The sequence below is a fragment of the Canis aureus genome, chromosome 34, assembly GCF_053574225.1.
Source record: "Canis aureus isolate CA01 chromosome 34, VMU_Caureus_v.1.0, whole genome shotgun sequence".
NCBI lineage: Eukaryota > Metazoa > Chordata > Mammalia > Carnivora > Canidae > Canis > Canis aureus.
Window position 1 is genome coordinate 32,599,023 of NC_135644.1, and position 71,723 is coordinate 32,670,745.

At 46.0% G+C, this 71,723-nt stretch overlaps 1 long non-coding RNA gene across 1 annotated transcript; it reads left to right on the forward strand.

The window, feature by feature from the left end:
- The first annotated feature begins 5,247 nt into the window (after positions 1-5,247).
- LOC144304660 (uncharacterized) lies at positions 5,248-25,791 on the forward strand. Its single transcript, XR_013371587.1, has 2 exons — positions 5,248-5,491; positions 24,916-25,791. It is a non-coding gene; the product is annotated as an uncharacterized LOC144304660 (long non-coding RNA).
- Positions 25,792-71,723: the final 45,932 nt, after the last annotated feature.

Sequence of the window (71,723 nt, forward strand, 5' to 3'; positions counted from 1 at the left end):
TAGTTTTTGCTAAATCACCATCCCTCATACCACACTCCATTTGTCCTCATGTTTTCTTAGGCTCCTCTGGATTGTGACAGTCTCTCAGCCTTTCCTTGTTTTTGTTGTACTGGAACACGTTGAGAAGTAGAGTATTTTGTAAAATTTCCCTCAGTTGGGACATATCTGTTGTTTATCTCATGATTGAATGTTTTTGTGGATTATATACAGAGATATAATGCCATTTTTATTATATCATATAAAGGATACATACTATCAACATGATTTATCAGTCCTGGTATTGATCTGATCATCTTGCTGAGGTAGTGTTTGTCAGGTTTCTCCGTAGTAAAGTGATTCTTTATTATTATTATTATTATTATTATTATCATTATCATTATTATTTTAAGTTTTTCATAATATATTTTGTAGAAGAAGTTGCTACGTGTATTGCACACCTAAGAGTGGGAAGCTATGCTCAGGAACTTGAGGGTGGAATGTCTGCACAAATTGTTTGAAAATCTACATGGGAGATTTCTTTTCCCTCTGGGTTTGTTTGTTTCTTTTTCAAAGATGCTATTTATTTATTTCAGAGAGAGAGAGGAGTGAAAAACATGTGCTAGAGGGGCAGAGGGCGAGGGAGAAGCAGGTTCCCTGCTGAAGAGGGAGCCTTCCTTGGGACCTGGATCATGATCTGACCCTAAGGCAGAAGCTTAACTAACTGAGCCACAGAGGTGCCACTCTTTCTTTCTTCTTTCTTTTTTCTTTCTTTCTTTCTTTCTTTCTTTCTTTCTTTCTTTCTTTCTTTTCTTTCTTTCTTTCTTTCATTTCTTTCTTTATTCTTCTTTCTTTCTTCTTTCCTTAAAAATAAATTTACTTTTTATTGGTGTTCAATTTGCCAACATACAGAATAACACCCAGTAGTGCTCATCGTGACAAGTGCCCCCCTTAGTGCCCATCACGACAAGTGCCCCCCTCAGTGCCCATCACACATTCACCCCCACCCCCGCCCTCCTCCCCTTACATCACCCTTAGTTCATTTCCCAGAGTTAGGAGTCTTTATATTCTGTCTCCCTTTCTGATATTTCCCACACATTTCTTCTCCCTTCCCCTATATTCCCTTTCACTATTATCTATATTCCCCAAGTGAATGAGAACATACAATATTTGTCTTTCTCTGATTCACTTACTTCACTCAGCATAATACCTTCCAGTTCCATCCATGTTGAAGGAAAAGGTGGTTATTTGTCGTTTCTAATGGCTGAGCAAGCCCACCTTTCCTCTGTCTTCATCTTGGGAGTCTCCCATGATATGAATGTTATTGTTTTAATAAGTGGCTGAGTTCCGAAATCTGTCTCTATGGACCATAACCTTCCTTGTTTTTAAGGCTTCCACTTGGTACTGCATCTCAGTTATAGCATTTTTAACGTTGCCTGACTAGATTTTAATTCATTTATTTCTACAGTAAGGGATTCTCTAGTTTTCTTCTGTGCTCTTTTTCCAGCCCAGATGCTATCTTTATAATCATTGTTTTAAACTGAAGTTAGACATCATATATTTGTATTGATGGACTTCCTGGTTGTGAGTATTACCTCATATTATTTTATGGAGGTGAATTTCTACATCTCATTATTTTTTCCAGAAAAGAAAGACGGAAGAAAAAGAAAAACCAAGAAAAACAATAACAACTGCCCTCCCCAAAAAACTACCAGATTATTTTTGCCTGGTTGTTAAAAGATTCTAAATACCAAAATAAGAAACACAATTAAAGTACCATGAAACTAAAAATGAGAAATATATAAGGTACATACATAAAAATTAAAATAAGGCAATTTATAAAATAGAATCAAAGAAAATAAATGAAAATAAAGCACAAAGTACAAAGGAAGTTAGACCCTACTTCCCAAGCAGAGCTGAAGCTCTGCAACCTCTGTGGTCCGACACCTTGGTGGCAGCGAGTGGTCTGTGCAGGGTCTGGGGATTGGCCATGGCGCTGATTGTCAGGTGCACATCTGCCTGGGAAATGCATCAGTGGGGTCAGAGGCGGGGTGGGCCTCAGCGCGTCTGGCCTCCAGTGGGCGGCGCTGTGCTGCTCCCTCAGACCGGGCCCAGATGGGCGGGATGCGTGTGGAGTCTCTGGGTCCTCTGGCTCTGGGGCTGAGCATACTGCCCCCAAGTTTGCAGGGGCCTCCACAGAAGATCCCTCAAGTCCCCGGGTCTCCGCCGCTTCTCTCAGAATCCTGTGTTCACTCTACAGGCGTCCGAGCTTCTTTTGGTTTTCTTTTTTTTTTTTTTTTTTTTTTTTAATTTTTATTTATTTATTTATGATAGTCACAGAGAGAGAGAGAGAGAGAGGCAGAGACACAGGCAGAGGGAGAAGCAGGCTCCATGCACTGGGAGCCCGACGTGGGATTCGATCCCGGGTCTCCAGGATCACGCCCTGGGCCAAAGGCAGGCGCTAAACCGCTGCACCACCCAGGGATCCCTGGTTTTCTTTTTTTATCTCAGACTGTTGTGCCCAAGATTGCGAATCTGAGAAACCTCCGAGAAGCCAACAGTGATGCAAACACACGAGGGTTTATTTACCACCTCGAGCTTGTGTCCAAGTGTACCCAACAAGCGGAGCATGGACTTGGACCCTGAGGTGGGTTTTAGCTTAGTTTTAAGGGCTGGTCTCGGGAACCTCCAGAAGGGCTGGAGCAATTCCTCAAGTTCTGTTTACATTTTGATATGGGGCCTTCAAGGGCATTGATCTCTGTTCTCATTCTAATAGGGGCTTCCTGCCCTTGGCCTGGGCTCAGTTTTGATTCAATTGTGGGGCTTTCTAGGACATTAAGCTGTAAACAGCAAAGGTTCCACACCTGGAAGGGGGACGTCACACTGTCCCTATATGCTGAAGATGCAGAACTAGAAACAGGCAATCCCAGAGCCTCCACCTGTTAGAACTAAGGAGTGAGTTCAGTAAAGTCAGAGCCTCCACCTGTTAGAACTAAGGAGTGAGTTCAGTAAAGTCACGGACACAAACTGACCCTACAGAGCAGAGTAGCCTTGCTATGTCCTGACAATGAGCACTCAGGAAGGAAAGGAAGGATGTGAAGGCCTTCTCAGGAGCATGAAGGAGAATAAATAATGAGACTGAACCAAAGGAGCACAAGACTTGTGCACTGAGCCATACCATGCTCTGGGAGGCCGTCCTGGGCTCGTGGGGTGGGAGCCTCATCTTGTGAAAATGTCCGCAGTTCCTGAAGCCACCCTCGGTTTCAATGTCTTTCCTATCAAAATCATGGTGGCAGACCTTAGAAATAGGAAAAAAAACCCATAACATCCATCCTCCTCAACAAATAACCCCGGACAGCAAACCAGTATTGGAGAAGCAGGACAGAGTGAGACGCAGCACTTTCCTATTTCCCCTGTTATGCCCCCACACCTCCAGCGACCCTCAGTTCGTTTCATATCATTAAGAGTCTGTATTTCCTGCATCTGTTTTGATCTTATTTGTTTCTCCTTCCCTTCACTGATGTTCATCTGCTTTGCTTCTTTAATTCTACTATGAATGACACCACACGGTCATTCTCTTTCCCGAGTGACTTACTTCACTTAACATTTTCCCTTTAGTTCTATCCACATCATTGCAAATGGCAAAATTTCCTTCTCTTTAATAGCTGAGTACCATTCCTCTCTCTATGACCATCATCTCTCTCCCATCCTCTTTATCCATCATCTGCCACAGGGCACCGAGTCTCCTCCCACAGTGTGGCTACTGTGGACCAAGCTGCAGTGGACATTGGGGTGCAGGTGTCCCAAGTCTCACTGCATCTGTATCTTCGGAGTGAGCTCCAGGCCGTTCACCTGCTCATCACAGGGCGGCTTTATTTGTAACTTCCTGAGGGGCCTCCACACTGTTTCCAGGGCGGCTGCATGAACCCATGGTCCCACCCACAGTGGAAGAGGGTTGAGTGAGTTTTGCAGGACGTGGTAAAAGTCTGGTCCACATTTCATTTCACAACCTGTGGGCTCCAATTCCTTGTCCTTAAGTATTTCTGGGGAAGCTGGGTGTTGGGCTCCTTTTCAGTGAGATGTTTCTGAAACTAACAAGCCCCAGCTGGAGCCTGAAAGGAGGCAGGTGGGGCCCATGTAGCACACGCTGCCTCCTGCACAGCCTCCTGCACAGCCTCCTGCAGCGCCTGAGTGTCCCACAAGGTGCGCCCAAGCCAGGCCCCTCCTATGGGACAGGCCTGTGCAGTAGGCCTCCTCTGCCTGCACTAACAGGAGCCAGCCTGTGCTGGGGAGACCTGAGGGGGACATGGGGACGCATCTACACTGATGAGCTGCAGCCTCCACAGGACCCACAGGAAGTCTTCAGGGGGAAATTGGGTCGTGTTCATGCTGACAGGAGCCCCACTCTCCTCAGGACCCGCGGTGAGGCTTTAGGAAGATGTGGGCCCGCATCCACCCTGACAGGAGCCCCTGGGCTGCCTCAGGACCAGCGTGGAGTCTTCAAGAAGATGTGGGCCCACGTCCACCCTGACAGGAGGCCTGAGCCACCTCAGGACCCGCGGGGAGGTTTCAGAAAATTGTGGGCCCGCATCCACAGTGACAGGAGCCCCTCAGCAGCCTCAAGACCCACGGGGAGGCTTCAGGAAGATATGGGCCCGCATCTACGCTGACAGGAGCCCCTGAGCCACCTCAGGACCTGCGGGGAGGCTTCAGGAAGATGTGGTGCGACATCCACTCTGGCAGGAGCTCCCAGGCCCCTCAGTACATAAGTTGAGGCTTCTGGAAGCTGGGGGCTGCATTCATGGTTACAGGAGCCCCGGCCTCCTCAGAACCCTTGGTGACACTTCAGGAGGACTTGGGGCCACATGGACACAACAGGACGGTGACTTCCTCAGGACCCCAGGTGTAGACATGGGGAAATATGGGGATGCGTCCATGGGGACAGAAGACCCCAGCTTTGTCAGGGCCTGTGGTGAGGCCTAAGAAAAATGTGGGTGCCGCATCCACACTGACAGGATTCTCCAGCCTTCTCAGAACCCACTGTGAAGGTTTGGGAAGATTATGTGCCACATCCCTGCTGACAGGAGCCCCGAGCCTCCTCAGGTCTTATGGTGAGGCTTGAGGAAAATGTGGGGCCACGTCAACCCTGACAGGAACCCCGTCCTCCTCAGGACAAGCACTTTGGCTTCAGGACATATGGGGCTGCGTCTATGCTGACAGGAGCCCACAGCCCCCTCAGGACCTGCGGTGAGTTTTCTAGGGGACGTGGGGCCATGTCCAGACTGACAGGAGCCCCCGGCTTCCTGAGGACCTGCTGTGAGGCTTCCAGAGGATGTGAGACATAGTCCACAATGCCAGGAGACCCGGCGTCCTCAGGACCTGCTGACTATGACTCAGGAACACGTTGGGCCATGTCCACACTCACAGGAGCCCGGCTCGCTTGGACCCCCTGAGGACTCTGGAGGAGCCATTGGGGGCCACGTCTACATCAGAAGGGACTCCTCAGAACCACAGGGTAAGTGAAAGGATAGAATGAATGGTAGGGTTAGGGGAGGGGAGGCAGTTGGTGGTTAGCCTTAGGTTATATGTTAGGTGTTAGTGATTATGCTTACGGTTACAGATTAGAAGTTAGGTGAGGCATAAGGGTAATGGTCAGTAGTTAACAGTTAGGATGGGGGTTAGGGTAAGGGACAGGATTTACTGTTAGGGTTTAGGCTCTAGGGTTTAGGGCAGGAGGTTAGGATTTGGGGTTAGGATGATGGTTAGAGTTAGGGTTGGGCTTAGGTTGGCAGGGTTAGGGGTTAGGGTGTGAGTTAGGGTTAGGATTATAGTTAGGGCTAGGTTTAGAATTAGGGCGAGGGTTAGGGTTGGGATAGGGGTTAGGACAAGGGTTAGGGTTATTGCTTGGTTAGGGTTAGGGACAGGTCAGGGTCAGGGTCAGGGTACGGTTTTGGAACAGGGTAAGAGATACGTTTTGGGAGTGGGCTAGGGGTTAGTTTTAGGGTATGGGTTAGGGTACAGTTTGGGGTCTGAGATAGGATTTGTATTAGAGGGTTAGGGTTAGGGTACAGGTTAAGGTCAGGAATAGGATTTGAGTACATTAAGTTAAGTTTAGGTTTAGAGGTTAGGGTTAGGGTTAGATTTAAGGTAGGGGTCAGGGTTAAGGGTTTAGAATAGGGTTAGGAGTTAGGTTGAGGTTTGGCAGGAAGGTTCAGTGAATGTGTTTTGGTCTTGGGGTTTGTGTTTGGTTTTCGATTAGTGATGGGTCTTATTTAAGGGTTAGGCCAACATTAGGATTAAGTGTAGGGTTAGGGTTATGTCTGTGAATGGTTAGAGTTTGGGTCTTGGCATGTGCCTGCACTGGGACTCCTAGCATCTTGGGCCATTTAGTTTATGCACTCTATTTAGGTTTTGGGTTCAAAGATAGCCTGACTCCACCAAGTCACTGGCCTCCCCAGAGAATCTGTAATTCTCCTTTTAGGTGGGGTCTTTGTCTGGTTTTGGAATTAAGGTGATGCTGGCCTCATAGAACGAATTTGGAAGTACTCCATCTCTATCTTTCCAAACAGCTTGAGGAGAATAGGTATGGTTTCTTCTTTAAACGTTTGATAGAATTCCCCTGGGAAGCGATCTGGCCCTGGACTTTTGTGTCTTGGGAGGTTTTTGATGACTGCTTTAATTTCCTCCCTTGTTATTGTCCTAAGGTTTTCTATTTCTTCCTGTTCCAGTTTTGGTAGTTTGTGGCTTTCCAGGAATGCATCCATTTCTTCTAGATTGCCTAATTTATTGGCATATAGCTGTTCATAATATGTTTTTAAAATCGTTTGTATTTCCTTGGTGTTGGTAGTAATCTCTCCTTTCTCATTCATGATTTTATTAATTTGAGTCTTCTCTCTCTTCTTTTTAATAAGGCTGGCTAATGGTTTATCTATCTTATTAATTCTTTCAAAGAACCAACTCCTGGTTCTGTTGATCTGTTCCACAGTTCTTCTGGTCTCGATTTCGTTGAGTTCTGCTCGAATCTTTATTAACTCCCTTCTTCTCCTCGGTGTAGCATCTATTTGCTGTTTTTTCTCTAGCTCCTTTATGTGTAAGGTTAGCTTTTGTATTTGAGTTCTTTCCAGTTTTTGAATGGATGCTTGTATTGCGATGTATTTCCCCCTTAGGACTGCTTTTGCTGCATCCCAAACATTTTGAATGGTTGTATCTTCATTCTCATTAATTTCCAGGAATCTTTTTAATTCTTCCTTAATTTCCTGGTTGACCCTTTCATCTTTTAGCAGGATGGTCCTTAACCTCCACGTGTTTGAGGTCCTTCCAAACTTTTTATTCTGATTTAGTTCTAATTTCAAGGCATTATGGTCTGCGAATACGCTGGGGTGAGAATAGACATGGCACGCTTCTCCTGAGCTGAGCTAAGGAGGGGTATTGTGGCTCTAAAGACTTTATTTGGATTTTTCAGTTGCCTTTCTGATTTTATCTCTAGTGCATACATGTTTCATCAATACTACCTATTATTATTTTAGTTTTACTTGAATTCCTGTTTGTATACACAGAATGATATAGTTTCAGGTTTACCACATAGTGATTCAACCCTTGGATACAACGCCTGGTACTGGCCACAGTGCCCTCCACTATCCCCATCCCCCAATTCCCCATCCCCATCACCTTCCTCTGGTATTTATTAGTTTATTCTCTGTGGTTAAGAGTGTGTTTTTTTGTTTGCTTCTCTCATCCCCCCTCTGCCCTTTTGCCAGTTTGTCTGGTTTCTTAAAATTTACATGTAAATGCAATTGTATGGTATTTGGTATCTTTCTCTGCCTGACTGAGTTCATTAAGCATAAGTCCTTTCCACTTCTCCCAAGTCATTGTAAATGGCTTCATTTCATCACTTCTGATGACCCAGTGATGTCGCAGTGGGTATATTTACCACATCGTCTCTGCCCATTCATCAGTCGATGGACATCTGGGCTGTATCCACAGTTTGGCTGTTGTTGATAATGCTGCTACAAACAATGGGCTGTGTGTCCCACTTGGAATCTACTAAATGACTTTTGTATCCTCGGGGTAAATACATAGCTCTGCAATTTTGGAATCGTAGGGTAGCTCTATTTTTAACTTTTTAAAAAATTTTTTATGATAGTCACACACAGAGAGGCACAGACACAGGCAGAGGGAGAAGCAGGCTCCATGCACTGTGAGTCCGATATGGAATTCGATCCCGGGTCTCCAGGATCGCGACATGGGCCAAAGGCAGGTGCCAAACCCCTGTACCACCCAGGGATCCCCTATTTTTAACTTCTCGAGGACCCCCACAGTGTTTTCCACAGTGGCTGCACCTGTTCGCATGCCCACCAGGAGTGTAAGGGGGCTTCCTCTTCTCTATAGCCTCAACAACACCTGTTGTTTCTTCTGTTGTTAATTTTAGCCATTCTGATGGCTGTCAGGTGACATCTTATTGTGGTTTTCATTTCCATTTCCCTGATGATGGGTGACGCTGAGTGTCTTTCGATGTCTGGTGGCCATCTGGATGTCTTGTCAGAGACAAAGTCCATTTCTTCTGCCCATCTGCAGTTGGATAATTTGTGTTTAGGATGCTGAGATATATGTTTGCTTTACGTATTTTGCATACTAACTGTTTATTGGATGTGTTGTTTACAAATATCTCCTTTCATTTTGTATGTTGCCTTTTAGCGTTGGTTGTTTCTTTCACTTTGCAGAAGCTTTTGAATTTGACGAAGTCCCAATAGTATTTTTGCTTTTGTTTCCCTCACATCAGAGGCATATCTAGAAAGAAGATCCAATGGCCAATGTCAAAGACATTGTTGCCTATCTTTTCTTCTTTGTATGGTTTCAGGTCTCACAGTTAGGTCTTTCATGCATTTTGAATTTATTTTTTATATATATGGTGTAAGAAAGTGGTCCAGTTTCATTCTTCTGCATGTGGCTGCCTGATTTTCCCAACACCATTTGTTCTTATCCTGGGGTCAGGGTTAGGGTTTGTTGAAGAGACTGTCTTTGTGCCATTGGATGTTCCTTGCTGCCTTGTTGTTGAGTAATGGATCATAGAGTTACAGGTTTGTATCTTGTTTCGGCATTCCATTCTATTCTATTGATCTAAGCATCTCCTGTTGGGAGATTCTTGATTCCTGATTCAGTTTCTTTGCTGGTTATCTGTCTGTTCAAGTTTCTTATTTCTTCTTTTTCATTTTTGCTATGTTATATATTTCCAGGAATTGATCTATTTCTTCTAGGTTCTAGGTTGCTGGCATATAATATTACATCATGTTCTCTTATAAACATTTGTATTTCTCTAGTGTTGGTTGTTAGTTCTCTTATCTCATTTGTGATTTTATTTGGATCATTTCTCATCTTTTATCTTTTTTCTTTTTTAAAGATTTTATTTATGTATTCATGTGAGACACAGAGAGGCAGGGGTATAGGCAGGGGGAAAATGAGGTTCCATGCAGGGAGCCTGATATGGGACATGATTCCCCAGGACCCCAGGATCATGACGTGAGCCAAAGCAGATGCTCAACCACTGAGGCACCCAGGTGCCTTTCTGATTGAATTCCTTTGCTTGTAATGGGTCTACTCACATTTTCTATTTCTTCCTATTTCAGTTTTGCTCGTTTGCACATTTCTAGGGATCTCTCCAATTCTTCCTGGTCTCCCAGTTTGTTTGCGTATAATCTTTCATAGTGTTCCCTTATAATCGTCTTATTTTCTGGTGTTGATTGTGATCACTCTTCTCTCTTTTGTGATTTTATTTATTTAGTTCTTTTCTGTTTTCTTGTTGATAAGGCTGGCTAGGGCTTGATCCACTTTCTTAGTTATTTTGAAGACCAGTTCTTAGTTTCATTATTCCATTCTACTGTTTTGTTGTTTCTGTATTGTTTATTTCTGCTGTCATCTTTATTTTTCCCTTCTTCTGTAGGCTTTAGGCTTTGTTTCCTATTCCTTTTCCAGATCCTTTAAGTGTAGTGTTGGGTTGTGTATTGGAGTCTCTTGTTTCTTGAGGTAGGCCTGTATTGCTATCTACTTCCCTCTAAGGACTGTCTTTGCTACATCCTAGAGGTTTGAAGAAACATGTTTTCATTTTCATTTGTTTTATTTATTTATTTTTTATTTTTATTTTTATTTTTTTTTAAATTTTTTTTAATTTTTATTTATTTATGATAGTCACAGAGAGAGAGAGAGAGAGGCAGAGACATAGGCCGAGGGAGAAGCAGGCTCCATGCACCGGGAGCCTGATGTGGGATTCGATCCCGGGTCTCCAGGATCGCGCCCTGGGCCAAAGGCAGGCGCCAAACCGCTGCGCCACCCAGGGATCCCTCATTTTCATTTGTTTTAAATTTCCTCTTTAATTTCCTGGTTGCTCCATTCATTCTCTAGTAGAATGATCATAATCTCCATGAATTTTTGTATTGTCCAAATTTTTTCTTACTGTCGACTTCGAGTTTCATAGCCTCATGGTCCGAAAATGTAATGGTGTGATACCATCCTTCTTGTACCTGTTGTACCTGTTGAGGGCTGATTTGTGGTCCATGATATAATCTATTCTGGAGATTTTCCCATGTGCACTTGAAAGGAATGTGTATTCTGCTTTCGGAATAAATGTTCAGACAATATCTGTTGAGTCCCTGTGGTCCAGTGTGTCAAGGCTATTGTTCCCCTGTTGATTATCTGCATACTCCATTGCCATAAGTGAGTGTTAAAATCCCCTGTCAGTGTATTATTATCAGTGTGTTCCTATACGTTTGTTGTTAATTGGTTTCTATATTTCGATACTCCCATGTTGGCAGCATAAATGTTTAGTTGTTTGATCTTTTTTAAAAATATGCTGAGTGAAGTAAGTCAGTCGGAGAAGGACAAACATTATATGTTCTCATTCATGTGGAGAATATAAATAATAGTGAAAGGGAATATAAGGGAAGGGAGAAGAAATGTGTGGGGAATATCAGAAAGGGAGACAGAACGTAAAGACTGCTAACTCTGGGAAACGAACTAGGGGTGGTAGAAGGGGAGGAGGGCGGGGGGTGGGAGTGAATGGGTGACGGGCACTGGGTGTTATTCTCTATGTTAGTAAATTGATCACCAATAAAAAATAAATTAAAAAAATAAAAAATAAATAAATTTATTTTTTATTTGTGTTCAATTGACCAACATACAGAATAACACGCAGTGCTCATCCTGTCAAGTGTCCCCCTCAGTGCCCGTCACCCATTCACCCGCACCCCCCTCCCTCCTCCCCTTCCAGCAACCCTAGTTCTTTTCCCAGAGTTAGGTGTCTTTATGATCTCTCTCCTTTTCTGATATTTCCCAAACGTTTCTTCTCCATTCCCTTATATTCCCTTTCAGTATTATTTATATTCTCCAAAGGAATGAGAACATACACTGTCCTTCTCTGATTGACTTACTTCACTCAGCATAATACCCTCCAGTTCCATTCACGTTGAAGCAAATGTTGTGTAGTTGTCATTTCTAATGTCTCAGTAATATTCCATTGTATACATAAGTCACATCTTCTTTATCCATTCCTTTTTTGATGGACACCGAGGCTCCTGCCACAGTTGGCTATTGTGGACATTCTGCTATAAACATCGGCGTGCAGGTGTCCCGGCGTTTCATTGCATCTAAATCTTTGGGGTGAATCCCTAACAGTGCAATTGCTGAGTCGTCAGGCAGGTCTATTTTTAACTCTTTGAGGAACCTCCACACAGTTTTCCAGAGTGACTGCACCAGTTCACATTCCCACCAGCAGTGTAAGAGTCTTCCCTTTTCTCCGCATCCTCTCCAACATTTGTGGTTTCCTGCCTTGTTAATTTTCCCCATTCTCACTGGTGTGAGGTGGTATCTCATTGTGGTTTTGATTTGTATATCCCTAAGGGCAAGTGATGCAGACCATGTTTTCATGTGCATGTTGGCCATGTCAATGTCCTCCTCTGTGAGATTTCTCTTCATGTCTTTTGCCCATTTCATGATTGGATTGTTTGTCTCTTTGGTGTTGATTTTAAGAAGTTCTTTATAGATCTTGGAAACTAGCCCTTTATCTAAAACATCTTTTGCATCTATCTTCTCCCATGCTGTAGGTTGTCTTTTAGTTTTGTTGACTGTATCCTTTGCTGTGCAAAATCTTCTTATCTTGATGTAGTCACAATAGTTCATTTTTGCTTTTGTTTCTTTTGCCTTCATGGATGTACCTTGCAAGAAGTTGCTGTGGCCAAGTTTAAAACGGGTGTTGCCTCTGTTCTCCTCTATGATTTTAATGGACTCTTGTCTCACATTTAGATCTTTCATCCATTTTGAGTTTATCTTTGTTTATGGTGAAAGAGAGTGGTCTAGTTTCATTCTTCTGAAGGTGGATGTCCAAATTTCCCAGCACCATCTATTGAAGAGACTGTCTTTCTTCCAATGGATAGTCTTTCCTCCCTTATTGAATATTTCTTGACCATAAAGTTCAAGGTCCACTTCTGGGATCTCTATTCTGTTCCATTGATCTTTGTGTGTTTTTGTGCCAGTACCACACTGTCTTGATGACCACAGCTTTGTAGTACAACCTGAAATCTGGCATTGTGATGCCCCCAGATATGGTTTTCTTTTTAAAAATTCCCCTGGCTTGGGATCCCTGGGTGGCGCAGTGGTTTCCCGCCTGCCTTTGGCCCAGGGTGCCATCCTGGAGACCCGGGTTCGAGTCCCACAAAGGGCTCCCTGTGCATGGAGCCTGCTTCTCTCTCTGCCTGTGTCTTTGCCTCTCTCTCTCTCTCTGTGACTATCATAAATAAATAAAAATTAAAAATAAAATAAAATAAAATTCCCCTGGCTTCTCGGGGTCTTTTCTGATTCCACACAAATCTTAAAATAATTTGTTCTAAACTCTGAAGAAAGTCCATGGTACTTTGAAAGGGATTGCATTAAACGTGTACATTGCCTAGGTAACATTGACATTTTCACAATATTAATTCTGCCAATCCATGAGCATGGAATATTTTTCCATCTCTTTGTGTCTTCCTCAATTTCTTTCAGAAGTTTTCTATAGTTTTTAGTATAGATCATTTATCTCCTTGGTTAGGTTTATTCCTAGGTATCTTATGCTTTTGGGTGCAATTGTAAATGAGATTGACTCCTTAATTTCTCTTTCTTCAGTCTCATTGTTAGTGTATAGAAATGCCATTGACTTCTGGGCATTGATTTTGTATCCTGCCACGCTACCAAATTGCTGTATGAGTTCTAGCAATCTTCACGGGGAGGGTTTTGGGTTTTCTAGGTAGAGTATCATGTCATTGGCGAAGAGGGAGAGTTTGACTTCTTCTTTGTCAATTTGAATGCCTTTAATGTCTTTTTGTTGTCTGATTGCTGAGGCTAGGACTTCCAATACTACGTTGAATAGCAGTGGTGAGAGTGGACATCCCTGTCTTGTTCCTGATCTTAGGGGAAAGGCTCCCAGTGCTGCCCCATTGAGAATATTTGCTGTGGGCCTTTCCTAGATGGCTTTTAAGATGTCGAGGATTGTTCCCTCTATCCCTACCCTCTGAAGTGTTTTGATCAGGAATGGATGCTCTATTTTGTCAAATGCTTTCTCTGCATCTAATGAGAGGATCATATGGTTCTTGGTTTTTCTCTTGCTGATATGATGAATCACAATGATTGTTTTACGAGTGTTGAACCAGCTTTGTGTCCCGTGGATAAATCCTACTTGGTCATGGTGAATAATATTCTTCATGTATTGTTGGATCCTATTGGCTTTATCTTGTTGAGAATTTTTGCATCCATGTTCATCAGGGATATTGTTCTGTATTCTCCTTTTTGGTGGGGTCTTTGGTTTTGGAATTAAGGTGATGCTGGCTTCATAGAACGAATTTGGAAGTACTCCATCTCTTTCTATCTTTCCAAACACCTTTAGTAGGATAGGTATGTTTTCTTCTTTAAACGTTTGATAGAATTCCCCTGGGAAGCCATCTGGCCCTGGTCTTTTGTGACTTGGGAGTTTTTTGATGACTGCTTCAATTTCCTCCCTGGGTATTGGCCTGTTTAGGTTTTCTATTTCTTCTTGTTCCAGTTTTGGTAGTTTGTGGCTTTCCAGGAATGCGTCCATTTCTTCTAGATTGCCTAATTTATTTCCATATAGCTGTTCATAATATGTTTTTAAAATCGTTTGTATTTCCTTGGTGTTGGTAATGATCTTTCCTTTCTCAATCATGATTTTTTTTTCACTCATGATTTTATTAATTTGAGTTTTCTCTCTCTTCTTTTCAATAAGACAGGCTAATGGTTTATGTATGTTATTAATTCTTCCAAAGAACCAACTCCTGGTTTTGTTTCTCTGTTCCACATTTCTTGTGGTCTCAATTTCCTTGAGGTCTGCTCAAATTTTAATTAAATCTTATTCTCTTGAGCGTAGGATCTAGCTGTTGTTTTTTCTCTAGCTCCTTTATGAGTAAGGTTAGCTTTTGTATTTGAGTTCTTTCCAGTTTTTGAATGGATGCTTGTATTGTGATGTATTTCCCCCTTAGGACTGCTTTTGCTGCATGCAAAAGATTTTGAACGATTGTATCTTCATTCCAATTAGTTTCCATGAATCCTTTTAATTCTTCCTCAGTTTCCTGGTTGACCCTTTCATCTTTTAGCACGATGGTCCTTAACCTCCATGTGTTTGAAGTCCTTCCAAACTTCTTGTTGTGATTTAGTTGTACTTTCAAGGCATTATGGTCTGAGAATATGCAGGGGACGATCTGAATCTTTTGGTATCGGTTCAGACCCGATTTGTGACCCAGTATGTGGTCTATTCTGGAGAAAGTTCCATGTGCACTTGAGAAGAATGTTTATTCAGTTCAGTTCAGTTTAGATATAAAGTTCTGTAGATATCTGTGAAATGTATCTGCTCCAGTGTATCATTTAAAGCTCTCGTTTCTTTGGAGATGTTGTGCTTAGAAGACCTATCGAGGGTAGAAAGACCTAGATATATGTCACCAGTATTTCTTCACTTTCGGTATTAATTGGTTTAAATATTTGGTAGCTCCGATATTCGGGGAGTATATATTGAGGATTGTTAAGTCCTCTTGTTGGATAGATCCTTTAAGTATGATTTAGTGTCCGTCTTCATCTCTCACTATAGTCTTTGGGGTTAATTTTAGTTTATCTGATATAAGGATGGCTACCCCTGCTTTCTTTTGAGGACCATTTGAATGGTAAATGGTTCTCCAACCCATTATTTTCAGATTGTAGGTGTCCTTCTATCTAATATGAGTCTCTTGTAGCCAGGAAATAGTTGGGTCCTGCTTTTTTATCCAGTCTGAAACCCTGCGCCTTTGAGTGGGTTATTAAGCCCGTTCACGTTCAGAGTTACTATCAACAGATATGAGTTTAGTTTCATCATGATACCTATTCAATCCTTGTTTTTGTGGATTGTTCCACTGAACTTCTTTTTATTTTTTTTTATTTTTTTATTTTTTTTTTTGAACTTCTTTTTAAAGGGGAATTTTGAGAGTCCTCCTTAAAATTTCTTGCAGAGCTGGTTTGGAGTTCACAGATTCTTTCAGTTCCTGCCTGTCTTGGAAGCTCTTTATCTCTCCTTCCATTTTGAATTAGAACCTTGCTGGATAAAGTATTCTTGGTTGCATATTCTTCTCATGGAGGACCCTGAATATATCCGGCCAGTCCTTTCTGGCCTGCCAGGTAGCTGTGGAGACGTCTGCTGTTACCCTAATGCTCTTCCCCATAAAGGTCAGGATTTTCTTGTCTCTTGCTGCTTTAAGGATCTTCTCTTTATCTTTGGAATTTGCAAGCTTCACTATTAAATGTCGAGGTGTTGGACGTTTTTTATTGATTTTAGGGGGGGGGGATCTCTCTATTTCCTGGATCTGAATGCCTGTTTCCCTTCCCAGATTAGGAACGTTTTCAGCTAGGATTTGTTCAAATACATATTCTGGCCCTCTATCCCTTTTGGCGCCGTCGGGAACCGCATTTACACATAGGTTTTTCTTCCTCAGACTGTCGTTTATTTCCTTTAATCAGTCTTCCTGGTCTTTTAATTGTCTGTCCCTTTTGTCCTCAGTTTCCCTCTTTGCCATCAACTTGTCTTCTATGTCACTCACTCGTTCTTCCACCTCGTTAACCCTCATCTTTAGGACTTCTAGTTTGGATTGCATCTCATTCAATTGACTTTTAAATTTCGGCCTGATTGGATCTAAATTCTGCAGTCATGAAGTCTCTTGAGTCCTTTAGGCTTTTTTCTAGAGCCACCAGTAGCTGTATAATAGTGCTTCTGAATTTGTTTTCTGACATTGAATTGTAATCCTGATTTGTAACTCTGTTGGAGAGAGGACTGTTTCTTTCTTTTGGGGTGAGCTTTTCTTTGTAGTTATTTTTCCTCAGTGCAGAGTGGCCAGAAACAAGTGTATTGGGAATAAGAGAAAAAGAGAGGATAGAGAAAAGGAAAGAGAAGAGAAAACGAAAAAAGGAAAAAGGACTATAAAAGCAAAAAAAGAGAATAAAAGGAGAAAGAAAAAGAAAGAAAGGGGGAGAAAAAGGGTGGGGGAAGCTATCAGAAATAAATAAAACATGGGGGAGTATCTTTTGATTCTGTATACTTTAAGTCCCTTGACTTCCCCTGGAACTTGTCCGTCTAGCTGGTCTTCTGGGGGAGGGGCCTGTTGTGCTGATTTTCAGGTGTTAGCCCTTGGGGGAGCTCCTCTCCCCCTGCCAGGGGAAGCGCTCAATGGGGGTAGTTTACCCCATGAAGCCCAAGGACAAACAACCCCAGTGGCAGTGGCCAGGTCTGAAAACCGGTATTCAGCCCCCACAGTAACTCCAGAACAGTCCATCTGCAGGGCCTGGAGACTCCGGGGTGAGGCGGCTGATCTGCTGAGCTCTTGGTCGGAGCGTCATTGCTGTCCTGGGCCCTCCGTTCCTCTGCCTGTCCTGGGGGAGGCCGAATCCTGGGCTGTGTCATGGCGCCCTGTGCTCCGGGGCCTGTGCTGTTGGATTCTCGCTCCCAGCCATGCAGCCACCTCTCCACGGAGCCGCCGCCCTAGCCCCTCTGAGCTGCTGTAGGAGCTGCACAGCCCCCTCCACATGGAGTCTCTTCCTCTGCCCTAGGTTCCGCCACCTAGCTGCTCCCAGGGACACGCAGCCCCCTCCACACAGAGCCGCCACCTGAGCCCCTCAGAGCTGCTCCTGGGTCAATGCATGTGCCCTGCAGCCCTTAGGGAGCTCGGTTAACTCTCTTGGGAGTGCAGGTGTCTGTTATTTTCCCATGGACCCCAAGGGTATCCCCACTCTCCTGGGGTCCTGCTCTGAATCCCTGCGGGCGCCATTCCACCTTGGAAGATTGGTGCAGCTCCTGCATCTCTGGGACAGAGCTCTCCTGACCAGGGGGCACTCGCCCTGGCCTTAGCCCGGCTCCTCGGGGGCCTCTCCCCCTTAGATGCCTTTTGTTTCTTTATTCCTTTTTTGGTCTTCCTACCTTGATAGAAGCGCGAACTTTTCTCTCTGTAGCATTCCAGCTGATATATGTTTAAATCTCAGGTCGAATTCCTAGATTTTCAGGATGATTTGAAGGTTGACTTGGGGACCCTTCTCTTCCACCATCTTGCCCTTCTTCCTGTATGTTGCCTTTTAGGTTTGGTTGTTTCCTTCACTTTGTGGAAGCTTTTCAATTTGATGAAGTCCCAATAGTATTTTTGCTTTTGTTTCCCTCACCTCAGAGGCATATCTAGAAAGAAGATCCAATGGCCTATGTCATAGATCTTGCTGCCTATCTTTTCTTCTTTGTATGGTTTCAGGTCTCACATTTAGATCTTTCATCCATTTTGAATTTATTTTTTATATATATGGTGTAAGAAAGTGGTCCAGTTTCATTCTTCTGCATGTGGCTGCCTGGTTTTCCCAACACCATTTGTTCTTATCCTGGGGTCAGGTTTAGGGTTTCTTGAAGAGACTGTCTTTGTGCCATTGGATATTCCTTCCTGCCTTGTTGTCCATTAATGGATCATAGATACATGTTTGTATCTTGTTTTGGCTTTCCATTCTGTTCTATTGATCTAAGCATCTCCTGTTGGGAGATCCCTGATTGCTGATTCAATTTCTTTGCTGGTTATCGGTCTTTTCAAGTTTCTTATTTATTCATTTTTCATTTTTGCTATCTTATATATTTCTAGGAATTGATCTATTTCTTCCAGGTTCTAGGTTGCTGGCATATAATTTTTCATCATATTCTCTTATTATCGTTTGTATTTCTCTGGTGTTGGTTGTTATTTCTCTTTTCTCATTTGTGATTTTATTTCAGTCCTTTCTCATCTTTTTATCTTTTCTCTTTTTTAAATATTTTATTTATGTATTCATGAGAGACACAGAGAGTCAGAGGTATAGGCAGAGGGAAAATGAGGCTCCATGCGGGGAGCCTGATGTGGGACTTGATTCCCCAGGACCCCGGGATCATGACCTGTCCCAAAGCAGATGCTCAACCACTGAGGCACCCAGGTGCCTTGCTGATTCAATTCCTCTGCTAGTTATGGGTCTGTTCACATTTTCTATTTTTTCCTATTTAAGTTTTGCTCTTTTGCACATTTCTAAGGATTTGTCCATTTATTCCAGGTCTCCCAGTTTGTTAACATATATTCTGTCATAGTATTCCCTTATAATTGTCTTATTTTTCTGGTGTTGATTGTGATCACTCTTCTCTCATTTGTGATTTTATTTATTTAGGTCTTTTCTCTTTTCTCATTTGTAAGGCTGGATAAGGCTTGATTCCATTTATTAATTATTTTGAAGAACCATCTCTTTGTTTCGTTATTCCATTCTACTGTTTTTTTAATTTCTGTATTGTTTATTTCTGCTCTCATCTTTATTTTTCCCTCTTCTGTAGGCTTTAGGCTTTGTTTGCTATTCCTTTTCCAGCTCCTTTAGGTGTAGGGTTAGGTTGTATATTAGAGACTTCTTGTTTCTTGAGGTAGGCCTGTATTGCTATGTACTTCCCTCTTTGGACTGCCCTTTCTACATCCCAGTGGTTTGGAGAAACATGTTTTTATTTTCATTTGTTTTAAATTTCCTCTTTAATTTCCTGGTTGCTCCATTCATTCTCTAGTAGGATGTTCATAATCTCCACGTATTTTTGGATTGTCCAAATTTTTTCTTACTGTCAACTTCGAGTTTCATAGAGTCGTGGTCCAAAAAGGTACATGGTGTGATATCCACCTTCTTGTACCTGTTGTACCTGTTGAGGGCTGATTTGTGGCCCATGATATGATCTGTTCTGGAGAATGTCCCATGTGCACTTGAAAGGAATGTGTATTCTGCTTTAGGAAGAAATGTTCAGACTATATCTGTTGAGTCCCTGTGGTCCAGTGTGTCAAGGCTATTTTTCTCATGTTGATTTTCTGCATAGACAATCAGTCCATTTCCATAAGTGGGTGTTTAAATCCCCTGTCAGTGTATTATTATCAGTGTGTTCCAGTATGCTTGTTAAGTGTTTTCCATATTTAGGTACTGTCATGTTGGCAGCATAAATATTTAGTTGTTTGATCCTGATAGTCTTTTTAATTATGAAATAATGTCCTTCTTCATCTCTTCTTACAGTATTTGTTCTTTCTTTTTTGAGATTTATTTTATTTATTTATTTTTGAGAGATACAAAGAGAAGCAGAGGCTGAACATAGGCAGAGGGAGAGACAGGCTCCCCAAAGGGATGCCGATATGGGACTCGATCCTGGGATCCCAGGGTCACACCCTGAGCTGAAGGCAGATGCTCAACCACTGAGCCACAAGGTGTCCCCCAGGGTTTGGTTTCAAATCTAGTTAGTCTAAGTATGGGTTCTCCAGGTTTCTTTTCATAACCATTAGCGTGATAGATGATTTTCCATCCCCTGACTTTCAATCTCCCGGTTTCTATAGGTCTAACGTGAGCATCTAGTAGGCAGCATACTGATGGATCTTGTTCTTTTAATAATGATTTTATATTTGAGAGCATGAGAGAGAGAGAGAGAGAGAGGCAGAAAATTAGGCAGAGAGAGAAGCATGCTCCTCACTACTAGCACACTATGGGACTCAATCCCAGACTCCAGGATCACACCCGGAGTCAAAGGCAGAGGCTCAACACCTGAGCCACCCAGGCATCCCGGATCCTGTTTTTTAAGCCACTCTGATACCCTCTATCTTTTGATTGGAGTATTTAGTCTATCAGCATTCAGAGTGATTATTGAAAGATATGAACTTACTGCCTTTGTGTTACTGGTAGAGTTGGTGTTTTCAGTGACTTTCTCTGGTCCTTTCTAGTCTTTGTTGCTTTTGGTCTCTTTTTTTCCCCCACTAGAAGAGTCCCTCTTAAAATTCCTTACTGGATTGGTTAAGTGGTCATGAACTCCTTTATATTTTGCCTGTCTGGGAAATCTTTATATCTCCTTCTATCCTGAATGACACCCTTGCTGAAGAAAGAATTTATAAAAATTAGACTCTTATAAAAAGAAATTTAAAAACATAAAATAAATTTTTGGTGTTATGATTGAAGAAAATGGCATTTAGGAGGAAAACCAGAAGCTGAAAGATAGGAGGACAGATTTCACCCTCCGTAGCCTTCACAGGGACCTGGTGTCCTTTCTTAGGAGGGCCCCCCTCCATAGGATGCTTCCTGCTCCTCTGCGCTCCTTGTTGGAACCCAGCAGGCACATCTCCGTACCTCTGACACCTCTATAGTTGTGGTTTATAACATCTTCCATGTATCCTTTTGGGGACCACAGCGTCGTGTATGGAATCATCGGCTGCTGTTTGACAACACTGGGGGGATTCTGATTTTTGTTGGTTTTGGGGTGTGTGTGGTCTATCACATGCAGCTATCACGTGCAGCTATCGGATCCTCTGGCTGGGTCACCCAAACGCCAAAATGGTGGGCACAACATCATTTCTGGTGCTGGAGCTGGGCAGCTACTGGGGTCTCCTGGCCGACCCTGTGCTGGCTCATGCCATGACTTTCCGCTGGAGTGTCTGCTGAGATGAAATTCCGGCTTGACCACATTTCTAGGTCATGCAGTGGGTCCTGCCAAGCACCTTGTGCTTCTCTTCTCCCTGATGCCTCTCCAGCAGGGAGCCAGACCTCAGGGCCGCTCAGGGGGGTGCTCCTGAGGAGGTGGGTGCACATGGAGGGGAGCCCTGGGGCTGCCTGTGTGTGGGAGTCGGGGTGGGGACGGGGATGGGGTTCCTCAGTCTCCTGTGCTGCCTGGCCTTCAGGTCGAGTCCCATGCTCACCAAGCACCTACTCACTTGGGCAAGGAGGGTGCCCTCCACACGGTGGTGTGTGAGATCCAGCACCACAAGGTGTGCACGCTGAGTCCACCTGGTGTGGGTGGCCCAGGTGCATGAGCTGCAAGTGTGGGACCCAGGAAATTTAACAAAAATCTCCTACCCCTGAGCAAGCAGAGCAGGACTGATTCCATTTTTTTTTTAATTTTTTTTTAATTTTTAATTTTTTTTTTTTTATTTATGATAGTCACAGAGAGAGAGAGAGAGAGAGAGAGGCAGAGACACAGGCAGAGGGAGAATAGGCTCCATGCACCGGGAGCCCGACGTGGGATTCGATCCCGGGTCTCCAGGATCGCGCCCCGGGCCAAAGGCAGGCGCCAAACCGCTGCGCCACCCAGGGATCCCGGACTGATTCCATTTTGCGCTACACCCGTCACCTTCCCTATGACCCCCTCATCACCTGATTATGGCTTAAGGCGCTGCCCTACCCTAGTCAGATTACTGGGCACACCCTAATCAGAAATCAGCTCATAACAGTGAACCCTGCTTTGTGCCCACGAAATCTGTGCGCCGATTCTGACCAAAGTAATAGACCAGCTCAAGTGGATACTATACGGTAAGGTGCAATTCAATCGGCCACCTGAGTGTGAACTGACATGACTGTGCAAATTTCTGCATATCCCATGGTCCACTGGCCCCTATAAAGTTGCTATGCCTCTTAGTCTCAGGGTCCAAGTCCCTGCTCCGCTGTGTCGGGTGCACTTGGACACAAGCTCCAGTTTGTAAAGAAAGACTTGGGAGTTTGCATCGGTGTTGTCTCCTCAGTGGTTTCTCGGTTTCACAATCTTGGGCATAACACAAGGGACTACTGTCCTGACATCCCTTCTAGGGCCATGCTGACTGCTCTGCAGACCCTCTCTGCCCCAGGCTCATAGGCAAGGAGATGTGGGGAGGGGAGGAAGTGCCCCGTACCTGGCCAGCCACGACCTCCTGGACAGAGAGAGCACAGACATCCGGGTCGCTTTGCACAGACCCTGGTGACCTGAGGCTTCTTGGCTGTCACTCTGTCCCAGGCCCTCCTGGACCGTGGGGCACAGCCTGAGTCCCAGTAAAGTCTGTCAGGTCCTGAACCCGGCATCTGGCCACCTGTGGAAGGCACGTGGGGACGTCAGCTGGGTGTTCCTGGTGGCGCCCCTGCAGGGGCCAGTGGGGCCAAGGTGGTACCCCCTCCTCCTCTCTTGGTGTCTTTCCATGCCCCGTTAACAGTGTTCTGGGAGACACAGAAACAGGCTGGCTGTGCATTTGCACACCACAACACTTTATTGACTTTCTACAGTAAATGGGTTCAGAGTCGAGGGTGCACGCCTTCCCCTGGGGAGGGAGACCTTTCTGTCCTTTAGGGGAGGGCAAGAATGACATGAGTTGGGGGGCGGGTGCTGGAGTCCCCCACCTGGGAGCAGGTGTGGACTCTGGGTGGGGGCGTGTGTCCTGAGATTTCAGTCTGATAGACAGTTCAGAGGACAGCAGAGCTGACCTGGACCTGTACCTCATGGGCTTCTGTGCTGGGCCCCGCAGGGCCGCTGGACCCCAGCCTCGGGATCCCTGGGGCCCCAGCACCTGAGGAGCCTGCCTCCTGGTGTAGGTGCGGGTGGGGCCTCCTCCTACCCCAGGGCCCAGGAGTCAACATCCAGCTGTGAGAGGGCTCCCTCAGTCCGGGGCCAAAATCCAGGGCTGGCCAGGGCCATGTGGGCTGGATCCCATTAGTCTTTGTGTTGGGCCTGGGGTGAGGGCTCAAATCACCCCAGCCCTCACAGAGCCCAGGGCCAGGCCAGCCCAGATCCCCATGGGTTAAGGGCTGGTGTCCTGTGCAGGGTGTGCCGCCCTAAATGAGGGACAGTGGGCGGAGGCAGGGCACAGTGGGTCCTCTGCACCACTCACCTGCACCCACCCTGTTGGGGGCTCCCTGTCTTCCCTCCTCCCTGCAACCCATGGGTACTCTATGGGACAACTGGGCTTCTGATGGGATCAGGGTATCCAGAGAACCCCAGGGAGGCTGAGCATGTCCCACAGGTGGCACCTGCACTGGGTCCTTGCTGGGGGTCAATGGTGTGGTGGTAGATGGTGTGGGGGCAGGGGTATGATGGTGGTGGAGAGTGGGGAATGGTGTAGGGGTGATGGTGTTGGGGTATGGTGTGAGTGGGAATTGTGTGGGGCTGCGTGGTTTTGACAGGGATGGAGTCTGTGGGATGCCATTGGGGATGATGATGTAGGGGGATGGTGTGGGAGTGGTGAATGATGGGTATGTCGTGGGGGGCCTGTGGAAAAAGGGCATCTCCTTCCTCTAAGATGCACAAGGAGACATCTACAGTTAAAAGCGACTAGTCTTGGGTTTGCAGTGACACCTGCCCCTGCAGCACCGTGTGGTCAGTGCAGGGCCCTGGCTGGACTGGGGGCATTATCTGGGGGTCATTATACTACATAGGTTTTCAAATTGCAAATTGCTCAAACGAAATGCATAGAATTTAGAAATATATAAAGCACCGAGAGTGGGTCTCACTCTGACCCGTCCGACCCTCATGGGATTGATGTGTGTCCTGCTCCAACCGCGGTCATGCCGCCTGGCCCCCAGTCCGGCTCCTGCCCCCCACGTCCCCCACCCCATCCCCTGCTTCTCAGGGGGCCATCCCTCTCCCCTTTGGCGTTCAGCTCCCATGGCAACCCCTGGAGGCCCCATCCTACTGGGCTCCTCATCCCCGAGGCACCGGGAGTGTGGGCACAGGGTCATCCCCAGCATCCTACCATGGAGCAGTGTTTTGTTGGCTGCTATTGCTCCCCCCGGCCTCAGAAACCCGTTTTCCCTACCCAGAAGGCCACGGGCCTTGCTAGAAACCCGTTTTCCCTACCCAAAGCCCCCTGGCCCAGCAGCCTCACCCGACCCCCTAGCCATCCCAAAATACGGTGTGGCTGCCGAATGTCCTGTTGACGTCCAAGTCTACCTGGGTGATGTCCCTGGAGGAGACCAGGACCTCCTCTTTTTTTCCTGTGGGAAAACTGGGGAGGAGGAGCAGGCATCAGGGACACAGACCCCCACCTGTCACGAGCTGCCGTGCTGGCCAGGGAGCCCTGGGACCACCAGGGGAGCGTGTCCTGCCAAAATCCCCTTCCTTCCCCTGGGAGACCGGGCATGGCGGGAGTGCCCACCATGCCCGTGGGACCTGTGTGAGGGCCTGTGCCCAGCTGTTGTGGGCGAGGAGGTGACTGAGGGTCAGCCTGGGTGGGAGGGGATAAGGGTTCAGCCCAGGTGGGAGGGGACAGGGGGATGTTGTGCCCAAGATTGCGAATCCAAGAAACCACTATGGAGCTGACACTGATGCAAACCCACAAGGATTGATTTCCAAACTCGAGCCTGCGTCCAAGTACACCAGACACAGCGGAGCAGGGACTTGGACCACGAGGTGGGTTTTTGCTTAGTTTTAAGGGCTTGTATCGGAGACCTCCAGAAGGGCTGGAGTAATTCCTCAAGTTCTGTTTACATTTTGATATGGGGCCTTCAAGTGCATTGACCTCTGTTCCCATTCTAATAGGCGCCTCCATCCCTTGGCGTGGACTCAGTTCTTATTCTATTGTGGGGGTTTCTAGGACATGAAGCTGTAAACTTTTGTTTTTTTCCTGTAACTGAAGTAATGTAAATTTCATCTCTTCTTCACAGGGGCCTGGGATGGCTGGACATGTTCGAACGCTGAACTTAAAGCGGAAAGGCCTTCATTTTCTCAGCCTCCTTGTGTCCCATCCCATCCTATCTAGCTCTTTTCCCTTTTCCGGACCTCCTGAGAGAGCAATTGCAAGTGACCTCAGCGTGGCAGCGTGTGTTGGACACGACCAGGGATTTGGGATCAGGAAGACCTGGGTGCGTACACCCCGGCTGTACAGCGGGATTCGATGCTGCAGACTCTTATTCCCTAAGGCTATCTTGAAAACTGACTTTCACATAGAAAAGCTGTCCTTTATGTTTAAAAGATGAGGAGTGAGTCAAAGCCTTTTTTCTCTGCCCATCTGATTGCTCAGATTCCAATCTGAGATGTATTTCCTGTTAATAAGGATAATTTACTATCCATAGTACTATGGTGAAAATATTCTGACACAAGTAATTCAGAGGGATGAGGGTTTCTCATCTCTTTCTTCACAGCTCAGTCACTCCTCAGGAAATGCATCTTTATGGATTTGGAAAGAACTGAGAGACATTATTACCAATGGTCTTATTATGTGAAGGATTCTTCCCTGAGAATCTTCCCCAGTTTCAACTGACACTGAAACACTTTGAACTCTTTGGAAGACAAATGTCAAGGAAATAAATGTTCTGCATTGCTAATTTTAATTGCACTTGCAATATGGTGTCTATCATACTAGAAGTATTTTTATCTGATTTTTGCTATTTATTATCCATTCCTGCTTTTCAGGTTGAGGAGGCATTATACGTTTTTATAAGTGTTTTTCTTTCCTTCTGATGTAAAATTCTTACTCTGTTTCCATCAAAGGAACTCTTTAAGAATAAGGCAACAGTTAATTAAACTATTCATAAAATGTCTTCACACTTGGATCCTGATTCATTTAAGTCAATTTTCAAAATAAATCTTATTTATTAGGAAAAAAACAAAGATATATAGGGAAATTGAGAAGATAGTACAGAGCATTCGCATGCACTTGCACTCAATTTCTCCAATTATTGATATCTTATATTAGTACGGTACAAATGTTAGCTAATGAATCAATATTAAAATAGTCGCATTAACCAAAGACCATACTTTATTCAGATTTCCTTAGTTTTTGCTAAGTTACCATCCCTCATATCACATTCCATTTGTCCTCCTGTTTTCTTAGGCTCCTCTGGATTGTGACAGTCTTTCAGCCTTTCCTTGTTGTTGTTGCACTGGAACTCTTTGAGAAGTAGAGTATTTTGTAAAATTTCCCTCAGTTGGGACATGTCTGTTGTTTATCTCATGATTGAATTGTTTTTGTGGATTTTATGCAGAGATATACTGCCATTTTTATTATATCATATAAAGGATAGATACTATCAACATGATTTATCAGTCTTGGTATCAATCTGATCATCTTGCTGAGGTAGTGTTTGTCATCTTTCTCCATAGTTAAGTGATTCTTTTTATTATTATTAATTATTGTTATTATCATCATATTATTTTGTTTTTCATAATATATTTTGTAGAAGGAAGTTACTATGTGTATTCCACACGTAAGAGTGGGAAGCTATGCTCATCAACATGAGAGTGGAATGTCTGCACAAATTGTTTGAAACTCTTCTACAAGGGAGATTTCTCTTCCTTGTGGGTTTATTTTTTTTGTTTCTTTTTCAAAGATGTTATTTATTTATTTGAGAGAGAGAAGAGAGAAAAAGCATGAGTGAGAGAAGCAGAGGGAGAGGGAGAAGCAGGTTCCCTGCTGAAAACGGAGCCTTCCTTGGGACCTGGATCATGATCTGACTTAAGGTAGAAGCTTAACTGACTGAGCCACCCTGGTGCCACTCTTTCTTTCTTTCCTTCTTTTTTTTAAATAATAAATTTATTTTTTATTGGTGTTCAGTTTTCCAAATCAGAATAACACCCAGTGCTCATCCCGTCTAGTGACCCCTCAGTGCCCGTCACCCATTCACCCTCAACCCTGTCCTCCTCCCCTCAGTCACCAAGAGTTCATTTCCAAGAGTTAGGAGTCTTTATGTTCTGCCTCCCTTTCTGATATTTCCCACACTTTTCTACTCCCTTCCCTTATATTCCCTTTAAGTATTACCTATATTCCCCAAATGAATGAGAACATACAATGTTTTTCCTTCTCCGATTGTCCTACTTCACTCAGCATAATACCTTCCAGTTCCATCCACCTTGAAGCAAATGGTGGGTATTTGTTGTTTCTAATGGCTGAGTAAGGCCCACCTTTTCTCTCTCTTCATCTTCTGAGTCTCCTATGATATGAATGTTATAGTTTTAATAAGTGGCTAACTTCCCTACATCTGCCTCTGTGGTCCATAACCTTTCTTGTTTTTAAGGCTTCCAGTTGGGACTGCATCTCAGTTATAGCATTTTTAACGTTGGACTGACTTGATTTTAGCTCTTTTATTTCTACAGTAAGGGATTCTCTAGTTTTCTTCTGTGCTCTTTTTCCAGCCCAGCTGCTATCTTTATAATCATTGTTTTAAACTATAGTTAGACATCATATATGTTTATTGATGAACTTCCTGGCTGTGAGTACTACGTCATGTTATTTTATGGAGGAGAATTCTCCATCTCATTATTTTTTTCAGAAAAGAAAGAAGGAAGAAAAAGAAAAACCAAGAAAAACAATAACAACTGCCCTCCAAAAAAACCCACCAGATTATTTTGGCCTGATTGTTAAAAGATTCTAAATCCCAAAATATGAAACACAATTAAACTACCATAAAAGTAAAAATAAGAAATATATAAGGTACATCCATAAAATTAAAAGAAGGCAATTAATAAAAAAGAATCAAAGAAAATAATTAAAAATAGAGCACAAAGTACAAAGGAATCTAGACCCTACTTTCCAGGCAGAGCTGAAGCTTTGCAGCCTCTGTGGTCTGGCAACTTGGGGGCAGCGAATGGTCTGTGTGGGGTCTGGGGATGGGCCTTGGCGCTGATTGTCAGGTGCACATCTGCCTGGGAGTTGCACCTGTGGGAGTCAGAGTCGGGGTGGGCGTCAGTGCCTCTGGGCTCCAGTGGGCGGCACTGTGCTGTTCCCTGATTCCTGGCCCTGATGGGCGGGATGCCGGTGGGGACGCTGGGTCCTCTGCCTCTGGGGCTGAGCATCCCGCCCCCCAGTCTGCTGGGGCCTCCACAGAAGAACCCCGAAGCCCCCGGGTCTCGGTGGTTTCGCTCAGAACCCTGCGTTCACTCTACCTGCGTCCGAGCTTCTTTTGGTTTTCTTTTTTTATCTCAGACTGTTGTGCCCAAGATTGTGAATCTGAGAAATCACCAAGAAGCCAACACCAATGCCACATGAGGGTTTATTTACAAGCTCGAGCTTGTGTCCAAGTATACCCAACACAGTGGAGCGGGGACTTGGACCCCGAGGTGGGTTTTAGCTTATTTTTAAGAGTTGGTCTCGGGGAACTCCCGAAGGGCTGGAGTAATTCCTCAAGTTCTGTTTACATTTTGATATGGGGCCTTCAAGGGCATTGAGATCTGTTCTAATAGGGGCTTCCTGCCCTTGGACTGGGCTCAGTTTTTATTCTATTGTGGGGCTTGCTGTGTCCTGAGAGTGAGCATTCAGGAAGGAAATGATGGATGTGACTCCCTTCTCAGGAGCATCACAGAGAATAAATAAGGAAACTGAACAAAAAGAGCACAAGACATTGGGGGCTTCATCCATATCACAAGGGACTCCTCAGAACCACAGGGTAAGTGAATGGGTAGAATGAATGGTAGGGTCAGGGGAGGTGAGGCAGTTGGTGGTTTGGCTTAGGTTAGATGTTAGGTGTTTGTGATTAACCTTATGGTTACGGATTAGAGGTTAGGGTGAGGGATAAGGGTAAGGGTCAGTGGTTAGGAGTTAGGATGGGGGTTAGGGATTAGGGAATGAGGTTAGGGTTAGTGACAGTATTTAGAGTTAGGGTTAGGGTTATGCTTTAGGGTTTAGGGCAGGAGGTTTGGAGGTGGGGTTAGGGTTATGTTTACAGTTAGGGTTGGGCTTAGGTTTGCAGTAAGGGTGAGGTGTTAGGGTGTGAGTTAGGGTTAGGGGTAAGGGTTAGGGGTTAGGGTAAAATTTAGGGCTAGGTTTAGGGTTCGGGCAAGGGTTAGGTTTAGGATAGGGGTTAGGGATAGGGATAGGATTAGAATTTAGAGTTTAGGGTCAGGTCAGGGTCAGGGTCAGGGTACGGTTTTGGAAAAGGGTAATAGATAGGTATAGGGAGTGGTTTAGGAGTTAGTTTTCGGGTACAGGTTAGAGTACAGTTAGGGGTATGTGATAGGATTAGTATTACAGGGTTAGGGTTAGGGTACAGGTTAAGGTAAGGAATACGATTTGAGTACATTAAGTTAAGGTTAGGGTTAGAGGTTAGGGTTAGATTTAAGGTAGGGGTCAGGGTTAAGGGTTTAGAATAGGTTTAGGATATAGGGTGAGGGTTGGCAGGAAGGTTCCGTGAATGTGTTTTGGTCTTGGGGTTTGTGTTTGGTTTACGATTAGTGATGGGTCTTGTTTAAGGGTTAGGTTAACATTAAGATTAAGTATAGGGTTTGGCTTATGTCTGTGTATGGTTAGAGTTTGGGTCTTGGCATGTGCCTGCACTGGGACTCCTAGCATCTTGGGCAGTTTAGTTTTATACACTCTATTTAGGTTTTGGGTTCAAAGATAGCCTGACTCCACCAAGTCAGTGGCCTCCCCAGAGCATCAAAATCCTGGCTTCTGCTGGGGTGAGAATAGACATGGCAGGTTCTCCCGACCTGAGCTAAGGAGGGGATTTGTGGCTCTAAAGACTCTTTATTTGGATTTTCAGTTGCCTTTCTGATTTTATCTCTTGTGTGCACATGTTTTCTCTATACTACCAGTTATTATTTTAAAGTTTTACTTGAATTCCTGTTTGTAAACACAGTATGATATAGTTTCAGGTTTACCACATAGTGGTTAGACCCTTGGATACAATGCCTGGTACTGGTCACAGGTGCCCTCCACTATCCCCATCCCCTGATTCACCATCCTCCCCACCTTCCCCTGGTATTTATTAGTTGATTCTCTGTGGTTAAGAGTGTGTATCTTGGTTTGCTTCTCTCATGCCTCCTCCGCCACTTTGCCAGTTTGTTTGGTTTCTCAAAATTCACATGTGAATGCAATTGTATGGTATTTGGTATCTGTCTTTCTCTGACTGAGTTCATTTAGCATAAATCCTTTCCACTCCTTCCACGTCACCGTAAATGGAGTCATTTCATCCCTTCTGATGACTGAGTGATGTGTCAGTGTGTATATTTACCACATCTTTCTGCCCATTCATCAGTCGATGGACATCTGGGCTGTATCCACAGTCTGGCTGTTGTTGATAACGCTGCTACAAACATTGGGCTGCGTGTCCTTCCTCGAATCTACTAAAGTACTTCTCTATCCTCGGGGTAAATACCTAGCTGTGAAATTTTGGAATCGTAGGGTAGCTCTATTTTTAACTTCTTTTTTTAAATTTTTTTTAGTGATAGTCACAGAGAGAGAGGCAGAGACACAGGCAGAGAGAGAAGCAGGCTCCATGCCCTGGAGCCCAAAGTGGGATTCGTTCTCGGGTCTCCAGGATCGCACCCTGGGCCAAAGACAGGTACCAAACCACTGCACCACCCAGGGATCCAATTTTTTTAACTTCTCAAGGACCCTCCACACTGTTTTCCACAGTGGCTAAATCTGTTCTCATGCCCACCAGGAATGTAAGGAGGCTACCCTTTCTCCAAAGCCTCACCAACACCTGTTGTTTCTTGTGTTGTTAATTTTAGCCATTATGACGGCTCTCACGTGACATATCATTGTGGTTTTGGTTTGCATTTCCCTGATGATGAGTGACGCTTTGTGTCTTTCCGTGAGTCTGGTGGCCATCTGGCTGTCTTGTCAGAGACAAAGTCCATTCATTTTTCTGCCCATCTCTAGTTGCATAATTTGTTTTTAGGATCTTGAGATTTATATTTCCTTTATGTGTTTTGCATACTAACTCTTTATTGGGTGTGTTGTTTACCAATATCTCCTTTCATTTTGTATGTTGCCTTTTAGCTTTGGTTGTTTCCTTCACTTTGCGGAAGCTTTTCATTTTGATGAAGTCCCAATAGCATTTTTGCTTTTGTTCCCTCACCTCAGTGGCATATCTAGAAAGAAAAATCAGTGGCCAATGTCAAAGACGTTGCTGCCTATCTTTTCTTCTTTGATTGGTTTCAGGTCTCACATTCAGGTCTTTCATCCATTTTGAATTTATTGTTTATATATATGGTGTAAGAATGTGGTCCAGTTTCATTCTTCTGCATGTGGCTGCCTGGTTTTCCCAACAGCATTTATTCTTATCCTGGGGTCAGGGTTAGGGTTTATTGAAGAGACTGTTTTTCTGCCATTGGATATTCCTTCCTGCCTTGTTATCCTTTATGGGTCATAGATACAGGTTTGTATCTTGTTTTGGCTTTCTATTCCATTCTATTCATCTAAGCATCTCCTGTTGGGAGAACCCTGATTGCTGATTCAATTTCTTTGCTGATTATCTGTCTGTTTAAATTTCTTATTTCTTCATTTTTAATTTTTGCTATGTTAAATATTTCTAGGAATTGATCTATTTCATTCAGGTTCTAGGTTGCTGGCATATAATTTGTCATCATATTCTTTTATAATCGTTTGTATTTCTCTAGTGTTGGTTTTTATTTCTCTTTTCTCATCTGATTTTATTTGGGTCCTTTCTCAACTTTTTATCTTTTTTCTTTTTTAAATATTTTATTTATGTATTCATGAGAGACACAAAGATGCAGAGGTATAGGCAGAGAGAAAATGAGGCTCCATGCGGGGAGCCTGATGTGGGACTTGAACCCCTAGGACCCCGGGATCATGACGTGAGCCAAACACATGCTCAACCACTGAGGCACCCAGGTGCCTTGCTGATTCAATTCCTTTGCTAGTAATGGGTCTGTTCATATTTTCTATTTCTTCCTATTTCAGTTTTGCTCATTTGCACATTTCTAGGGATTTGTTCATTTCTTCCAGGTCTCCCAGTTTCTTAGCGTAAAATCTTTCATAGTATTCCCTTATAATTGTCTTATTTTTCTGGTGTTGATTGTGATCTCTCTTCTCTCATTTGTGATTTTATTTATTTAGGTCTTTTCTCTTTTCTCGTTGATAAGGCTGGCTAGGGCTTGATCCATTTTATTACTTATTTTAAAGAACTAGCTCTTAGTTCTGTTATTCCATTCTACTGTTTTGTTTTTTCTGTATTGTTTATTTCTGCTCTGATCTTAATATTTTCCCTTCTTTTGTAGGCTTTAGTCTTTGTTTGCTATTCCTTTTTCAGCTCCTTCAGGTGTAGGGTTACGATGTGTATTGGAGACTTCTTGTTTCTTTTGGTAGGCCTGTATTGCTATATACTTCCCTCTTAGGACTGCCTTTGCTACATCCCAGAGGTTTGGAGAAACATGTTTTCATTTTCATTTGTTTTAAATTACCTCTTTAATTTTCTGGTTGCTCCATTCATTCTCTAGTAGGATGATCATAAACTCCACGTATTTTTGGTCTGTCCAATTTTTTTCTTACTGTCGACTTCCAGTTTCATAGCGCCTTGGTCTGAAAATGTACAGGGTGTGAAATCAACATTCTTGAACCTGTTGTACCTGTTGAGGGCTGATTTGTGGGCCCTGATATGATCTGTTCTGGAGAATGTCCCATATGCAATTGAACAGAATGTTTATTCTCCTTTTGGATCTAATATTCTAACTATATCTGTTGAGTCCCTGTGGTCCAGTGTGTCAAGGCTATTGTTATCTTGTTGATTTTCTGCATAGACGATCAGTCCATTGTCATAAGTGGGTGTTGAAATCCTCTGTCAGTGTATTATTATCAGTGATTTCCTATACGTTTTTTGTTAATCGGTTTCTATATTTAGGTACTCAATTTGGCAGCATAAATAGTTGTTTGATCTTGATAGTCTTTTTAATTATGAAATAATGTTCTTCTCCATCTCTTCTTACAATATTTGTTGTTTCATTTTGAGATTTAAATATATTATTTATTTATTTTTGAGAGATACACAGAGAAGCGGAGGCAGAAATATAGGCAGAGGGAGAGGCAGGCTCCCCAAAGGGAGGGTGATGTGAGACTCGATCCTGGGATCCCAGGATCACACCCTGAGCCGACGGCAGATGCTCAACCACTGAGCCACCAGGTGTCCCCCAGGGTTTCGTTTCAAATCTCGTTTTTCTGATATAAGTATGGGTCCTCCAGCTTTCTTTTGATATCCATTAGCGTGGTAGATGATTTTCCCTCCCCTGACTATCAATCTGCTGGTGTGTATAGGTCTAAGGTGAGCATCTTGTAGGCAGCATACAGATGGATCTTGTTTTTTTAATAACGATTTTATTTATCAGAGAGAGAGAGAGAGAGGCCGAAAATTAGGGAGAGAGAGAAGCAGACTCTCCACCAGGAGCCCAATATGGGACACGATCCCAGACTCCAGGATCACAGCCTGAGTCAAAGCAGATGCTCAACCCCTTGAACCACCCAGGTATCCCGGATCCTGTGTTTTAAGCCACTCTGATACCCTATATCTTTTGATTGGAACATTTAGTCTATCAGCATTCAGAGTGATTATTCAAAGATATGAACTTTGTTCCTTTGTGTTACCAGAAGAGTTGGTGTTGCTGGTGACGTTCTCTGGTCCTTTCTAGTCTTTATTGCTTTTGGTCTCTTTTTGTCCCCCACTAGAAGAGTCCCTATTAATCCCTTACTGGACTGGTTAAGTGGTCATGAAATCCTTGATATGTTGACTGTCCAGAAAATCTTTCTCTCTCCTTCTCTCCTGAATGACACCCTTGCTGAAGCAACAATTCATACAAATTGGACTCCAATAAAAAGGAATTTAAAAACATAAAATAAATTTTTGGTCTTATGATTGAGGAAAATGGCATTTAGGAGGAAAACCAGAAGCTAATAGAGAGGAGGTCAGATTTCACCATCCGTAGCCATCACAGGGACATGGTGTCCTTTCCATGAAGGGGCCTCCCTTCCGTAGGATTCTTCCTGCACCTCTGTGCTCCTTGTTGGAAACCAGCAAGCACATCTCTGTATCTCTAGCACCTCTGCAGTCATGGTTTATTGCATCTTCCATGTATCCTACTGGGGACAACAGTGTTGTGTATGTAACCATCTGGCTCCTGTTAGACAACATTGGGGGGATTCCGACTTCTGTTGGTTTTGGGGTGTGTGTGTGTCTATCACATGTAGCTATCACGTGCAGCTATCTGATCCTCTGAGTGGGTCACCCAAATGCTGAAATGGTTGGCACAACATCATTTCTGGTGCTGGTGCTAGGGGGTAGCTATGCTGTCCTGGCAGACCCAGGGATCCCTCATGCAGTGACTTTCTGCTGGAGGGTCAGCTGAGTTGGAAGGTCTGGATTGGCCATATTCCCATGTGCGGCAGTGGGTCCTCCCATGCGCTGGCTGCTTATCTTCTCCCTGATGCCTCTCCATCAGGGAACCAGAACTTGGGGCCGCACTGCCCATGGGGGGGGAGCCGTGGGGCTGCCTGTGTTTGGGAGTCTGGGTGGGGACTGGGTTGGGGTTCCTCGGTCTCCTGTGCTGCTTGGACTTCAGGATGAGCCCCATACTCACCCAGTCCCTACTCACTAGGGCGAGGAGGGTTCCCTCCACACCCTGGTGTGAGAGATCTAGCACCACAAGTTGTGCACGCCGAGTACACCTTGTGAGGGTGGCCCACGTGTGTGAGCTGCAGTGTGGGACCCAGGATATTTAACAAAAATCCCTTACCCCTGGACAAGCAGAGCAGGACTGATTCCATTTTGTGCTCCACCTGTCATCTCCCTTATGACCCCACATGACTTGCTTATAGCTTAAGGTGCTGCCCCACCCGACTCAAGCCGCTGGGCACACCCTAGTTCGAAAATGGCTCATAACAATGTAACCCTGGTTTGTGCCCCATAAAACTGCGTGCCAATTCTGACTAAAGTAATAAGCCAGTTCAAGTCGATACTATAGGGTAAAGTGTAATTCAATCGGCCACCTGCGTGTGGACTGACATGACTACGCATCTTTCAGCATTCCCATGGGCCACTGGCTCCTATAAAGCTGCTACGCCTCTTAGTATCGGTGTCCAAGTCCCTACTCCTCTGTGTCCGGTGCACTTGGACCCAAGCTCCAGCTTGTAAAGAAACCCTCGGGAGTTTTCATCGGTGTGGGCTCCTTGGTGGTTTCTCGGGTTCGCCATCTTGGGCACAACACAAGGGCCTGTTGTCCTGACATCCCTTCCAGGGCCACGCTACCGCCCCGCAGGCCCTCTGTGCCCCAGGCACACAGGCACAGGGGTTCGGGGAGGCGAGGAAGTGCCCCAGAAACCGGCCAGCCCCGGCCCCCTGGACAGAGGGAGCACAGACCTCCCAGGTCACTTTCCACAGACCCTGGTGACCTGAGGCTCCCTGGCTGTCACTCTGTCCCAGCCCCTCCTGGCCTGCGGGGCACAGGCTGAGTCCCAGTAAAGTCTGTGGGGCCTGACTTTGGCGTCTGGCCGCCCCTGGAATGCACGTGGGGATGTCAGCTGGGTGTGCCTGGCAGCGCCACTGCAGGGGCTGTTTGGGGGCGTGGATGTACCCCCTCCTCCTCTCTCGGGGTCTCTCCTCACCCTCTGCACAGAGTCCTGGGAGACACAGAAAGGGGCTGGCTGTGTATTTTCGCACCACAACACTCTGTTGACTTTCTACACCAAATGGGCTCAGAGCCGAGGGTGCGCTCCTTCCCCTGGGGAAGGAGACCATTCTGTCCTTTAGGGGAGGGCAAGAATCACATGTGGGGTGGGGTCTGGTGCTGGAGTCCCCCACCTCGGAATATGTTTTGACTCTGGGTGGGGACGTGTCCTGAGGTTTCAGCCTGAGAGATGGTTCTTAGGACAGCAGAGCTGACCTGGACTTGCAGGTCATGGGCTCCTGCACTGGATCCCCGCAGGGAAGCTGGACCCCGGACTTGGGCCCCCTGGGGCCCCAGAACCTGGTGGAGCCTGTCTCCTGGTGTTGGTGTGGGTTCGGCCCACCGCCTACCCCTCCTCTCACCAACCTGGGGTGTCCCGGAATCACCAGGCCTGCCCTAGTTCAGCGACCTAGGCACGTGTTGGGCACGCCCAGGGCCCAATAGGCCACATCCAGCTGTGGGAGGACTCTCTCAGCCTGGGGCCAGAATCCAGGGCTGGCCAGGGCCATTGGGGGGCTGGATCCCATTAGTCTTTGTGTTGGGCCTGGGGGGGCTCAAATCCCCGCAGACCCCACAGAGTCCAGGGCCAGGCCAGCCCATGTCCCTATGGGTTAGGGGCTGGTGTCCGATTCAGGGTGTGCCGCCCTCCAGGAGAGACAGTGGGTGGAGGCAGGGCACAGTGGGTCCTCTGCACCACTCACCTGCACCCACCCTGTCAGGGGCTCCCTGCCTTCCCTCCTTCCTGCAACCCCTGGGTACTCTATGGGAAACCCGGTCTTCTGATGGGAGCGGGGATTCCAGAGATCCCTGGTGAGGCTGAGTATGTCCCACAAGGGGCAGCTGCACTGCGTCCTTGCTGGGGGCAGATGGTGTGGGGGTGGATGTTGTGGGGGCAGGGGCATGATGGTGGTGGCGTGTGCGGTATGGTGTAGGGGGGGATGGTGGGGGTGTGGTGTGGGTGGGGATTGTGTGGGGGTGTGTGGGTGTGAGGGGGATGGTATAGGTGGGATGCCATTGGAGTTAATGATGAAGGGGGATGGTGTGGGGGTGGGGAATGAGGGGGGATGGCGTGGGGGGCCGCCGACACAGGGCATCCACATTCTCTCAGATGCACACGGATATGTCTAGAGATAAAGGCGACCTCAGTCTGGGGTTTGCTGTGACACCTGCCCCTGGGGCCCCGTGTGGTCAGTGAAGGGCGCTGGCTGGACCGGGGGCATTATCTGGGGATCATCATACTATGTATGTTTACAAATTGCAAATTGTCTCAAATTAAATGCATAGAATTTAGATATATATAAAACACCAAGTGTGGGTGTCTCCCTGACCCGTCCGACCCTCATCGGATGGATGTGTGTCCTGCTCCAGCCACTGCCATGCCGCCTGGCCCCCAGGTCCGGTTACTGACCTCCACGGGCCCCACCGCAGCCCTCTGCTTTTCAAGGGGCTGTCCCTCACCCCTTTGGAGTTCAGCTCCCATGGAAACCCCTAGAGGCGCCAACGTAGTGACCTCCTCATCCCCAAAGCCCCGGGTTTTGGGGCACGGTGGTCATCCCCGGCACCCTACCATACAGTGGTGTGTTGCTGGCTGCTGTTGCTTCCCCCGGCCTCTTAAGCCCTGTGTTCCCTACCCAGAAGCCTCTGGGACTCCCCCGGGGCCCTGAAGCCCCCTGACTCAGCAGCCACACCCCACCCCCTAGCAATCCCAAAACATGATTTGGCTGCCGAACGTCCTGTTGATGTCCAGGTCTATCTGCATGATGTCCCTGGAGGAGACGAGGCCTCCTCCTTCATTTCCTGCAGGAAAACCGGGGAGGAGGAGCTGGCATCAGGGACACAGACCACGGCCTGTCCCCAGCTGCCATCCTGGGCAGGGAGCCCTGGGGCCACCATGGGAATGTGTCCTACCGAAAACTCCTTTCTTCTCCGGGGAGGCCGGGGACAGCCAGAGTGCCGACCGTGGCCGTGGGACCTCTGTGAGGGCTTGTGCCAAGTTGCTGTCGGCGGGAGGTGAATGAGGATCAGCCTGGGTTGGAGGGGACAGGGGATAAGCCCAGGTGGGGAGGGGACATGGGGGCCTTGTGCCCAAGATTCTGAATCGGAGAAACAACTAAGGAGCCGTCACCAATGCAAACCCAGGAAGGTTGATTTACAAACTGGAGCTTGGGTCCAAGTATACCCCACATAGTGGAGCAAGGACTTGGACCCCGAGGTGGGTTTTAGCTTAGTTTTAAGGGCTGGTCTCAGGGACCTCCAGAAGGGCTGGAGCAATTCCTAAAGTTCTGTTTACATTTTGATATGAGGCCTTCAAGGGCATTGAGCTTTGTTCTCATTCTAATATGGGGCTTTCTGGGACCTTAGGCTGTAACGTGTTTTTTTCTTTTTTTCCTGTAACTGAAGAAATGTAAATTTTAGCTCTTATTCACAGGGTCCTCGGATGGCAGTTCTTGTGCTAACAGCGAACTTAAAGTGGAACGGCCTCAATTTTCTCAGCCTCCCCACAGACAAGTGACTGAATTTTAAAACTCCAAATTTTAGGGGCTGCCCTGGTGGAGCCCTGTGCTCTTCCTGCCTGGGAGGGTGTCCTCGCACTCCTGGCCTTTGCTGGTCTGTCCTAGGAACGGGGCCCTGTGACTGCACAGGGGTTTGCAGCTTATGGCCACACAGGGCAGACAGCTGGCCCGAGTCCTGCTGCTCTCAGCCGGGTTCCTGCTCCTGTGCCTGGGAACAGTTGGCGCCACTGTCCTTGGGACCCTTGGGATCCTGAGCCCGCCCTGTTTCTCCAGGGATTGCCCCCTACTTCTCCACCTGAACACCTTAAGGCTGGTGTGTCCCCCACTCTAGGAGACTTCTGAAAGTTCAGATTTTGTGCACTGCTGTTTATAATATGTGCGTAGACCCTTCAGTTGGCTCTCTGCCCTTGTGGGATCTGGGGCGTGTCTCCCCAAGATCAACTGATTGATTGTTTTTAAGATTTTATTTTTCTGTAATCTCTACAGCCAACATGGGGCTAGAACTTGCTACCCCAAGAACAAGAGTACCATGTTCTTACGAACCACACTGAGCCGGTCAGGCTCTCTTTGATTGATTGATACATGTTAATTGATGCAGGGGTCTTGCATGTGTCAGGGCAGAAACTGAGCCCACGCTTTGAGGTGTGATGGAGTCATTTGGACCTGATCAATGTGAAAGAAACCATAGCTTCCCTGGGAGCCCAGGGAGCAGGGCCCACACACGTGAATAGTTGATAATTTCCTTTACTGTAGTAGTTATTTTTACTGACTATTTATTTAAAGTGCTATTCAATGGTAAATGTCAATCTAGGATTGGGATACAGTGAGAACGTTCTAGGATTCGGAGGTAACTAAAGCTTCCCGTCCAGGACTTAATGTTCCAGTTGGATGCAGAGATAGTCAAGGAAGCAAAGAGTTATGAAACATGGCAGTGGGGTGCCTGGCTGGCCTGGTTGGGGGATCTTGATCTCAGGGTTGTGAGTTTGAACTCCATGTTGGGTATAGAGAGGACATGAAACGAAAATATTTAACAAATAATAAATGGATGAACAAATAAAGCATGACATCAAAGGTAAGTGTTTGCTTATGTCTCACCTGTGAACTCTTCTTGATCGCCCCACTTGTCCTACTTGGCCCAGATGACGTCCTCCACAAGGGATAGTACTGCCCCAGTGAAAGTGGGCATCTTTCTTTGTAAGACCTGTGGTTCCCCTCGTTCTGCAGGGAGAGAGGAGCCGTGAAGTCACAAGTTTGGGGGATCAGCATACACCTAGGCAATGACCATTTCTGAACCCGGTAGCCAGAGCTCGGCCTCCATTTAGGATGCGATGTCATAACGAAGCCTCTTTGGTCATTGTCTTGGATGCAGGGTCGAGGCTAAACTAGAATTAGGAAGAACAAAAGAGGAGGAAAACCAGAAGCTGAAAGAGAGGAGGACAGATTTCACCATCTGTAGCCTACACAGGGACCTGGTGTCCTTTCCTAGAAGGGACCCCCCCTCCATAGGATGCTTCCTGCCTCTCTGTGCTCCTTTATGAAACCCAGCAGGCACATCTCCGTGCCTCCAGTACCTCTGTTGTCATTGTTTATAGCGTCTACCATGTATCCTATTGGGGGCCACAGCATCGTGTATGTAACTATCTGGCTGCTGTTTGACAACATTGGGGGGATTCGGACTTTTGTTGGTTTTGGGTTGTGTGTGTGTCTATCACATTCAGATATCACGTGCAGGTATCTGATCCTCTGGGTGGGTCACCCAAATGCCAAAATGGTTGGCACAACATCATTTCTGGTGCTGGCGCTGGGCAGATAGCTGGGCTCTCCTTGCCGACTCGGGGCTCCCTCCTGCAGTGACTTTCCACTGGAGGGTCAGCTGAGCTGGAAGGTCCGACTCAGCCAAATTCCCATGTCCTCAGGGGGTCCCGCTGAGCGCCTGCTGTTTCTCTTCTCCCAGATGCCTCTCCAGCAGGGAGCCAGACCTCAGCGCCGCCCTGGGGGCAGATCCTGAGGAGCTGGCTGCCCATGGCGGAGAGCCCTGTTGCTGCCTGTGTATGGGAGTCGAGTTGGGGTCTAGGCTGGGTTCTCGGACCCCTGTGCTGCCTGGCCTTCTGGCGAGCCCCATGCTCACCTAGCCCCTACTCACTAGGGCGAGGAGGGTGCCCTCCACACGCTGGTGTGAGATATCCAGCACCACAAGGTGTGCAGGCTGAGTCCACCTGGTGAGGGTGGCCCAGGTGCGTGAGCTGCAAGTGTGGGACCTAGGAAAGTTAACAAAAATCCCCTACCCCTGGACAAGCAGAGCAGGACTGATTCCATTTTGTGCTACACCCACCTCCTCCCCTATGACCCCCACATGAGCTGCTTATTGCTTAAGGCGCTGCCCCACCCTAGTCAGGCCGCTAGGCACACACTAATCGGAAATCGGCTCATAACAATGTAACCCTGCTTTGTGCCCCCCAAAACTGTGCGACAATTCTGACCAAAGTAATAGGCCAGCTCAAGTGGATACTATTTGGTCAGATGTAATTCAATTGGCCACCTGCGTGTGGACCATCATGACTCTGCAACTTTCTGCATATCCCATGGGCCACTGTCCCCTATAAAGCTGCTATGCCTCTTAGTCTCAGGATCCACGTCCCTGCTCCGCTGTGTTTGGTGAAATTACACCCAAACTCCAGCTTGTAAAGAAACCCTCCGGAGTTTCCATCGGTGTGGACTCCTTGGTGGTTTCCCTGATTTACAATCTTGGGCACAACACCAGGGCCTGGTGTCCTGACATCCCTTCAGGGCCACGCTGACCTCCCCACCGGCCCTTTGTGCCCCAGGCACACAGGCTTGGGGATGCGGGGACGGGAGGAAGTGCCCCAGAACTCGGCCATCCATGGCCCTCAGGACAGAGGGAGCACAGACCCTGGTGACCTGAAGCTCCCTGGCTGTCTCTGTCCCAGCCCCCCCTGGCCTGGGGGACACAGCCTGAGTCCAAGTTAAGTCTGTGGGGTCCTGACCCTGGCGTCTGGCTGCCCCTGGAAGGCACGTGGGGACATCAGCTCTGTGTACCTGGTGGCGCCCCTGCAGGGGCTGTTTGGGGCCTGGATGGTACCCCCTCCTCCTCTCTGGGTGTCTTTTCACGCCCCATGCACAGAGTTCTGGGAGACACAGAAACGGGCTGGCTGTGCATTTTTGCACAACACTTTATTGACTTTTTACAGCAAAGGGGCTCAGAGCCTAATGCGCGCCTTCCCCTGGGGAGGGAGACCTTTCTGTCCTTTTGGGGAGGGCAATAATCACACGGTGTGGAGAGGCGGGTGCTAGAGTCCACATTGTGGGAACCTGTGTGGACTCCGGGTGGGGGCGTGTGTCCTGAGATTTCAGCCTGAGTGACTGTTCTGAGGACAGCAGAGATGACCTGGACCTGCAGCTCATGGGCTCCTGTACTGGGGCCCCGCAGGGCAGCTGGACACCTGCCTTGGGCCCTCTGGGGCCCCAATACCTGGAAGATCCTGCCTCCTGGTGTGGGGTTTGGTGGGGCTAACCGGCCTATCCATCCTCTCCCTACCCTGGGGTGTCCCAGGATCCCCCAGTCTGCCCTAGGTTAGCGACCTGGATCTGTGGCGCACACCCAGGGCCCAGGAGGCCACATCCATCTGTGAGAGGGCTCGCTCAGCCTGGGGCCAGAATCCAGGGCTGGCCAGGACCATGGGGGCCTGGATCCCATTAGTCTTTGTGTTGGGCCTGGGAGGGGCTCAATTCAACCTAGCTCCCACAGAGCACAGAGCCAGGTCAGCCCAGGTCCCTCTGGGTTAGGGGCTGGTGTCCTGTGCAGGGTGTGCCGCCCTCCAGGACGGACAGTGGGCGGAGGCAGGGCCCAATGTATCCTCTGCACCACTCACCTACACCCAGCCTTTCTGGGATCTCTGCCTTCCCTCCTCCCTGCAACCTTTGGGTTCTCTATGGGGCAATCGGGCTTCTGATGGGAGGAGGGTATCCAGAGAACCCCGGGGAGGTTGAGCATGTCCCACAGGGGGCAGCTGCACTGGGTCCTTGCTGGGGGCCGATGGTGTGGGGGTGGATGTTGTGGGGTAGGGATATGATGTTGGTGGTATATTAGGAAGGTACAAATATTAGCCTTGAATCAATATTAAAATATTCTCATTAACCAAAGACCATGCTTTATTCAGATTTCCTTAGTTTTTGCTAAGTTACCATCCCTCATATCCCATTCCATTTGTACTCATGTTTTCTTAGGCTCCTCTGGATTGTGACAGTCTTTCTGCCTTTCCTTGTTGTCGTTGAACTGGAACACTTTGAGAAGTAGAGTATTTTGTAAAATTTCCCTCAGTTGGGAAATGTCTGTTATCTCATGATTAAACTCTTTTTGTGGATTATATAAAGAGATATACTGCCATTTTAATTATATCATATAAAGGATAGATATTATCAACATGATTTATCAGTCTTGGTATCGATCTGATCATCTTGCTGAGGTAGTGTTTGTCAGCTTTCTCCGTTGTAAAGTGATTATTATTATTATTATTATATTATCATTTTTGTATACACATTTTCATATTATATTTTGTAGAAGGAAGTTACTATGTGTATTCCATACATATGATTGGGAGGCTATGCTAATCAACTTGAGGGTGGAATGTCTGTACAACTTCTTTGAAATTCTTCTACATGGGAGATTTCTCTTTTTTCTGGGTTTGTTTGTTTGTTTCTTTTTAAAGATGTCATTTATTTATTTGAAAGAGAGAGGAGAGAAAAACCAAGAGCGAGAGGGGCACATGGAGAGGGAGAAGCAGTTTCCCTGCAAACAGGGAGCCTGCCTTGGGAATTGGATCATGATCTGAGCCTAAGACAATAGCTTATGTAACTGAGCCACACAGATGCCACTTTTTCTTTCTTTTTCCTTTTTTTTAGTAATAAATTTACTTTTTATTGGTATTCAATTTGCCCACATACAGAATAACACCCAGTGCTCAGCCCGTCAGTACACATCACCCATTCACCCCCACCCCCGCCCTCCTCCCCTTCCATCACCCCTAGTTCATTTCCCAGAGTTAGGAGTCTTTATGTTCTGTCTCCCTTTCTGATATTTCCCACACATTTCTTCTCACTTCCCTTATATTCCCTTCACTATTATCTATATTCCCCAAATGAATGAGAACATACAATGTTTGTCCTTCTCCGATTGACTTACTTCACTCAGCATAATACCTTCCAGTTCCATCCACTTTTTTTTTTTTTAATTGGTGTTCAATTTACTAACATACAGAATAACACCCAGTGCCCGTCACCCATTCACTCCCACCCCCCGCCCTCCTCCCCTTCTACCACCCCTAGTTCGTTTCCCACAGTTAGCAGTCTTTATGTTCTGTCTCCCTTTCTGATATTTCCCACACATTTCTTCTCCCTTCCCTTATTTTCCCTTTCACTATTATTTATATTCCCCAAATGAATGAGAACATATAATGTTTGTCCTTCTCCGACTGACTTACTTCACTCAGCATAATACCCTCCAGTTCCATCCATCCACTTTGAAGCAAATGGTGGGTATGTGTTGTTTCTAATGTCTGAGCAAGGCCCACCTTTTCTCTCTCTTCATCTTCTGAGTCTCCTATGGTATGAATGTTATTGTTTTAATAAGTGGATGACTTCCCTACGTCTGTCTCTGTGGTCCATAACCATTCTTGTTTTGAAGGCTTCCATTTGGGACTGCATCTCAGTTATACCATTTTTAACATTGGCCTGACCTGATTTTAGTTCTTTTATTTCTACAGTAAAGGTTTCTCTAGTTTTCTTCTGTGCTCTTTTTCTAGCCCAGCTGTTGTCTTTATAATCATTGTTTTAAACTGTAGTTAGACATCATATATGTGTATTGATGAACTTCCTGGCTGTAAGTAGACCTCATGTTATTTTATGGAGGTGATTTTCTCCATCTCATTATATTTTCCAGAAAAGAAAGAAGGAAGAAAAAGGAAAAACAAGAAAAACAATAACAACTGCCCTCCCCCCAAAAAAAACAAAACAAAATAAAACCCAGATTATTTTGGCCTGCTTGTTAAAAGATTCTAAATCCCAAAATAGAAACAATTAAAGTGATCCCTGGGTGACGCAGCGGTTTAGTGTCTGCCTTTTGCCCAGGGCATGATCCTGTAGACTCTGGATTAAATCCCACGTCGGGTTCCCAGTGCATGGAGCCTGCTTCTCCCTCTGCCTGTGTCTCTGTCTCTCTCTCTCCCTCTCTCTCTCTCTATTTCTCTGTTTGTGACTATCATAAATAAATTGAAAAAAAATTTAAAAAAGAATCACAATTAAAGTACTATGAAAGTAAAAATAAGAAATATATAAAGTACATACATAGAAATAAAAATAAGGCAATTAATAAAAAAGAATCAAAGAAAATAAATGAAAAAAGAGCACAAAGTACAAAGGAAGCTAGACCCTACTTTCCAGGCAGAGCTTAAGCTCTGCAGTCACTGTGGTCCAACAACTTGGTGGCAGCGAATGCTCTGTGTGGGGTCTGGGGATGGGCCATGGCGCTGATTGTCAGGTGCACATCTGCCTGGGAGATGCACCTGCGGGGTTCAGAGGCAGGGTGGGCGTCAGCGCCTCTGGGCTCAGCGGGCTGTGCTGCCCTGTTCCTGAGACCTGGCCCTGATAGGCGGGATGCGGGTGGGGTCTCTGGGTCCTCTGGCTCTGGGGCAGAGCATCCCCCACCCCAGTCTGCTGGGGCCTCCACAGAAGAGCTGCCAAGCCCCCAGGTCTCCGTGGCTTCTCTCAGAACCCTGCGTTCACTCTACCTGTGTCCGAGCTTCTTTTGGTTTTGTTTTTTTATCTCAGACTGTTGTGCCCAAGATTGCTAATCCAAGAAACCACCGAGAAGCTGACTCCAAGGCAAACACATGAGAGTTTATTTACAAGCTTGAGGTTGTGTCCAAGTATACCCGACAGAGCAGAGCAGGGACTTGGACTCTGAGGTGGGTTTTAGCTTAGTTTTAAGGGTTGGTCTCGAGGTACTCCTGAAGGGCTGGAGCAATTCCTCAAGTTCTTTTTTTTTTAAACTTCTTTTTTTTTTAAGATTTTATTTTTTTTATGATAGTCACAGAGACAGAGAGAGAGAGAGAGGCAGAGACACAAGCAGAGGGAGAAGCAGGCTCCATGCACCGGGATCCTGACGTGGGATTCGATCCTGGGTCTCAAGGATCACGCCCTGGGCCTTCGATCCTGGGTCTCCAGGATCACGCCCTGGGCCAAAGGCAGGCGCCAAACCACTGCGCCACCCAGGGATCCCCCTCAAGTTCTGTTTACATTTTGATATGGGCCTTCAAAGGCATTGAGATCTATTCTCATTCTAATAGGGGCTTCCTGCACTTGGCCTGGGCTCAGTTTTTATTCTATTGTGGGGCTTTCCAGGGTATTAAGCTGTAAACTTTTGTTATTTTCCTGTAACTGAAGTAATGTAAATTTCAGCTCTTCTTCACAGGGGCCTGGGATGGCTGGACATGTCGAACGCTGAACTTAAAGTGGAAAGGCCTTCATTTTCTCGGCCTCCTTGTGTCCCTTCCCATCCTATCTAGCTCCTTCCCCCTTCCCCGCAGCTCCTAAGAGAGCAATTGCTAATGACCTCAGCCTGGCAGCCTGTGTTGGGGGACAGGCCCAGGGATTTGGGATCAGGAAGACCTGGGGCTCGGGCGTCCCAGCTGTGCAGCTGGATTTGATGCTGCAACTCTTCTTCCCTAAGGCTATCTTGACAACTGACTTTGTACATAGCAAAGCTGTCCTTTCTCTTTATAAGACGAAGCACGAGTCAAAGTGTTTTTTCTCTGCCCATCTGATTGCTCAGATTCCCAGGATGGATGTGGGCCCGCATCCACCCTGACAGGAACACCTGGGCCGCTTCAGGACCTGCAGGGAGGCTTCAGGAAGCTGTGGTGCTGCGTCCACTCTGTCAGGAGCTCCCGGGTCACTCAGGACATAATTTGAGTCTTCTGGAAGGTGGGGGCCGCATCCATGGTGTCAGGAGCCCTGGCCTCCTCAGAATCCGCAGTGAGGCTATGGGAGGACTTGGGGCCACGTCCACACAACAGGACGCTGACATCCTCAGGACCCCCGGTGTAGACTTCGGGAAATATGGGGATGCTTCCATGCAGACAGAAGACCCCAGCCTTGTCAGGGCCTGTGGTGAGGCGTAAGAAAAATGTGGGTGCCGAATCCAAACTGACAGGAGTCTCCAGCCTCTTTAGGATCAGCACTTTGGCTTCAGGACATATGGGGCTGCGTCTATGCTGACAGGAGCCCACAGCCCCCTCAGGACCCGCAGTGAGTTTTCTGGGGGCCATGGGGCCATATCCAGGCTGACAGGAGCCCTTGGCCTCCTGAGGACCTGCTGTGAGGCTTCCAGAGGATGTGAGGCATAGTCCACAGAGACAGGAGACCCGGCATCCTCAGGATCCGCTGACTATGACTCAGGAACACATGGGGCCACATCCACACTCACAGGATCCTGGCTTCCTCAGGACCCCCTGGAGGACTCTGGAGGTGCCATTGGGGGCCACGTCCATGTCAGAAGGGACTACTCAGAACCACAGGGTAAGTGAATGGGTAGAATGAATGGTAGGGTCAGGGGAGGGGAGGCAGTTGGTGGTTAAGTTAGGCTAGATGTTAGGGTTTAGTGATTATGCTTACGGTTACAGATTAGAGGATAGCGTGAGGGATAAGGGTAAGGTTCAATGGTTAGGAGTTAGGCTGGGGGTTAGGGATTAGGGAAAGTGGTTATGGTTATTGTTAGGGACAGGATTTAGAGTTACGGTTAGGGTTTAGGCTTAGGGATTAGGGCAGGATGTTAGGAGTTGGGGTTAGGGTTATGGTTAGTGTTAGGGTTGTGATTAGGTTTGCAGTTAGGGTTAGTGTTTAGGGTGTGAGTTAGGGTGAGGGGTTAGCGTTAAGGGTTAGAGTTAAAGTTAGGCCTAGTTTTAGGGTTAGGGCGAGGGTTAGGCTTAGGATAGGGTTTAGTGCTAGTGTTAGGGTTAGTGTTTGGTTAGGGGTTAGGGATGGGGTCAGGTCAGGGTCAAGGTAGGGTCAGGGTACGGTTTTGGAAAAGGGTAAGAGATAGGGTTAGGCAGTGGGTTAGGGATTAGTTTTAGGGTATGGGTAGTGTACAGTTTGGGGTATGAGATAGGGTTAGTATTAGGGGGTTAAGGTTAGGGTACAAATTAAGGTTGGGAATAGGATTTGAGTATATTAAGTTAAGGTTAGGGTTAGAGGTTAGGGTTACGATTAGATTTAAGGTAAGGGTCAGGGTTAAGGAAACCTCAGAATAGGTTTAGGAGTTAGGGTGTGGCTTGGTAGGTAGGTTCAGTGAATGTGTTTTGGTCTTGGGGTTTGTGTTTGGTTTTTGATTAGTGATAGTTCTTGTTTAAGGGTTAGGTTAACATTAGGCTTAAGTGTAGGGTAAGGGTTATGTCTGTGTATGGTTAGAGTTTGTGTCTTGGCATGTGCCTGTACTGGGACTCCTAGCATCTTGGACAGTTTAGTTTTATGCACTCTATTTAGGTTTTGGTTTCAAAGATAACCTGACTCCACCAAGTCAGTGGCCTCCCCAGAGAATCAAAATCCAGTCTTCTCTGGGGTGAGAATAGGCATGGCAGGATTCTCGTGAGCTGAGCTAAGGAGGGGATTTGTGGCTCTAAAGACTCTTTGTTTGGATTTTCATTTGCCTTTCTGATTTTATCTCTTGTGTGCACATGTATCCTCTATAATACCAATTTATATTTTAAAGTTTTACTTGAATTCCTGTTTGTAAACACAGTATGATATAGTTTCAGGTTTACCACATAGTGATTCAACCCTTGAATACAACGCCTGATACTGGTCAGAGGTGACCTCCACTATCCCCATCCCCTGATTTCCCACCCCCCACTTTCCTCTGGTATTTATTAGTTTATTCTCTGTGGTTAAGGGTGTGTTTCTTGGTTTGCATCTCTCATCCCACCCTTTGCCCCTTTGCCAGTTTGTTTGGTTTCTTAAAATTCACATGTGAATGCAATTGTATGGTATTTGGTATCTGTATTCTCTGACTGAGTTCATTTAGCATAAGTCCCTTCCACTTCTCCCACGTCATTGTAAATGGCTTCATTTCATCCCTTCTGATGACCCAGTGATGTTGCAGTGTGTATATTTAACACATCGTCTCTGCCCATTCATCTGTCGATGGACATCTCGGCTCTATACACAGTTTCGCTGTTGTTGATAACACTGCTACCAACACTGGGCTGCATGTTCCTCTTAAAATCTACTAAACTACTTTTGTATCCTCGGGGTAAATACCTAGCTGTGCAATTTTGGAATCGTAGGGTAGCTCTATTTTTAACGTCTTTTAAAAATTTTTTTATGATAGTCACAGAGACAGAGGCAGAGACACAGGGAGAGAAAAAAGCAGGCTACATGCACTGGGAGCCCGACGTGGGATTCGATCCCGGGTCTCAGGGATCACGCCCTGGGCCAAAGGCAGGCACCAAACCACTGCGCCACCCAGGGACCCCCTATTTTTAATTTCTCGAGGACCCTCCAGACTGTTTTCCACAGTGGCTGCACCTTTATTTATGTATTCATGCGAGACACAGAGAGGCAGAATTATAGGCAGAGGGAAAATGAGGCTTCATGCAGGGAGCCTGATGTAGGACGTGATCCCCCAGGACCCCGGGAACATGACCTGAGCCAAAGCAGATGCTCAACCACTGAGGTACCCAGGTGCCTTACTGATTCAATTTGTTTGCTAGTTATGGGTCTGTTCATATTTTGTATTTCTTCCTATTTCAGTTTTGCTCGTTTGCACATTTCTAGGGATTTGTCCATTTCTTCCAGGTCTCCCAGTTTGTTAGTGTATAATCTTTCATAGTATTCCCTTATAATCGTCTTATTTTTCTGGTGTTGATAGTGATCTCTCTTCTCTCATTTGTGAATTTATTTAGTTTTTCTCTTTTCTCGTTGATAAGGCTGGCTAGGGCTTGATCAATTTTATTAATTATTTTGAAGAACCAGATCTTAGTTTCGTTATTCCATTCTACTGTTTTGTTTTTTCTGCACTGTTTATTTCTTCTCTCATCTTTATTTTTTCCCTTCTGTAGGATTTAGGCTTTGTTTCCTATTCCTTTACCAACTCCTTCAGGTGTAGGGTTAGGTTGTGTATTGGAGACTTTTTGTTTCTTGAGGCCTGTATTGCTATGTACTTCCCTCTTAGGACTGCCTTTGCTACATCCCAGAGGTTTGGAGAAACATGTTTTCATTTTCATTTGTTTTAAATTTCCTCTTTAATTTCCTGGTTGCTCCATTCATTCTCTGGTAGGATGTTCATAATCTTCACGTATTTTTGGTCTGTCCAAATTTTTTTCTTACTGTCGACTTCGAGTTTCATAGCATCGTGTTCCAAAAATGTACAAGGGGTGATATCAACCTTCTTGTACCTGTTGTACCTGTTGAGGGCTGATTTGTGGCCCATGATATGATCTTTTCTGGAGAATGTCCCATGTGAACTTGAAAGGAATGTGTATTCTGCTTTAGGAAGAAATGTTCAGACTATATCTGTTGAGTCCCTGTGGTCCAGTGTGTCAAGGCTATTGTTCCCCTGTTGATTTTCTGCATAGACGATCAGTCCATTGCCATAAGTGGGTATTAAAATCCAATGTCATTTTATTATTATCAGTGATTTCCTGTATGTTTGTTGTTAATTGGTTTCTATATTTAGGTACTCCTATGTTGGCAGCATAAATGTTTAGTTGTTTGAACTTTTTTTTTTTAGTAAATTTATTTTTTATTGGTGTTCAATTTACCAACAAACAGAATAACACCCATGCTCATCCCGGCAAGTACCCCCCTCAGTGCCCGTCACCCATTCACCCGCACCCCCTGCCCTCCTCCCCTCCCAGCATCCCAAGTTACTTTCTCAGAGTTAGGAGTCTTTATGTTCTGTCTCCATTTCTGATATTTCCCACACATTTCTTCTCCATTCCCTTATATTCCTTTTCACTATTATTTATATTAACGCATTGAATGACAACATATATTTATCCTTCTCCGATTGACTTACTTCACTCAGCATAATACCCTCCAGTTCCATCCACGTTGAAGCAAATGGTGGGTGTTTGTCGTTTCTAATGGATGAGGAATATTCCATTGTATACATAAACCACATCTTCTTTATTCATTCATCTTTCAATGGACACCATAGCTCCATCCACAGTGTCGCTATTGTGGACATTACTGGTAAAAACATCGGGGTGCAGGTGTCCCGGCATTTCATTGCATCTGAATATTTTGGATAAATAGGGAAGAGTGCAATTTCTGGGTCATAGGGCAGGTCTATTTTTAACTCTTTGAGGAACCTCCACACAGTTTTCCGGAGTGGCTGCACCAGTTCACATTCCCACCAACAGTGTAAGAGGGTTCCCTTTTCTCCGCATTCTCTCCAACATTTGTGGTTTCCGGCCTTGTTAATTTTCCCCATTCTCACTGGTGTGAGGTGGTATCTCATTGTGGTTTTGATTTCTATTTCCCTGAGGCAAGTGATGCAGAGCATTTTCTCATGTGCATGTTGGCCATGTCAGTGTCTCCCTCTGTGAGATTTCTCTTCATGTCTTTTGCCCATTTCATGATTGGATTCTTTGTCTCTTTAGTGTTGATTTTAAGAAGTTCTTTATAGGTCTTTGAAACTAGCCCTTTATCTGATACATCATTTGCAAATATCTTATCCCATTCTGTAGGTTGTCTTTTAGTTTGGTTGACTGTATCCTTTGCTGTGCAAAAGCTTCTTATCTTGATGAAATCACAACAGTTCATTTTTGCTTTTGTTTCTTTTGCCTTCGTGGATGTATCTTGCAAGAAGTTACTGTGGCCAAGTTCAAAATGGGTGTTGCCTGTGTTCTCCTCTAGGATTTTGATGGACTCTTGTCTCACATTTAGATCTTTCATCCATTTTCAGATTATCTTTGTGTTTGGTGAAAGAGAGTGGTCTCATTTCATTCTTCTGCATGTGGATGTCCATTTTCCCAGCCCCATTTATTGAAGAGACTGTCTTTCTTCCAATGGATAGTCTTTCCTCCTTAATCGAATATTAGTTGACCATAGAGTTCAAGGTCCACTTCTGGGTTCTCTATTCTGTTCCATTGATCTATTTGTCTGTTTTTGTGCCAGTACCACACTGTCTTGGTGACCACAGCTTTGTAGTACACCCTGAAATCTGGCATTGTGATGCCCCCATATAAGGTTGTCTTTTTTAAATTCCCCTGGCTATTCGGGGTCTTTTCTGATTCCACACAAATCTTAAATAATTTGTTCTAACTCTCTGAAGAAAGTCCATGGTATTTTGATAGGGTTTGCATTAAACGTGTTCATTGCCTGGGTACCAGTGACATTTTAACAAGGATAATTCTGCCAATCCATGAGCATGGAATATTTTTCAATCTCTTTGTGTCTTCCTCAATTTCTTTCAGAAGTGTTCTATTGTTTTTAGGGTATATCCTTTACCTCCTTGGTTAGGTTTATTCCTAGGTATCTTAAGCTTTTTGGTGCAATTGTAAATGAGATTGACTCCTTAATTTCTCTTTCTTCAGTCTCATTGTCAGTGTATAGAAATGCAATTGATTTCTGGGCATTGATATTTTATCTTGCAACGCTACCAAATTGCTGTATGTGTTCTAGGAATATTGGGGTGGGGGCTTTTGGGTTTTCTAGGTAAAGTATTATGCCATCTGAGAAGAGGGAGTGTTTGACTACTTCTTTGCCAATTTGAATGCCTTTGATGTCTTTTTGCTGTCTGCTGAGGCTGGGACTTCCAGTACTATGTTGAATGCAGTGGGAAAGTGGACATCCCTGTCTTGTTCCTGATCTTTGGGGAAAGGCCTCTAGTGCGGCCCCACTGAGAATGATATTTGCTGTGGGCTTTTCCTAGATTGCTTTTAAGATGATGAGAAAAGTTCCTTCTCTCCCTATGCTCTGAAGTGTTTTGATCAGGAATGGATGCTCTATTTTGTCAAATGCTTTCTCTGCATCTAATGAGAGGATCGTATGTTTCTTGGTTTGTCTCTTGCTGATATGATGAATCACATTGATTGTTTGACGAGTATTTAACCAGCCTGTGTTCCGAGGATAAATCCTACTTGGTCATGGTGAATAATTTTCTTAATGTACTTTTGGATCCTATTGGCTAGTATCTTGTTGAGAATTTTTGCACCCATGTTCATCATGGCTATTGGTCTGTAATTCTCCTTTTTGTTGGGGTCTTTGTCTGGTTTTGGAGTTAAGGTGATGCTGGCCTCATGGAACGAATTTGGAAGTACTCTATCTCTTTCTAACTTTCCAAACATCTTTAGTAGGATAGGTATGGTTTCTTCTTTAAACGTTTGATAGAATTCCCCTGGGAAACCATCTGGCCCTGGATGTTTGTGTCCTGGGAGGTTTTGGAAGACTGCTTCAATTTCCTCCCTGGTTTTTGGCCTGTTCAGGTTTTGTATTTCTTCCTATTCCAGTTCTGGCAGTTTCTGGCTTTCCAGGAATGCGTCCATTTCTTCTATATTGCCTAATTTATTGGTGTATGGCTGTTCATAATATGTTTTTAAAATCGTTTGTATTTCCTTGGTGTTGGTAGTGACCTCTCCTTTCTCATTCATGATTTTATTAATTTGAGTATTCTCTCTCTTCTTTTTAATAAGGTTGGCTAATGGTTTATCTATCTTATTAATTTGTTCAACGAACCAACTCCTCCTTCCGTTTATCTGTTCCACAGTTCTTCTGGTCTCGATTTTCTTGAGTTCTGCTCGAATGTTAATTAACTCTATTCTTCTGTTGGGTGTAGGATCTATCTGCTTTTTTTTTGCTCTAGCCTCTTTCTGTGTAAGGTTAGCTTTTGTATTTGAGTGGTTTCCCATTTTGGAATAGATGCTTATATTGTGATGTATTTGCCACTTAGGACTGCTTTGGCTGCATGCCAAAGATTTTTATGGTTGTATGTACATTCTCATTAGTTTCCATGAATCTTTTTAATACTTCCTTAATTTCCTGGTTGACCCTTTCATCTTTTAGCAGGATGATCCTTCACCTCCACGTGTTTGAGCTCCTTCCAAACTTCTTGTTATGATTTAGTTCTAATTCCAAGGCATTATGGTCTGAGAATATGCAGGGGACGATCTCAATCGTTTGGTATCGGTTCAGACCCTATTTGTGACCCAGTATGTGGTCTATTCTGGAGAAAGCTCCATGTGCACTTGAGAAGAATGTTCATTCAGTTGAGTTTGGATGTAAAGTTCTGTAGATTTCTGTGAAATCCATCTGGTCCAGTGTATCATTTAAAGCTCTCGTTTCTTTGGAGATGTTGTGCTTAGAAGACCTATCGAGGGTAGAAAGAGCTAGATTGAAGTCACCAAGTATAAGATAATTATTATCTAAGTATTTCTTTACTTTGGTTATTAATTGGCTTAAGTATTTGGCAGCTCTCATATTCGGGACATATATTGAGGATTGTTAAGTCCTCTTGTTGGATAGATCCCTTTAGTATGATTTAGTGTTCTTCTTCATCTCTCACTACATCCTTCGGGGTAAATTTTAGTTTATCTGATATAAGGATGGCTACCCCTGCTTTGTTTTGAGGAACATTTGAATGGTAAATGGTTCTCCAACATTTAATTTTCAGATTGTAGGTGTCCTTCTGTCTAAAATGAGTCTCTCGTAGGCAGCAAATAGATGGGTCCTGCTATTTTATCCAGTCTGAAACCCTGGGCCTTTTGATGCGGTCATTAAGTCCGTTCATGTTCAGAGTTACTATCGATAGATATGAGTTTAGTGTCATCATGATATCTATTCAGTTCTTATTTATGTGGATTGTTCCACTGAACTTCTTCTTAAAGGGGAATTTTAAGAGTCCCCCTTAAAATTTCTTGCAGAGCTGGTTTAGAGTTCACAGATTCTTTCAGTTCCTCCCTGTCTTGGAAGCTCTTTATCTCTCCTTCCATTTTGAATGAGAGCCTTGCTGGATAAAGTATTCTTGGTTGCATGTTCTTCTCATTGAGGACCCTGAATATATCCTGCCAGCTCTTTCTGGGGTGCCAGGTCGCTGTGGAGACGTCTGCTGTTACCCTAATGCTCCTCCCCATAAATGTCAGGGATTTCTTGTCTCTTTCTGCTTTAAGGATCTTCTCTTTATCTTTGGAATTTGCAAGCTTCACTACTAAATGTCGAGGTGTTGGATGTTTTTTATTAATTTTAGGGGGGAATCTCTCTATTTCCTGGATCTGAATGCCTGTTTCCCTTCCCAGATTAGGAAAGTTTTCAGGTAGGATTTGTTCAAATACTTATTCTGGCTCTCTGTCCATTTTGGCGCCCTCGGGAACCCCAATTACACGTAGGTTTTCTTCCTCAGGCTGTCGTTTATTTCCCTTAATCTGTCTTCCTGGTCTTTTAATTGTCTCTTTTTTCCTCAGTTTCCCTCTTTGCCATCAACTTGTCTTCTATGTCACTACCTCGTTCTTCTACCTTGTTAACCCTCGTCATTAGGACTTCTAATTTGGATTGAATCTCATTCAATTAATTTTTACTTTCTGCCTGATTGGATTTAAATTCTGCAGTCATGAAGTCTTGAGTCCTTTATGCTTTATTCCAGAGCCACCAGTAGCTGTATAATAGTGCTTCTGAATTGGCTTTCTGACATTGAATTGTAATCCAGATTTTGTAACTCTGTGTGGGAGAGGACTGTTTCTGATTCTTTCTTTTGAGGTGAGCTTCTCCTTCTAGTCATTTTGCTCAGTGCAGTGGCCAAAAACAAATTGTATTGGGAAAAGGAGAAAAAGGGAGGAGAGAAAGAAGGAAAGAAAAAAGAAAAAGAAAAAAGAATAAAGGAAGATAGAAATAAAAAAGAGAATGAAAAGAGAAAGGAAAAGAAAGAAGGGGGAAAAAGGGAGGGCGAAGCAATCAGAAGTAAAAAAATAAAACATGGGGGTGTATCTTCTGATTCTGTATACTTTAAGTCCCTTGACTTCCCCTGGAACTTGTCCGTCTAGCTGGACTTCTGGGGCGGGGCCTGTTGTGCTGATTTTCAGATGTTAGCACTTGGGGGAGCTGCTCTGTCCACTGCCTGGTGCAGGGCTCAGTGGGCGTAGTTTTCCCCGTGAGGCCTCTGGAGGAACAACCCCAGTGGCAGCGGCCAGCTCTGGATACCTGTATTCAGCACCCACAGTAACTCCAGAGCAGTCCATCTGCAGGGCCTGGAGGCTCTGGGGCGGGACCGCTGATGTCCTCAGCTCTGGGCAGGGAAGTCCTTGCTGTCCTGGGCCATCCGGGCCTCTGCCTTTTCCCCGGGGAGGCCTAATCCTGGGCTGTGTCCTGGCGCCCTGTGCTCTGGGGCCTGCGCTGTTGGATTCACGCTCCTGTCTGTGCAGCCGCCTCTCCCCGGAGCTGCCGCCCATCCCCTCTGAGCTGCTCTTGGTTGGGCAGCCCCCTCAGGGAGCCGCCACCTGAGCACCTCCGAGTTGCTTCTGGAGCCGCACAGCCCCCTCTGCACGGAGCCACTTCCTCTGCTTGAGGCACTGCCACCAAGCTGCTCCTGGGGCATGCAACCTGCTCCACGCAGAGCCCTGCCCGAACCCCTTGGAGCTGCTCCCAAGTCAGTGCACGTGCCCTGCAGCACTTAGGGAGCTTGGTGCACTCTCCTGGGAGTGCAGGTGTCTCTTAGTGTCCCAGGGAGCCCGTGGGTATCCCCGCCCTCCTGGGGTCCTGCTCTGAATCCCTGTGGGCGCCATTCTGCCCAGGAAGATTGGTGCAGATCCTGCTTCTCTGGAACAAAGCTCTCCTGACCAGGGGACACACCGCCTGGCCTTAGCCCGGCTCCTCTTGGGGCTCCTCCCCTTGGATGCCTTTTGTTTCTTTATTTCTTTTTCCCCTGTCATCCTACTTTGATAGAAGCGCGAACTTTTCTCACTGTAGCATTCCAGCTGGTCTGTCTTTAAATCTCAGGCAGAATTCGAAGATTTTCAGGATGATTTGAAGGTTATCTAGGTAATTTGGAGGGGACAGGTGACTTGGGGACCCTACTCTTCCGCCATCTTGCTCCTCCTCCTGTATGTTGCCTTTTAGCTTTGATTGTTTCCTTCACTTTGCAGAAGCTTTTCAATTTGATGAAGTCCCAATAGGATTGTTGCTTTTGTTTCCCTCACCTCAGAGGCATATCTAGAAAGAAGATCCAATGGCCAATGTCAAAGTCATTGCTGCCTATCTTTTCTTCTTTATATGTTTTTTGGTCTCACATTTAGGTCTTTCATCCATTTTGAATTTATTTTTTATATATATGGTGTAAGAAAGTGGTCCAGTTTCATTCTTCTGCATGTGGCTGCCTGGTTTTCCCAACACCATTTGTTCTTATCCTGCAGTCAGGGTTAGGGTTTGTTGAAGAGACTGTCTTTCTGCCATTGGATATTCCTTCCTGCCTTGTTGTCCATTATGGGTCATAGATACATGTTTATATCTTGTTTTGGCTTTCCATTCTGTTCTATTGATCTAAGCATCTCCTGTTGGGACATTCTTGATTCCTGATTCAATTTCTTTGCTGGTTAACTGTCTGTTCAAATTTCATATTTCTTCATTTTTAATTTTTGCTATGTTATATATTTCAGGGAATTGATCAATTTCTTCCAGGTTCTAGGTTGCTTGCATATACTTTTTCATCATATTCTCTTATAATCTTTTGTATTTCTCTAGTGTTTGTTTTTATTTCTCTTTTCTCATTTCTGATTTTTTTTGGGTCCTTTCTCATCTTTTTATCTTTTTTCTTTTTTAAAGATTGTATTTATGTATTCATGCGAGACACAGAGATGCAGAGGCATAGGCATAGGGAACATGAGGCTCCACGCGGGGAGCCTGATGTGGGACTTGATTCCCCAGGAACCCGGGATCATGACCTGAGCCAAAGCACATGCTCAACCACTGAGGCACCCAGGTGCCTTGCTGATTCAATTCCTTTGCTAGTTATGGGTATGTTCACATTTTCTATTTCTTCCTATTTCAGTTTTGCTCATTTGCACATTTCTAGGGATTTGTCCATTTCTTCCAGGTCTCCCAGTTTGTTAACGTATATTCTTTCATAGTATACCCTTATAATTGTCTTATTTTTCTGGTGTTGATTGTGATCACTCTTCTCTCATTTGTGATTTTATTTATTTAGGTCTTTTCTCTTTTCTCGTTGATAAGGCTTGCTAGGGCTTGATCCATTTTATTAATTATTTTGAAGAACCGGTTCTTAGTTTCATTATTCCATTCTACTGTTTTTTTATTTCTGTATTGTTTATTTCTGCTCTCATCTTAATTTTTTCCCTTCTTCTGTAGGCTTTAGGCTTTGTTTGCTATGCCTTTTCCAGCTCCTTTAGGTGTAGAGTTAGGTTGTGCATTAGAGACTTCTTTTTTCCTGTTTTTTAAACATTTTATTTAATTTTTATTTATTTATGATAGTCACAGAGAGAGAGAGAGAGAGGCAGAGACATAGGCAGAGGGAGAAGGAGGCTACATTCACCAAGAGCCCGATGTTGGATTCGTTCCCGGGTCTCCAGGATCGCGCCCTGGGCCAAAGGCAGGTGCCAAACCGCTGCGCTATCCAGGGATCCCAGTCTTCTTGTTTCCTGAGGTAAGCCTGTATTGCTATGTACTTCCCTCGTACGACTGCCTTTGCTACATCCCAGAGGTTTGGAGAAACATGTTTTCATTTTCATTTGTTTTAAATTTCCTCTTTAATTTCCTGGTTGCTCCATTCATTCTCTAGTAGGATGTTCATAATCTCCACGTATTTTTGGTCTGTCCAAATTTTTTCTTACTGTTGACTTCGAGTTTCATAGCATCGTGGTCAAAAATATACAGGGTTGATATCAATCTTCTTGAACCTGTTGTACCTGTTGAGGGCTGATTTGTGGCCTATGATATGATCTGTTCTGGAGAATGTCCCATGTGCACTTGAAAGGAATGTGTATTCTGCTTTAGGAAGAAATGTTCAGACTATATCTGTTGGGTCCCTGTGGTCCAGTGTGTCAAGGCTATTGTTCCCCTGTTGATTTCCTGCATAGACAACCGGTCCATTGCCATAAGTGGGTGGGTGTTAAAATCCCCTGTCATTGTATTATTATCAGCGTGTTCCTGTACATTTCTTGGTAATTGTTTTCCATATTTAGGTACTCCCATGTTGGCAGCATAAATATTTAGTTGTTTGATCCTGATAGAGAGTCTTTTTAACTATGAAATAATGCCCTTCTTCATCACTTCTTACAGTATTTGTTCTTTCTTTTTGAGATTGAATATTTAATTTATTTATTCATGAGAGATACACAGAGAAGCAGAGGCAGGAACATAGGCAGAGGGAGAGAAAGGTTCACCAAAGGGATGCCGATGTGGGACTCGATCCTGGGATCCCAGGAACACACCCTGAGCTGAAGGCAGATGCTCAACCACTGAGCCACCAGGTGTCCCCCAGGGTTTGGTTTCAAATCTAGTTTTTCTAATATAAGCATTGGTCCTCCAGCTTTCTTTTCTTTTTTTTTAAATTTTTTTTTAATTTATGATAGTCACAGAGAGAGAGAGAGAGAGAGAGAGAGAGAGGCAGAGACGCAGGCAGAGGGAGAAGCAGGCTCCATACACCGGGAGCCCGACGTGGGATTCGATCCCGGGTCTCCAGGATCGCGCCCTGGGCCAAAGGCAGGCGCCAAACCGCTGCGCCACCCAGGGATCCCTTTCTTTTCATAACCATTAGCGTGATAGATGATTTTCCATCCCCTGACTTTCAATCTTCTGGTGTCAATAGGTCTAAGGTGAGCATCTAGTAGGCAGCATACATATGGACCTTGTTTTTTTAATAACGATTTTATTTTTGATAGCATGAGAGAGAGAGAGAGAGAGAGAGAGAGAGAGAGGCAGAAAATTAGGCCGATAGAGAAGCAAGCTTCCCACCAGGAGCCCAATATGGGACTCGATCCCAGACTCTAGGATCGCACCCTGATTCAAAGGCAGAGGCTCAAACCCTGAGCCACCCAGGCGTCCCGGATCCTGTTTTTTAAGGCACTCTGATACCCTATATCTTTTGATTGGAGCATTTAGTATCAGCATTCAGAGTGCTTATTCAAAATATGAACTTTGTGCCTTTGTGTTACCAGTAGAGTTGGTGTTTCTGGTGACGTTCTCTGGTCCTTTCTAGTCTTTGTTGCTTTTGGTCTCTTTTTTCCCCCACTAGAATGGTCCCTCTGAAAATTCCTTACTGGACTGATTTAGTGGTCATGAACTCCTTTATACTTTGCCTGTCTGGGAAAATCTTTCTCTCTCTTTCTATCCTGAATGACACCCTTGCTGAAGCAAGAATTCATACAAATTGGACTCCAATAAAAAGAAATATAAAAACATAAAATAAATTTTTGCTATTATGATTGTGGAAAATGGCATTTAGTAGGAAAAGCAGAAGCTGAAATAGAAGATGAATGATTTCACCATCCATGGCCTTCACAGGGACCTGGTGTCCTTTCCTAGGAGGGGCCCCCCCTCTATAGGATGCTTCCTGCCCCTTTGCGCTCTTTTTTGGAACACAGCAGGCACATCTCCGTGCCTCCAGCACCTCTGCAGTCATGGTTTATAGCATCTTCCATGTATCCTATTGGGGACCACGGCGTCGTTTATGTAACCATCCAGCTGCTGTTTGACAATATTTAGGGGATTCTGACTTTTGTTGGTTGTGGGGTGTGTGTGTGTCTATCACATGAAGCTATCACATGCAGCTATCAGATCTTCCGGCTGGATCACCCAAATGCTGAAATGGTTGGTAAAACATCATTTCTGGTGCTGATGCTGGGTGGCAACTGGGCTCTCCTGGCTGACCCAGGGCTCGCTCCTGAGGTGAATTTCAGCCAGAGGGTCAGCTGAGGTGGAAGGTCTGGCTCGGCCACAATCCCAGTCCGGCAGTGGTCTCCCCGAGCGCCGCCTGCTTCTCTTCTCCCTGATGCCTCTCCAGCAGGGAGCCGGACCTCGGGGCCACCCTGGGGGGATCTCCAGAGGTGCCGGGTGCCCATTACGGGGAGCCATGGGGCAGCCTGTGTGTGGGAGTAGGGGTGGTGATGGGGCTGGGGTTCCTCGGTCCTCTGTGCTGCCTGGCCTTCAGGACAAGCCCCATGCTCACCCAGCCCCTACTCACTAGGGTGAGGAGGGTGCCCTCTACACACTGGTGTGAGTGATCCAGCACCACAAGGTGTGCACAGTGAGTCCACCTGGTGAGGGTGGCCCAGGTGCATGATCTTCAAGTGTGGGGCCCAGGAAATTTATCAAAAATCCCCTATCCCTGGACAAGCAGAGCAGGACTGATTCAATTTTGTGCTACAACTGCCACCTCCCCTATGACCCTCACATGACCTGCTTATGTCTTAAGGCGTTGCCCCAACCGAGTCAGCCGCTGGGCACACCGTAATCGTAAATCGGCTCATAACAATGTAACCCTGCTTTGTGCCCGCTAAAACTGCACGCCGATTCTGACCATAGAAATAGGCCAGGTCAAGTGGATCCTATAGGGTGAGGTGTAATTCAATCGGCCACCTGCATTTGGACCGACACGACTGTGCAACTTTCTGTGTATCCCATGGTCCAATGGCCCCTATAAAGCTGCTACACCTCTTAGTCTCAGGGTTCAAATCCTTGCTCCGCTGTGTCGGGTGCACTAGGACACAAGCTCCAGATTGTAAGGAACGCTTGGGAGTTTGCACGGTGTTGGCTCCTCAGTGGTTTCTCTGATTCACAATCTTGGGCACAACTCAAAGGCCTACTGTCCTAACATCCCTTCTAGGACCATGCTGACCGCCCGGCAGGCCCTCTCTGCCCCAGGCACACAGGCACAGGGATGCGGGGAGGGGAGGAAGTGCCCCATACCTGGCCAGCCACGGCCTCCTGGAAAGAGGGAGCACAGACATCTGGGTCGCTTTCCATAGACCCTGGTGACCTGAAGCTTCCTGGTGTCATTCTGTCCCAGGCCCTCCTGGCCCGTGGGGCACAGCCTGAGTCCCAGTAAAGTCTGTTGGGTCCTGACCCTGGCATCTGGCCACCCGTGGAAGGCACGTGGGGACGTCAGCTGGGTGTTCCTGGCGGCGCCCCTGCAGGGGCTGGTGGGGCCTAGGTGGTACCCCCTCCTCCTCTCTGGAGGTCTCTCCATGCCCCGTGAACAGTGTTCTGGGAGACACAGAAGCGGGCTGGCTTTGCATTTTCACACCACAAGACTTTATTGACTTTCTACAGTAAACGGGCTCAGAGCCGAGGGTGCACGCCTTCCCCTGGGGATGGAGGCCTTTCTGTCCTTAGGGAAGGGCAAGAATGACATGGGTTGGGGACGGATGCCGGAGTCCCCCACCTGGAAGCATGTGTGGACACTGGGTGGGGGCGTGTGTCCTGAGGTTTCAGTCTGAGAGACGGTTCTGAGGACAGCAGAGCTGATTGGACCTGCAGCTCATGGGCTTCTGTGCTGGGTCTCCACAGGGCAGCTGGACCCCGGCCTCAGGCTCCCTGGGGCCCCAGCACCTGTAGGAGCCAGCCTCCTGGTGTGGGTGCAGGTGGGGCCCACTATCCAGCTGTGAGAGGGCTGGCTCAGCCCGGGGCCAGAATCCAGGGCTAGCCAGGGCCGTGTGGGCTGGATCCCATTAGTCTTTGTGTTGGGCCTGTGGTGGGGGCTCAAATCACCCCAGCCCTCACAGAGTCCAGGGCCAGGCCAGCCCAGATCCCCATGGGTTAGGGGCTGGTGTCCTGTGCAGTGTTTGCCGCCCTAAATGAGGGACAGTGGGTGGAGACAGGGCACAGTGGGTTCTCTGCACCACTCAACTGCACCCACCCTGTTGGGGGCTTCCTGTCTTCCCTCCTCCCTGCAACCCCTGAGTACTCTATGGGACACCCGGGCTTCTGATGGGATTAGGGTATCCAGAGAACCCTGGGGAGGCTGAGCTTGTCCCTCAGGGGGCACCTGCATCGGGTCATTGCTGGGGGCCAATGGTGTGGTGGTGGATGGTGTGGGGGCAGGGGTATGATGGTGGTGGAGTGTGGGGGATTGTGTAGGGGTCATGGTGTTGGGGTATAGTGTGAGTGCGGATTGTGTGGGGCTGTGTGGGAGTGAGGGGGATGTGTAGGTGGGATACCATTGGGGATGATGATGTAGGAGGATGGTGTGAGAGTGGGGAATGTGGGGGATGTCGTGGGGGGCCTGCGGACACAGGAAATCTCCTTCCACTATGATGCTAAGGAGACATCTACAGTTAAAGGCGACTAGTCTGGGGTTTGCAGTGACACCTGCCCCTGGGGCTCCGTGTGGTCAGTGCAGGACCCTGGCTGGACCGGGAGCATTATCTGGGGGTCATTTTACTATATATGCTTTCAAATTGCAAATTGTCTCAAATTAAATGCATAAAATTTAGAATAATATAAAGCACCGAGAGTGGGTGTCACTCTGACCCGTCCGACCCTCATGGGATCGATGTGGTCCTGCTTCAGCCACGGCTATGCAGCCTGGCCCCCAGGTCCGGTTCCTGCCCCCCACATCCCCTACCCCATCCCCTGCTTCTCAGGGAGCCGTTCCTCTCCTCTTTGGTCTTTAGCTCCCATGGCTACCCCTGGAGGCCCCATCCTAGTGGCCTCCTCATCCCCGAGGCACCAGGAATGTGGGCAAGGGTGTCAGCCCCAGCATCCTACCATGGAGCAGTGTGTTGTTGGCTGCTATTGCTCCCCCGGCATCAGTAGCCCCGTTTTCCCTACCCAGAAGGCCCAGGGCCTCCCTTGGTGTCCCGAAGACCCCTGGCCCAGCAGCCTCACCCGACCCCCTAGCCATCCCAAAATATGGTGTGGCTGCCGAACATCCTGTTGACGTCCAAGTCTACCTCCAAGATGTCCCTGGAGGAGACCAGGGCCTCCTCCTTCATTTCCTGTGGGAAACCCGGGGAGGAGGAGCAGGCGTCAGGGCCACAGACCCCAACCTGTCACGATCTGCTGTGCTGGGCAGGGAGCCCTGGGGCCACCATGGGAGTGTGTCCTGCCGAAACCTCTTTCCTTCCTCTGGGAGGCCAGGCATGGCGAAAGTGTCCACCGTGCCCGTGACACCTGTGTGAGGGCCTGTGCCCAGCTGTTGTGGGGGGGGAGGTGACTGAGTGTCAGCCTGGATGGGAGGAGATAGTCGTTCAGCCCAGGTGGGAGGGGACATGGGGGTGTTGTGCCCAAGATTGTGAATCCGAGAAACCACTATGGAGCTGACACTGATGCAAACACACAAGGGTTGATTTCCAAACTCGAGCTTGCGTCCAAGTACACCTGACACAGCAGAGCAGGTACTTGGGCCCCAAGGTGGTGTTTTGCTTTTAAGGGCTTGTCTCGGGGACCTCCAAAAGGGCTGGAGCAATTCCTCAAGTTGTGTTTACATTTTGATATGGGGCCTTCAAGGGCATTGAGCTCTGTTCTCATTCTAAGAGGCGCTTCCAGCCCTTGGCGTGGGCTCTGTTCTTATTCTATTGTGGGGCTTTCCAGGGTATTAAGCTGTAAACTTTTGTTTTTTTCCTGTAACTGAAGTAATGTAAATTTCATCTCTTCTTCACGGGGGCCTGGGATGGCTGGAAGGGTTCGAATGCTGAACTTAAAGTGGAAAGGCCTTCATTTTCTTGGCCTCCTTGCGTCCCTTCCCATCCTAACTAGCTCCTTCCCCCTTACCCGGAGCTCCTAAGAGAGCAACTGCTAATGACCTCAGCCTGGCAGCGTGTGTGGGGGACAGGCCCAGAGATTTGGGATCAGGAAGACCTGGGACACGGGCGTCCAAGCTGTGCAACAGGATTCGATGCTGCAGACTCTTATTCCCTAAGGCTATCTTGACAACTGACTTCGTACATAAAAAAGCTGTCCTTTCTCTTTATAAGATGAAGAGCGATTCAAAATGTTTTTTCTCTGCCCTTCTGATTGCTCAGATTCCAATCTGAGACGTATTTCCTGTTAATAAGGATAATTTACTACTATCCGTAGTACTATGGTTAAAATATTCTGACACAAGTAATTCAGAGGGATGAGGGTTTCTCATCCCTTTCTTCACAGCTCAGTCACTCCTCAGGAATTTCATCTTTATGAATTTGAACGAACTGAGATATATTATTACCAGTGGTCCTATTATTATGTGAAGGATTCTTCCCTGAGATTCTTCCCCTGTTTCAACTGACACTGAAACACTTTGAACTCTTTGGAAGACAAATGTCAAGGAAATAAATGTTATGCATTGCTAATTTTAAATGCCCTTGCAATATTGTGTCTATTATAATAGAAGTATTTTTTATCTGATTTTTGCTATTTATTATCCGTTCCTGCTTTTCAGGTTGAGGAGACATTATACGTGTTCATAAGTGTTTTTCTTTCCTTCTGATATAAAATTATTACTTTGTTCCCATCGAAGGAAGTCTTTAAGAATAAGGCAAAACTTAATTTAACTATTCTTAAAATGTCTTCACACTTGGAGCCTGATTCATTTAAGTCAATTTTCAAAATAAATCTTATGTATTAGGAAAACAAGAAAGATTTATAGGGAAATTGAGAAGATAGTACAGAGCATTCGCATGCACTTGCACTCAATTTCTCCAATTATTGATATCTTATATCAGTATGGTACAAATATTAGCTAATGAATCAATATTAAAATATTCGCATTAACCAAGGACTATACTTTATTCAGATTTCCTTAGTTTTAGCTAAGTTACCATCCCTCATATCACAGTCCATTTGTCCTCCTGTTTTCTTAGGCTCCTCTGGATTGTGACAGTCTTTCAGCCTTTCCTTGTTGTTGCACTGGAATACTTTGAGAAGTAGAGTATTTTGAAAATTTCCCTCAGTTGAGACATGTGTGTTGTTTATCTCATGATTGAACTGTTTTTGTGGATTATATACAGAGATATACTGCCATTTTCATTATATCATATAAAGGATAGATAGAATCAACATGATTTATCAGTCTTGGTATTGATCTGATCATCTTGCTGAGGTAGTGTTTGTCATCTTTCTCCGTAGTTAAGTGATTCTTCCTCTCCTTCTTCTTCTTCTTCTTCTTCTTCTTATTATTATTATTATTATTATTATTATTATTATATTATCATTATTATTTTAAGTTTTTCATAATGTATTTTGTAGAAGGAAGTTACTATGTGTATTCCACACGTAAGAGTGGGAAGCTATGCTCATCAACTTGAGGGTGGAATGTCTGCACAAATTGTTTGAAATTCTTCTACATGGGAGATTTCTCTTCTTGTGGATTTGTTTTTTTTAGTTTCTTTTTCAAAGATGTTATTTATTTATTTGAGAGAGAGAGGAGAGAAAAACCATGAGTGAGAGGGGCAGAGGGAGAGGTAGAGGCAGGTTCCCTGCTAAACAGGGAGCCTTCCTTTGGACCTGGATCATGATCTGACTTAAGGCAGAAGCTTAACTGACTGAGCCACCAAGGTGCCACTATTTCTTTCTTTCCCTCTTTCTTTTTTTTTAAATAATATATTCACTTTTTATTGGTGTTCAATTTGACAACATACAGAATAACACTCAGTGCTCATCCCGTTAAGCGCCCCCCTCAGTGCCCGTCACCCATTCATACAGATCCCTGACCTCCTCCCCTTCCATCACCCATAGTTAGTTTCCTAGAGTTAGGAGTCTTTATGTTCTGTCTCCCTTTCTGATATTTCCCACACATTTCTTCTCCCTTCCCCTATATTCCCTTTCACTATTATTTATATTCCCCAAGTGAATGAGAACATACAATGCTTGTCCTTCTCTGACTGACTTACTTCACTCAGCATAATACCTTCCCGTTACATCCACATTGAAGCAATGGTGGGTATTTGTCATTTCTATTGGATGAGTAAGGCCCACCTTTTCTCTCCCTTCATCTTCTGAGTCTCCTATGGTATGAATGTTATTGTTTTAATAAGTGGCTGAGTTCCCTAAATCTGCCTCTGTGGTCCATAACTTTCTTTGTTTTTAAGGCTTCTACTTGGGACTGCATCTCAGTTATACCATTTTTAACATTCGCCTGACTAAATTTTAGTTCTTTTATTTCTACAGTAAGGGATTCTCTAGTTTTCTTCTGTGCTCTTTTTCCACCCCAGCTGCTATCTTTATAATCATTGTTTTAAACTGTATTTAGACATCATATATTTGTTTTGATGGACTTCCTGGCTGTGAATACTACCTCATGTTATTTTATGGAGGTGAATTTCTCGATCTCATTATATTTTCCAGAAAAGAAAGTAGGAAGAAAAAGAAAAACCAAGAAAACAATAACAACTGCCCTCCCCCGAAAAAACCACTGGATTATTTTGGCCTCCTTGTAAAAAGATTCTAAATCCCAAAATAACAAACACAATTAATGTTCCATGAAAGTAAAAATAAGAAATATATAAGGTACATACATAAAAAATAAAATAAAGCAATTAATAAAATAGAATCAAAGAAAATAAATGAAAATAAAGCACAAAATACAAAGGAAGCTAGACCCTACTTTCCAGGCAGCGCTGAAGCTCTGCAGCCTCTTGGGTCTGACAACTTGGTGGCAGCGAATGGTCTGTGTGGGGTCTGGGGATGGCCAATGGTTCTGATTGTCAGGTGCACATCTGCCTGGGAGATGCACCTGCGGGGTCAGGGGTGGGGTGGTCTTCAGCGCCTCTGGCCTCCAGCAGGTGGCGCAGTGGTGCTCCCTGAGATTGGCGCTGTTTGGCATGATTTGGGAGGGGATACTGGGTCCTCTGGTTCTGGGGCTAAGCATCCCACTCCCCAGTCTGCAAGCCCTCCACAGAAGAGCCCCCAAGCGCATCTCTCAGAACCCTGCTTTCACTTTGCCCGTGTCCGAAATGCTTTTGGTTTTGTTTTTTTATCTCAGACTGTTGTGCCCAAGACTGCGAATCCGAAATACTATGGAGAAGCCCACACCAAAGCAAACACACGAGGGTTTATTTACAAGCTCGAGCTTGTGTCCAAGTATACCTGACAGTGCGGAGCAGGGACTTCGACCCCGAGGTGAGTTTTTGCGTAGGTTTAAGGGCTTGTCTCGGGGACCTCCAGAAGGGCTAGAGCAATTCCTCAAGTTCTGTGTACATTTTGATATGGGGCATTCAAGGGCATTGAGCCATGTTCTCATTCTAATAGGGGCTTCCTGCCCTTGGTCTGGGCTCAGTTTGATTCTATTGTGGGGCTTTCTAGGACATTAAGCTGTAAACAGAAAAGGTTCCACACCTGGAAGTGGGACGTCACACTGTCCCTATATGCTGAAGATGCGGTACTGGAAACAGGAAACTCGGGAGCCTCCACCAAAACCTGTTAGAACTAAGGAGTGAGTTCAGTAAAGGCAGGGGACACAAACTGACCCTACAGAGCAGAGTAGCCTTGCTCTGTCCCGACAATGAGCACTCAGGAAGGAAAGGAAGGACGTGACTCCCTTCTCAGGAGCATCAAGGAGAATAAATAATGAGACTGAAACATAGGAGCACAAGACTTGTTCACTGAGCCATACAAGGCTCTGTTCTGGGAGACCGTCCTGGGTTCGAGGGGTGGGAGCCTCATCTTGTGAAAATGTCCGCAGTTCCTGAAGCCACCCTCAGTTTCAAAGTCATTCCTATCAAAATCATGGTGGCATATCTTAGAAATAGCAAAAAAAAAAAAAAAAAAAACCATAACATCAATCTGCCCCCACAAATGACCCCGGACAGCAAATCAGTACTGGAGGGGCAGGAGAGAGTGGGACGCAGCACTTTCCTATTTCAAACGATGTCACAGACACAAAGGATAAAGCAGTGTGGTTCTCGGGCCCCCAGCTGGCTCCGTTGGTTAAGCATCTGACTCCTGATCTCACCTCCTGTACTGATTTCAGGGGTCGTGAGTTCTAGCCCTGGGCTGGGCCATTGACGGTGCGTGGAGCCTACTTAGGCAAACCAGTCCCATTGGGGGTGGTTCCGGCATAAGCTGAAGGAGCAAAACAGAGAGTCCAGAAGGAAATGTGCTCTGATACAACGGATTGTTTTAACTTAATTTAATTTAAACCCAATTAATTAACGGATAGTGTATTATACTTTCAGAGGAAGAATCAGGGATTCACCAGTTGGAGATAACAGCAGTGCTCGTGACATCACGTGACCTCCTTCATGCAGGTCCCCTGTTAACCTCCCCGCCTCCAACGACCATCAGTTTTTTTCCTATCATTAAGAGTCTGTATTTCGGGGATCCCTGGGTGGCGCAGCGGTTTGGCACCTGCCTTTGGCCCAGGGCGCGATCCTGGAGACCCGGGATCGAATCCCACATCGGGCTCCCGGTGCATGGAGCCTGCTTCTCCCTCTGCCTATGTCTCTGCCTCTCTCTCTTTCTCTCTCTGTGAATATCATAAATAAATAAAAATAAAAATAAAGAATCTGTATTTCCTGCAACTGTTTTCATCTTATTTGTTTTTCCTTCCGTTCATAGTTGTTATATGCTTTGCTTTTTAATTCCACCTATGAATGACACGACACGGTCATTCTCTTTCCTGACTGACTTATTTCATTTAACATTGTCCCTCTTGTTCTATCCACGTCATTGCAAATGGCAATATTTCCTTCTCTTTGATAGCTGAGTTCCATTCCTCTCTCTATGACCATCATCTATCTTCCATTCTTTTTATCCATCATCTGCCACAGGGCACCGAGGCTCCTCCCACAGTGTGGCTACTGTGGACCCGGCTGCTGTGTACATTGGGGTGCAGGTGTCCCAAGTCTCACTGCATCTGTATCTTCGGAGTGAAATCAGGCCGTTCACCTGCTGTTCTCAGGATGTTACAAATAGAGTCGCCCTGCAGAGCCTCCACACTGTTTCCAGGGTGGCTGCACCAGCCCACAATCCCGCCCACAGTGGAAGAGGGTTGAGTGGGTTTTGCGGGACGTGGTAAAACTCTGGTCCACATTTCATTTCACATCCTGTGGGCTCCAATTCCTTGTCCTTAAGTATTTCTGGGGAAGCCAGGTGTTGGGCTCTGTTTCAGTGAGACGTTTCCAAAGCTAACAGGCCACAGCAGGAGCCTGGAAGGAGGCAGGTGCAGCCCCTGGAGCGCCACTGCCTTCTGCACAGCCTCCTGCAGCACCTAAGCGTCCTGCAGGGGGCACCCGAGACCAGGACCCACCCAGCGGGCATGAATGTGCAGTTGGCCTCCTCTGCCTGCACTAACAGGAGCCAGCCTGTGCTGGGGAGGCCTGAGGAGGACGTGGGGACACGTCCACGCTGATGAGCCGCAGCTTCAGGAAATTGTGGGCTCGCATCCGTGCTGAAAGGAGACCTTGGGCCTCCTCAGGACCCACGGGGCGGCTTCAGGAAGATGTGGGCCCGCATCCACGCTGACAGGAGCCCCTGGGCCACCTCAGGACATAAGTTGAGGCTTCTGGAAGCTGCGGGTCGCATTAATGGTGGCAGGAGCCCCGGCCTCCTCAGAACCCTCGGTGATGCTTCGGGAGGACGTTGTGTCACATCGACACAACAGGATGCTGAATCCTTAGGACCCCTGGTGTTGACTTGGGGAAATATGGGATGCATCCATGCGGACAGAAGACCCCAGGCTTGTCAGGGACTTGGTGAGGCCTAAGAAAAATGTGGGTGCCGCATCCACACTGACAGAAGTCTCCAGCTTCCTCAGGACCCACTGTGAAGGTTTGAGAAGATTTGGGGCCACATCTATGCTGACAGGAGCCCCCAGCATCCTCAGGTCTTATGGGGAGGCTTGAGGAAAATGTTAGGCCACCTCAACACTGACAGGACGCCCGTCCTCCTCAGGACATGCACTTTGGCTTCGGGAAATATGGGGCTGCGTCTATGCTGACAGGAGCCCACAGCTCCTCAGGACGTGTGGTGAGTTTTCTGGGGGACGTGTGGCCATGTCCAGGCTGACAGGAGCCCCAGGCCACCTGAGGACCTGCTGTGAGGCTTCCAGATGATGTGAGGCATAGTCCACAGTGACAGGAGACCCAGCGTCCTCAGGACCCTCTGACTATGACTCAGGAACAATTGGGGCCACGTCCTCACTCACAGGAGCCCTGCTTCCTCAGGCCCCCCTGGAGGACTCTGGAGGCATTGTTGGGGGTCACGTCCACCTCAGAAGGGACTACTCAGAACCACAGGGTAAGTGAATGGGTAGAATGAATGGTAGGGTCAGGGGAGGGGAGGCAGTTGGTGGTTAGGCTTAGGTTAGATGTTAGGTGTTTGTGATTAAGCTTATGGTTACGGAATACAGGTTAGGGTGAGGGATAAGGGTAAAAGTCAGTGGTTAGGAGTTAGGATGGGGGTTAGGGATTAGGGAACGGGGTTAGGGTTAGTGACAGGATTTAGAGTTAAGTTTAGGGTTTAGGCTTTAGGGATTAGGACAGGAGGTTTGGAGGTGGGGTTAGGGTTATGGTTACAGTTAGGGTTGGGCTTAGGTTTGCATTTAGGGTTAGGGGTTAGGGTGTGAGTTAGGGTTAGGGGTAAGTGTTAGGGGTTAGGGTAAAAGTTAGGGCTAGGTTTAGGGTTCGGGCGAGGATTAGGTTTAGGATAGGTGTTAGGGCTAGGGTTAGGGTTAGTGTTTAGTTAGGGATTAGGGTCAGGTCAGGGTCAGGTTACGGTTTTTTAAAAGGGTAAGAGATAGGTTTAGGGAGTGGTTTAGGAGTTAGTTTTAGGGTACAAGTTAGAGTACCATTTGGGGTATGAGATAGGATTAGTTTTAGAGGGTTAGGGTTAGGGTACAGGTTAAGGTTAGGAATAGGATTTGAGTACATTAAGTTAAGGTTAGGGTTAGAGGTTAGGGTTAGATTTAAAACAGGGGTCAGGGATAAGGGTTTCGAATAGGTTTAGGAGTTAGGGTGAGGGTTGGCAGGAAGGTTCACTGAATGGGTTTTGGTCTTGGGGTTTGTGTTTGGTTGTCGATTAGTGATGGGTCTTGTTTAAGGGTTAGTTTAACATTAGGATTAAGTGTAGGGTTAGGGTTATGTCTGTGTATGGTTAGAGTTTGGGTCCTGCCATGTGCCTGCACTGGGACTCCTAGTATCTTGGGCCGTTGAGTTTTATGCACTCTATTTAGGTTTTGGGTTCAAAGATAGCCTGACTCCACCAAATTAGTGGCCTCCCCAGAGACTCAAAATCCAGGCTTCTACTGGGGTCAGAATAGACATGACAGGCTTCTTCCAAGCTGAGCTAAGGAGGGGATTTGTGGCTCAAAATACTCTTTATTTGGATTTTTAGTTGTCTTTCTAATTTTTTCTCTAGTGCGCACATGTTTCATCAATACTACCAATTATTATTTTAAAGTTTTACTTGAATTCCTGTTTGTAAACACAGTATGATATTGTTTCAGGTTTACCACTTAGTGATTCAACACTTGGATACAATGCCTGGTACTGGTCACAGGTGCCCTCCACTGTCCCCATCCCCTGATTCCCCATCCCCCCACCTTCCTCTGGTATTTATTAGTTTATTCTCTGTGGTTAAGAGTGGGTATCTTGGCTTGCTTCTCTCATCCCCCCTGAGCCCCTTTGCCAGTT